At 44.5% G+C, this 61,931-nt stretch overlaps 2 protein-coding genes across 2 annotated transcripts; one reads left to right on the forward strand and one right to left on the reverse strand.

The window, feature by feature from the left end:
* Positions 1-36,170: 36,170 nt before the first annotated feature.
* Positions 36,171-37,775, forward strand: POP5 (POP5 homolog, ribonuclease P/MRP subunit; the record flags this gene model as incomplete). Its single annotated transcript, XM_082007568.1, has 5 exons — positions 36,171-36,190; positions 36,257-36,399; positions 36,516-36,665; positions 37,228-37,311; positions 37,482-37,775. 5 exons carry the CDS (start codon positions 36,171-36,173, stop codon positions 37,583-37,585), a joined length of 501 nt encoding a protein of 166 aa, XP_081863694.1. The 3' UTR covers positions 37,586-37,775.
* A 2,573-nt stretch (positions 37,776-40,348) lies between these two features.
* On the reverse strand, positions 40,349-58,508 carry RNF10 (ring finger protein 10; the record flags this gene model as incomplete). The annotated part of the gene is made up of 17 exons (XM_082007824.1): positions 40,349-40,500; positions 41,377-41,535; positions 41,692-41,752; positions 41,981-42,078; positions 42,820-42,954; positions 43,449-43,550; positions 43,897-44,014; positions 45,103-45,236; positions 45,472-45,730; positions 45,909-46,037; positions 46,582-46,742; positions 48,246-48,382; positions 48,462-48,646; positions 49,687-49,777; positions 50,818-51,017; positions 52,015-52,217; positions 58,346-58,508. 17 exons carry the CDS (start codon positions 58,506-58,508, stop codon positions 40,424-40,426), a joined length of 2,412 nt encoding a protein of 803 aa, XP_081863950.1. The 3' UTR covers positions 40,349-40,423.
* Between the last annotated feature and the right edge of the window lie 3,423 nt (positions 58,509-61,931).

A 61,931-nucleotide genomic window follows, 5' to 3' on the forward strand; every position in this document is an offset into this window, starting at 1 on the left:
TCCCCGGGTCTGACACTCACCGGGCAGCCCGGGGACCAGGCAGAGGCCAAGTCCCGGCGGCACGGGCAGGCCCCGTCTGCGGCGGGCCTGTGCCGGAGCGGGAGCTTCGATCGGGAACGGGCCCCGGGGCAGGAGCCGGCCGGGCCGCGCAGCGCCGCCCGCAGCAGGGGGCGCCCTGGGGCCGCCGAGCGAAGGCGGGCTGGGCCGGGGTGGGGGCCGGGGCCGGGGCCCCCGCTTCCCGCGGCGGGGAGAAGGTTTGTGGACGGCCGCCCGCAGCGGCGTTTCCCGGGAAGCCCCCGCGGGCCCGGCCGTCCCAGCCGGGCACGGCAGCAGGGGGCGGCGCACCGCCGGCCGCAGGAGCGTCCCCTCGGCCCCGCGGCCACCCTTCTCTGTCCGCGGCCACCCTTCTCTATCCGCGCCCTTTGAGGACCCTTCTTGGGGCCGGAACAAGCCTTCAGAGGTGCCGTAAAAAGAGGAGGAAAAGTCGGGAGAGGATACGGTGTTTCTTCTGGTTTTTTCCCCTCCTAACCGGTGTGCCCACGCTTCGTACCAGCGAGCTAAGACTGCCCAGTGGGATCAGCGTCACTATGGCAGTTGGTCATTTTGAGCCAGGAGAAGTCTCTTCACCCCAAATTACTGTGCCGATTTAAGACAGTAAATGAGTAGCTGTTAGAAACTGCCCTCAGTTCACCACGAGCCCTGACACGCCGCTGCTTCACCTGCCGCACAGCACGGTACAACACAGCACGCGAGCACCTGCAAACCCAGACCCTTCACCTTCACCACCCCACAGCACTACACTACAAATGAGAGTTTCTGTCGCTGGCATCACCGCTCCAGCACAGCCCAACGCACTGCAGCCTCCCTCACTAATACACGGGGGCAACGGAAAACTTCCATTACTGAGCCATTAACCACTCTCCCTCGGCTGGGCTGGCTGGAACTCGCCGGCTCTCTGCTGGCGGAGCTCCAAGCCTGGTCCTGATGCAGTGATGGCTCTTGGGCAAAACTGTTAGAATCAACCAAGGCCATCGGAAGGAACAAGGTCACACCGCAGATGAGGAGACCAGAAGGGTGAGAGGCCGGACAAGGCACTTTTTCCGTACCTGCTCCCGGATGGTTTAGAGAAGAATGTTCCTGTCACCTGCTTCCCACACAGGCAGCCTTACGACAAGTCCTGCCCCCAAGCCTGGCCACTTCTGTCATCCTGGTTTGCTGTAAGGTCCATTAGGAACTGCTGAGAAGAACTAAAGCCCATGAGTAAAGGAAGATGGGACAGGACAAGAAAAGGAAAGTTACACAGGAAATGCAGAAAGATTCCTTCTCTATTTTAATGGTAATGTGGACGCTGACATTAAAGCAGGAATGGGAGATGGTGCAGATAGCGGAGGCTTTTAACTCCCTGTACAAATAGAAATACAAAAGCCCCTTTGGCCACAGTGCTAACAGCAGAAGCCTGTAAATATTTAATGATTCTCTAGGGCATTGTTTGACCCCTCCAGTCCCCATGCTACCAGAGGCAATTGACAGAAAACTGTTGGGGAATCACTTCACTGAAAAATTTAACAGTCAGGCAGGGTGTGAAAGCTAAACGGCTCTGAAAACAGTCATGGCAGGATCACTTGCAAATTAATATTGCATAGCAAAGGCCCAGAAAAAGCTCTTCTTGAAGGTGACAGCTAGGCCAACACTGTGGCACAGGAGGAACGAAGCGACAAGAACGGGCAGGCTTCTGTGCCGCAGTAACCGTGCAGCGCTGTGCCGTGAGCCTGGTGCCAGGCTGCTGCTACACCATAGGTGCTGCTGCCGCATCACTGCTGCCCTGGGAACCCTGCCACCACAAAACTCTTTCATCGTGGTCCCTGCTGCCACCACACCACTGTCCCAGTCTCTGTGCTGCTGGTGCTGCTGTTGTGACATTAAAAAACTCTGTCCTGCTGCCAGGCTGCCACCTCACTGCCATCCCAGCTGCTGAGGGATCACTGCTCCTCTGCTGTGATGGCCATGAGACTGCTCGATACCACACTCTTGCTAAACTGTGTCCTGTAGCTATGCTATAGAACTGTAGGACCATCATGCCATACTGCTCTTCAGGGGCGAGAGCATGCTCCTTTTTGCTCCATGACACTCCTTTACCACTCAGACACTCCAACACTATCCTGCTACCAGGACAAAACTGTATGAAACACCCTCCCCACGCTCCCTTTTCTCGCTACTTTCCCACTTTGCTGCATTATCGCACATGCATCCCTCGCCAACTACACCCGTGAGTCACTGCACTGCTCTCACACCGTGCACTGAGCTACCGCCGCTGCAGGGCCACTTTCAAACACTGTTGCCCCACTATCACATGCGTCATATAACCAGCCCGTACTCACATTGCACTTCTGTCACCAGGCTGTGGTGTTGCCCTCATACTAACTCACAGCCGTGCTTCCAAAACTGTGGCATGGTGGTAACATCTCACTCGCTGCCTTCTGGTACAATGGGATGGCGCTGTCAGATAAGCACAGCCCTTTGCTAATATCACACCAGAAGTAATCACTGCTGTATAGAACAACTCCCGTCCGGTATATTGTATTACTACATCATTAGGCTACTAAACTCTTCTGTCAGGCTACAACACTACACAATTATCACATCCATGCACTGCCAAACTCCTACCGCATGGCACCAGTATCACATCTCTGTTCTGCCACAGGATTGCATTGCCACACCACCGCATTGCCAGTGCTGTGTTCCAGGCACTCAGTGCTGTGCGGCACTGCGTGCTAACCCAGTATAAACTCCACAGCAGAGTGCTTTTCTGCAGCTGCCTCGCCGATCCAGTGTGCAAACATGTCATTTGACTAAGATGACATTCTGGATTATATTAATACATCATTACACTGCCCTACATTTGTTAATTCATGTACCACTCAATTACAAAATGGTAAAATGCCTTAAAAGAGTATTATTGCTTTATTATATTAGAACAACACTGCACCAATACAGCATAAGCCTAATTAATAAAATACCACTGCATCCTGTATCTTGGCAATATCTTAGCATTCTCCTGGAGTACACACCCACAGTGCACTATATTGCTGTGCTGGTTATATAAACACGGCACTTCTGCCTTCACTTAGTCTTTTTTCTGCACAGCTACAAATCTGTCTCCCTCAGACACAACCCCGTAGTCCTGGGCTGCTCCTTTTTGCTGTTACTGCAATAATGACATCCTCCATGAAGTCATCCCTGCAATCTTTCCTGCATATCTGATTGTACCACTGTAGTGTCTGCATCTGCAACCACATCACTGCACCACTGTGGAACAAGAGGGTGATGTTCCACATCTGTAGAGCTGGGACAGGATATACAGGTGCCACTGGACCACAGTGCTCTGCTGCTGCAGATACGCATCACTCTGCTCCTCTCCTTCCATGTTCTGCAAAATTACTCTTTTAACGGTTTCACAGTGGGCTGCATGGGCTGGAAAGAAGTTCTTGTATTAAATAAATTGTCTGCTGAGCTGTTGCTCTCTTCTAATTACAATGTGGAGCAGACTGGTGTTACAGCACCTGCAGCCTTATACTGTGATCCTGGACACTCCTGTACCTGTGACCCTGCCTCAGGCCAGGCTGCAACTTGGGCTCCTGCAGGTTTAAGTCCTTGCCTGTCTCAAAACATTACTCACATTTTTACACAATGCTTAGCATTTGTTTCTTCACTCACAGAAACAGAATTTCCATCATTCAGTTCCATGGCAGAATTTCCACAGTTCTTATCCTTGGGCCTTTATTCATCCCACGATTCTGATATCACTACAAAAAAATCTTCACATCTCTTCCTATAACCAGCTCTTTGTGTATCCCACATTATAGTTCCCCTTCTTGTATCCACAAATCCCCTGTACAGCCCTGCTGTAGCCCACTCTTAAAAGCCAGTCCTAAAATCTCCACTAGATGGTCATTCTCTCATAGTTACTTCAAACAAAGCAAATGAGAGATGAATACAGAGAGAAATGGGAATAACTAATATTGTGCCCTAAAAGAAAGATGTTGGTGTTTTTGTTTATAAGCACCGGTGCAACATACCCAGTGAAAAGATGAAAACTAGAATTGTATCCATCTCTGTTCTGTAAGGTGCACTGTTCAATACCGTGATTAAATTTTGCTAAGTTTATGGCTTTCAGAAGTGTCTTATGACACTGGAATGCAAGCAGCAGAGCACGTAAAATAAGGATGCCATTCAGGTAAGGGCTGAGTTCAAAACCAGAGAGGCTTCTGTGAGTGGGAGCCCTGGCATGGATCTGTTTGTATTTCTGACACTTTGGGAGGCAGCTCCTTAGACTTAAAATCTGTTCTCAGATACATCTTCACTTTCCTCAGAAATACATGTACAGCACAAGTGAGAGCTGAGCCTACAGATCTCAAAGCCTGGTGCTGGAATATTGCTCTTTGTAACCCGGTTGAGCATCAAGCCGCTCACCAAGCTCTTCCTTACTGCTACTACAAAAACTTAATCTAGAGTTCTGTACACCATTGACACAGGGAGGGTAATACTTGCTCCAAGTTAAACACAACCATAACATTCATAAATAACACACTCTCAGTGAGGGTGAAGGATTGTCGGGGAGAATAGATGTGGTTTGATTTTTCTCTGGAGAAGTCAAGATGAACAGAAGTAGACAACATTTCCTGACACCAGATTAAACAGATACGGCTGTATCACCTCCTTCCACCCAATTACAAAAATTGTTTGCATTCTCTCCATAATCTTAATTGGAATGGGCACCCTGCAAAGCCTCCTAAACCCACTTTAGAAAAAAACAACCCAGAACAGCCTATGACAGCAAACCCCACAAATCATGATTCTGGTTTAATCGATCACTTCCAGGGCTGGAACTTAGCTGCCCAGGCTACTGGCTTATACCTATAATTGTGCTTCTGGGAGACTGCAGTTACATTAATCCTCCTGGAGATTACATCTCCCAGTAACATCCCTAAATGGCTCTAAAAGAAAATTTCGAGCCAGTCTCCCTCTGCCTTTTCATTTTTAGAGGGTAGCCCTGTTGGGTAATTGCACTACCAGAAGCAGCTAAAAGCGACAGCTTTGTATGGAAAGAGCTTGCAAACACCGAAAGCATCTGTTCCATCCTAACATAGTGACTGGGAAGGCTTCGGAATTGGGTCAGGATTTTTTTTTGTCGTCCTCCCCACTACCTTCTCCCGACAACTTCTGCCATCAGAAATGATTCATATGCTGATTGTACAGAAATGTACCATAAGGAGATGTAAACAAATACAGCAAAGCAAGGCGGGGAGCCAGAGAGATGGAATTTACTAATAAGTAAATACATTTTAAAATCCTCTTCTCTGACTCTCACCCTCAGCAGGCAGAGCCACAACTTCCCCTGGCGACAGGGAAAGCACCGGCACTTCCCCCGCCAGCACCACCGAGACCGCCCGGCAGGGAGGGCGGGTGGCCGGGGGCTGCGGGCGGCTGCGACCCGCGCCCCCTCCCCGGCGCGGGGCCCTCCTCGGTGCCGCAGCGCCGGGAGAAGCTCGGCAGGGGCGGCCAGGAAGCAGTGCATTTACAGCTGCAGGCTGCGCCCCGAGGCGCGGGGGCTCCGGAACGGGGGGCCGAAGGTCCGTGAGCGGGCGGAGGACGGGGCGCGGAGGGCAGGCGGGGAGGGGGCGAGAGGCGCTTTGCCCCTTACCTGGCCAAAGACCGAGCTGAGCATGGGGTGCAGCTGGTGGAAGAGGGGGTCCGCTTCCACGGACCGATCGCTGCCGCTGGACCTGGTGGAGTACTTGCTGCTGGATTTGGACAGAGGTGAGGCGCCTTCCGAGAGCTTTAGGGACTCTCTGCTGGACCTCTGCCTGTGACTGAAGAAAAAGTCCTCCGCTGCCTCCTCCCCATCCCTGTCTGAGAGCTGATGCTGGTCCTGGGGGTGACCGTGGCTGGCGTGCGGCGGGAGGTGGTGGTGGTGCCTGGGTGGCCGCACCGGTTCCTTGCCGCCGCCTCTCCGTGGACCTCCTTCCGCCGGCTCCGGCTGGCTCTCCCCCCGTCCATGTGACAGCTTCCCCGCGCCCCTCGCCCCGTCCTCCCGGGCGCCCGGGTGGCAAAGCGGCCTGCGGGCACTGGGCTCCCCGGGGAGCGGCTCCTGGCTCTGCTCCCTCCCCGCCTGCCCGCCTTGTCCTCTGCCGTCCCGGGAGCGGCTGCCGCGGGGCTGGGGCTGGCCGCCCGCCGCCCTCCGGCTCCCCGCCGCCTTCAGCAGCGAAGTGCGGGACTCGCTCTTCGCGATGGAGGAGCCGCTCATCGCGGGGCCGCTAGAGCCGCATCCCCGGCCGGGCGGAGCGCTGCCGCTGCGGGCAGGGCTGCGGCGCGCCGCTCACGGCATGTCCTGCGGAGACCCGCTTAAATCTCGCACCGCGGCCCATGTGACAGCGCAGACAAAGGCCGTGCAAGGGGCGCTCCGGCGGGGGCTGGCAGGCACCGTTCCCCCGCCGGGGCTCCCCCCGCACCGCTGCCGCCTCTCCAGGTGCGCCGGGGCCTCCCCCCGCCGGGGGCCGGCTCAGGCCGGGGCGCGCCAGCAGGCGAAGCGCCGCCGCCGAGGGGCTGCAGGCGGCGGGCGGCGCTCCCGCGATGCGGCGGGCGGGCAGGGCCCGGCGGCCCCGGCCACGGTGGGGAGGGGGGACCGCAGGGCTGCAGCCCCCCGCGGCGCGGCGGCGGGCCGGAACCGCGGGAGCATCGCCCCCGGCGGCGGCGCGGATGGGGGAGGGTGCGGGGGCGAGGCCCGAGCCCCGAGGCTTCCCCCGTCTCCCAGGGAAGAAGCTTCGTGCCTCCGAGGGCAGAGCCGGGAAGGCGAGCTCCCCTGCCCCGCGGGGAGACCCACCTGCCCCTACGCGTGCCCCTCGGAGGGTCCCACTGCTCTGGCACTGGGAGCCAGCACCGGGCTGTGGGGTCCGGGGCCCACCTGAGCACTCCACCTGGGTGCTCAGCCTACCCAAAGGGGATCACGGGTGGATACTGAGTTTATAGGCCGGTAGCTATAGGTCTTATCGTTATAACCGAGAGGATTCAAAGCCTTGGTCCAAGTCCTAGATTTCCCCAAGTTCCTGAGAGGAGGCTCGGCCCTCAGCCTGGCTGACAGCCCACAGGGGAAGTTTTGATCCAGCCTTTGGAATGGACATAGAGGCTTTATTAGGGCACGTCATAAAAGGATATAAAAATGAAGGATTTTGTACCTAAAAGGCTGATTACTTAAAGTCTTTGTAATCAAACACAGGTAATTAAGTGGCAACAGGTGGTTCAATAATGATGTTCTGTTTAAAGACAGTAAAAGATAATGGTGTCAAATCAGACATATGTTCCCAGTGAGGAAAGGACCTGGTTCCTTCTTGCTCATCTTCAGACAGTGATTGTGCCTCACTGCCAGACTTGGATACCTCAGCAGTTTATGTACCCAGAAAGATGAAGGTGTGATTATCGCATAATAAGCTTACTCATGCTAGCTCTGCTCTCGCTGGCACATGCACAGCAGTTACTATGTGATGACACAGTCTTCTCCGCAACAATCCATGTGCAACTCCTCTCTGCAGCCGGGGGTCCCATTGCAGCCGGTGCTGCTGTGCCCCCACCACTACAGTCTCATGTGCTGGTCAGGGCAAAGCTGCCACAGAAAGAGAATTATGCTGTGGCCCTGGCTTGGTATGCTCTGTCCCCTCAGCTATGCTATCAGCACCAGATTCACAGCAACCCTGTGTAACTCCTGCACAAGGTGCCCTCAGTCCATCATCAGGGTGTTGGAGGGGAGAGGCTGGTCCTTCTGCTCCTTTCCTGCTTTGGACATTTGGCAGCAGCCGTCATGGTGACTAAATGGGCTGCTGAAGGGGATTGTGATGGGGACGTTTGTTGGGCAGCAATTTCCCGTTCATACCTGCAGTGTCATTTGAGCTCCTAATTACAGCCAAGGTACTTTTTTGGGGTTTTGTTTGTTTCAGAACAGGCTGTTCCTGTTTGATACCAGCAGTGCAGAACCACTACTCATGGCTAGATGAACATGACCCCTGGCTTTCCCTACTGCAGCTGCGTTGCTGGAGCCATGGCTGCTACAGGGGTCCTTCTGCTGGGAAGCTCAGAGGCAGCAGGAGGTTGAAATGAACATTTCTCAATACCTCTCTGTCCTGGGGAAGTTAATTCTGTCAGGATGTAACACTGCTTCTAGAGAAGCTGCCATGTCTGGAGTTGCAGCTGGTGCTGACAAGGCATTGCGGTGAGGAAGTTCACACCAACAAGATTCCTGTCTAGCCTCACTAACACTGCCCTCACCCTCCTTGGGGTCTTTTGAGCTATTCCTGAGGAGTGTAGTGACACTGCTGTCTACAGGTGAGCTGTAGCTCCTTGCCTCAATCAACTGAGCACTGCAGAATTTGGAGCAGATGCCTCATTAGTGAGAAGGGAAACACTAGTGCAGTTGTGATTCATCACTTTGGAGAGCACTTCAGGGATCAGGGCACGAAATGGCTTGACTAACAGAGGCAGTAACAATGCAGGCAGGGGCCATGTTACAGAACCGAGCAACAAAACGGCAGCAGCAGCTGAAAAAGCTGTTAAATGGGACAGAGTGAGAGCACAAACCAGAAACCTGGCTGTCCACAATACCTGTGTTTGGGTTTCAGCTGCGAACAAACCCCGGCTGTTCAGAGAATCTGGAGTGCATCCTCCTCACAAATTCATTTTGGAGGTTCTTCATGTATGTCCTTTTCTAGACAAATTAATCTTGGGATCACAGTGGCTGCACAGCATCCACTGCATACTAAAGAGCTAGCTATTCTGGAGCCAAATGCCAGGGAACAACAGTGCCTGGCTGCAGAGAGAAGCATGTAATTCCTACACGGCTGAGTGGAGAGATGTGCAGGGACATCTCTCTAGAGAGAACGTGGCTCCTCTTCCATCTGGCAGCACAAAAGAGGACAGGCCTGAATCCTCAAGACATGAAGATTATATTATGTAATGTGCATGCTTGCTGCTTCCAGAGACAGAGCTAAGTCAAAACTATCCATGTGATTCAGACAGGCCAAGCCGGAGGAGAGCTGTGCTTCACTCCCCAAACCAGGGGATTCTGGAGCGAGTGAGTAGCCTGGGGCTGGCGGGGGAAGGTGGATCCAATTCCAGCATGTGATGACAAATACGGCACTGCCTGCAAGTGTAAAATCCTCTCTTTCCTTAACAGCGTTATAAAAAAACATGCATGTGAGCAAAAGGATGAGCATTTTTGGGAGAAGGGTTCGGGTGATTCTTTTTTTGTCTTCAATTCTGTAGAGAAAATTTTTGAAAAAAATTGAGAATACCATTCAAAGAAACAGGGGCTGCATTGCCTGCCCTGAACTCAGAAGAGTGTATTTCAATTTCGGTTAAAGACCGCACCCCAGAAAAGGAGTTTGAGAGTGAAATGAGTGAGAATTTCCCATGAAAGAAAAGTCTCCAGCAAGCTGTTGAAGGGAAGGTACAAAGAGTCTGGGATGTTTTAGAGCAGTTCTCTTGGTACTAGTTTCTTAGTCTTTATGATTTCTCTCGCCTGCATTTGCAAGAACATCGTTGTCTTGGGTAAGTACGATATCATAAGAACAATCTGCCAAAGCACAGTAAAATCTAAGCTGGACTGCACTGAGAATTGGGATACTAATCGAGAATCTGTCCTGTAACAGCACATGAACTCTCTAGTCTTCATTTATGGCCTTACTTTTCCCTTCACTTTCCATCACTTTTAAAGGGTTTCAGAAACATGGCATGTTTCAATAGTCATAAAGATGCCAATTATCAGTCTTGGGGCATATTGTATTTGGATAGGCATGTGTCTGCCTCTAGAGGAAGCAAAAGCACTGACAGCTGGAGGTTCTGTTTGCTGAAGACTTGGTATTGCTCTTCAGGTTTTACTCCACGGGAGAGGAATAATCCCGACAGCATTACAAAGGCATTATTGTTCTGGTTGTAATCCCTGTGCTCAAATCCACCCTGGTTACTTGCATCCTGATTGCAAACGGAGAACTTCCCTTTGTATTTGTCAGAATGAGGCTGGCAGATGGATTGGAAGTCACTGTTTTCTGTTTGTCAAATAGTGTCGAAGCGGGGAAAGGCCGCAGTGTGATCCTGTAATAAGCCTATGGGAATGGGAAATGAGGATGAAGGGCAATGGAACAAAAGTAACAGTCCACAAGAGGAACAGATGAACTACAGGAAAAACACAGCTGGAGGAAAGCAAGATGACAGAGAGTTAAGGGGGAGAAGAAAATGTGTAGGGACAAAGGTGAAGCTCCCTATACATTATAATGTAAATACACAGGGCTCACCAGAGGGCCAGGCTGTGCCAACAGAGCTGGCAGTGGGAAAGACCCTAAGAGCAATTATGGAAGAGGGGATGGTTTCCAAAGGGAAGCAACAAACCTTTTCACAGCAATGCTCTGTGAGGGCACAGAGCTCGGCTTGATTCTACAGCTCCATGTTGTTGGCACGAGAGGCCAGTCAGAGCAGGAGACCACACTTCACGCAGAGATGATACCCCAAAGCTTTCTTAGCTTGTTAAACCAAATAACATGAAAGAAGATGCAATGGAAACTCTGCTGCTCAATGGGACAGATGTGGCTGAGCTCCCTGAGCTAGCACATGTGGCCTAACTTTAGCCAGACTCCAGAGAAGAGACCCAACCATCCCTACTCCAGGTGTGTAAGAAAAAGTAAATAATTTTCCTGGAATTACTCCTCACCCTGCCTCCTTCCCACACACACTTTTTGAGACTCATAGTCTTCCAGTTCACACAGCTAGGAATGCAATTAATTAAGCTGATTTAGCTGGCTCAGCTTTGCAGCTTTAGAGCTCACGGCTGGCAAATGTCACCTCTTTTGTATCAGACATCTCTGTTGCCAAACTACAATCAACTTCACAATCACATCTATGTTGAAGGCACTGCTGTGCAAGTGGAGGTGAACCACAAGGCAGGCAGGAAGCACACTAAAGTGGAGGTCTGAGTACAGGTTTTAGGAGAAAAAAAACTTTGAAAATCACTGAAGCAAGGCTGATATGGTTTTAACAGTGGCAGTGGTGCCTCTCTCTGTTTCACACAGTTTCAAGGCACAAAATGATAACGTGCCAAAGAGTAAATAGCAAAGGAATGCTCAATTGCTTGGCTTGTCTTTGGCTTACATTGAGAGCAGCAATTAATATAGGAAGGAAAAAATAAATCACTTCATAATTTTCCACTTTCAGATGACCTGAGCTTTCCTAGATAAGAGCACAGCTTTTCATGAGCCCATACAGATGTTTTACAGTCACAATAAACTATGTATGTGACGGAATGATCTCACAGAATCATTAAGGTTGGAAAAGACCTTTAAGATCATCAAGTCCAACCATCAACCCAACACCACCATGCCTGCTAAACCATATCCTGAAGAGCCACGTCTACATGTTTTTTGAACTCTTCCAGTGATGGTGACTCCACCACCTCCCTGGGCAGCCTGTTCCAATACTTGACCACTCTTTCAGTAATGAAGTTTTTCCTAATATCTAGTCTAAACCTCTCCTAGCACAACTTGAGGCCATTCCCTCTCGTCCTATCACTAGTTACTTGTGAGAAGAGACCAACACCTGCCTCGCCACAACCCCCTTTCAGGTAGCTGTAGAGAGCGATAAGGTCTCCCCTCAGCCTCCTCTTCTGCAGACTGAACAACCCCAGTTCCCTCAGCCGCTCCTCGTAAGACTTGTTCTCCAGACCCCTCACTAGCTTTGTTGCCCTTTTTTGGACATGATCTCTTTCCGAAATATGATCTGGACCACAGAATTATGTCTGCTTTTCAGAGAGACAGGTGGACTCTTCAACTGCATTAAAAAGGATCCCTGATTATCCGGTAAAAAGTCTGCATTTTTTTTTCCAGCTAGGAACATTTAATCTTTGCCAGTTTTTTTAAAAAAGTTATTTATCAACTGCCTAAAGAATTAGAAATGGGAGGGAAGGAGAGCAGCACTGAACGCCAAGTACTTGAGGTCTGGGTTGGAAATAGTTTGGGGGCAAGGCTGAATAAATTACTCTTGTTTGCTCATTGCCTGGCAGCCTGATCTCTGGCCTGTCTCCTGGCAAAGAAAACCTCTTGTGTTTATTGTGGGAGAGGGTTACTTTCCCTTGGGAAGGCTATTAAGGTGTATCAAGATTATGATAGATCAGTCCTCATATTTTATTCTGCCACTACTGATGCACCTGGGAAATCAGAATAAAAGTAGTTGCTGCTTTTCATCCTTTGACCCTTTCACTACCACCAACTAAAATATGAGCTACTGTCATGAGACAACTCCGTTATACAACATGAACTCAGTTATACAACAAACAGGCAAGAGTATGAAATAACTACAGTGAGTTGAAATTCATATGGGATCAGAGGGAGTGAATCACTTATTATCTTCAGGGCAGCTGTTCTCCCTCCATAGAGCTGCTCTCTCTCAAATATTTTATTTAAGGAACACAGATACTGGTACATAACAAGCACAGTTCTGGTAGAAGATCGCTCCAAGGAGAGGCAGGGTTTGGTACATCTGGCTTGTAACCAGAAAGGAAGCTGTATGAGTTGCAAAATATGGTCAGGTTTCTATTAGCAGCCAGTAGTCCCTTTCAGATGAGAAATTATAGCCCTGGTACTGGCACAAGAGAAGAGGGTCAGGAACGTGTTGCCAGTGGAGGAAGGACACCTTGTCTCAGTAGCAGAGCTGCTCAAAACTCCTGTGCAAGCATGCCTGCCCGCCTGCTGAGTCGGCAGGCTAGCAGAGGGAGAGGGGGCAAGATGCTGCCAGCAGTGTCACTGGCATGAGAAACTAAACAAAGGCACTGAGGATTCATAATCGTGGAGGTGTAAACTTTTTTTTTCCAATAATTTAATAAAAGACCTGAAGTCCTGAACAAATTATAGCTTAGGTAGCTACATTCTGCCTAAATTACCCTTCAATTTCAGATAAGGTAATTTGTCAATTCTACAAATAAGTTAGTTGCAAAATGCTTTTTATGCCTCATTTCAGAGGGGTGATATATTTTGTTAGTTGATATAACAGCATCTCATTAGTACAATTATCAAGTTCTATTGAATAATGTATGTTTTTAGTAATTTCCAACAAATCCTGTTAAACATCTAGAGGAGTGTTTCTATTTCATAGTTATTAAGGGATCAAATTAATTCATCCAGAATGAGTAGTTTTATCTCGTGCAGTAGTAAAAAACAGCTTTGCAGTTTTCAGGCAGGCAGCATACACTAGTGTATAAGCAGGGAGCTGGGTGTCAAAATGAGAGCTAATGACCACTCTGCCTGCCTGTGATTTTGTTTGAATCGCTGAATGCTAAATTCTTACATCTTCCCCCACAGTGAAGAGTACCTACAGGGATCTGAGCTTTTTGCACTATGCCTTAGTTTCTTTGAAGTGCAGACAGTAACGCCTGCTTTCCAAAGGTGTTCTCAGCTCTCTGGATTTAAAAATTGCTGTTCAGATACAAAGTAGAAAGTGTTGTCAGCCTCTAAAAATCATTTAACAACAGCATATACAGAAGTTGGAGAAAACAGAAATCTTCTGCTTCTGGATGTGACTTCTAAATGCAAACTGCGGACACGTGCTGGTATGTTCTTTATCTTTTGAAGTGGGATTTTAAGGGAGGTTCATATTTGCTGTCTGAAGGTCAAGTTCACATCTCTCCTTTATCTTCTTATTAATAACATAAATCTCTATTAAAACTCCTTGTTTCCTGCATTAGTTTACCAGGAAGGCTCTCTGTTTACTCTTTGGGCTTTGCTCAGTCTCAACAATATCTGTCTGAGCTGAATCAATCTCCTGAAGAAAATCTCCTTAAGACAAGTAAACATGAAGGTTCTTATTCCAAACATGCCAGTTTGTTAGTTTTAAAGCTCACTCCTAGTCTTTACTAAAATATATAAACGTTGGGAAAAGCTGGCAATTGCCTGAAATAACTGAAGCAGTGTAAAAGGAAAAGGGATGATCATCTGCAATGAATTAAAATCTTAAGAACCAGACTTCATAAAGGCTTATTACCGAGTTGCAAAAATGCCTCTCCTTTCTTCCTTTTCAGTGACTTTCTGGGATATTCACAGTGAGGAAACAAGTACTTCCCAGTTCCCAAGTGCTCTCATCTATTTACCCAGCTCAAAAAAAGCTAATGCATAGTAGGATCTTATCAGCACTGGCACTTCATGAAATATCTTAGTTCTCTCAATGTCCTATAGCTTCTTTCACTTTCCAGATGATGTAGAGCTGCAAAGAAGGCTCCTAAAAGACTTTTAGAGACTTTGCTAACTACAGGGCTTAAATCTGTACGTGACAGCAAGTCATGCTCTTTCTACTAATAGAAAATATTTGAAAATATACATTGACTGAGCTTAGACATTTGAAACATACTGTTAATTTCTAATGGGTTTGTGCATTAAAGGTACGAGGACTAACGACAGACTAGGCAGATCAGAGGTTTTTCCTGACACTCCAACTCTGAAGGAATCAAGTGTGGATAAGGCTGTTATGTAAGACAGGCTTTTGGATATCACTGAAGTGCTTTACAATTAAGATGGAATATTAATAAAAGACTTAAACTGAAAACCTCCAGTTATTAGAAGGATTAGGACTTTGCAGTGGGCTAGGGGAATACATACAATGTCAAAGCCATCTTCTTGGCTGTGATCAAAGGCAGAAAAGGCTCTGGCAGAAACAGCATCTTGGAAGGAGGGGAATAGATCTACAGCGTCACATAATAATAATAAATTATAATGATAATAATAATTATTATTACAGTAATAATAAAAGTAATAATAATAATAGCAGAAACAACTTGTGCAGAGATTGCAAACCACAGCAGCAAACGACAACAAACTAGGGGTGCAGCTTAGAGCTTCTCTCGCGCAGCCATGTGCCCTCTAACAGCAGGTGTCCCCAGAAATGGGGAAAAGCATCTGCTCATTTACACCCCTGCGGCTCTACAGGCTTTCCTGGGAAGAGTTTATGGGAACAGAATTCACACTCGGTGCGGTTGTCATTCAGTGGTGATGTCAGCTCCTTACACCTATGCACTGACCAAGAGGAAATAGCACCAAAGTTCACAGGGCTCAATGCTACGTAAACAAAATGGCTTTTATTAGATTTATTTTCTGGAGATTGATTCTTTTTTTTCAAAAACAATCTCTTCAAGGAATTGCCCTAGAGGATATTTCCTTTAAGAGTCCAGGCTATTTCCCTGTGATTCTCGTGGGAGCAATTACTCTGATAGTTTCATTCTGTTCTACAGAAATATGATTTTGTAATATTCTGTAATCAGAAAAATAGTATTCACTGCATTCTGAATATACTTCTTATGGGGTATCCTCCTTTTGGAGAAACCTGAGAACTGACCCCCTCTGCAAATATACCATTCCCACACCATACCTTCTACTGCAGGGGCCGTGCTTGGAGCATGTTGCCTCCCAAGCCATAGCCCTGGCAATTTTAACTATCTAAAAGTGGTTTAGTTGGCCAAGCGCAGGAACAGGGACATGGCAAAAGCCTTCATTCTAAGTAGAGACAGCTGGAAATGTGTCATTAATAAGGAATAACTTTTAAAGCAGTTTGAGTGCAGAGGGATTAAGGAATGCCATATGGTGTCAGGAGTAAAAAGATGCCAAAAAGTGTAACTTGAACGGAAAACAAGAAGCTACCAAGATGCCCAGAAGAGCTGAAAGTCTGGAAATGCAGAATGCAATTGGGAACATACTAAATTGCATGTGTATGTGCTAGAAATCCTTGTTTATCTAAAAGCCATATACATCAGTAAAAAGGAAGACAATGAAAAGTTTTCTTTTTCTTAATATTCATATTTTGATGCATTTGAAATGTTTAAGAGGTTACAGTCAATTCTGGCAGTGAAAATCCCTTAAAAATATGTATACATTATGAGATATTGTACTTCATGTAAAAATGAAGTGTAAAAGATGTTCTTTTAGGAAAATATAAGAAAGGAAAGTAAAACTGAAGAAATGTATGTCTCTGGCTGATTCTTACCTTTTCAAAGACTACTGAGGGGTGTCTCTCCTGAGATTTTTTTGCTAAAAATTCAAATTATGGTCTGGCCTCTTATTAAGGAATTGGTTTTCCCTCAAAACTTTCAAGACTGATAGAAGGTCAAAGAACAAATCTATAGCAATCATCCAGTCCAGAATTAAGTGCAAGTCCGATTTAAACACAATAAAAACACCAAATACACTAAGCAAGAGATTTGAGAGAGAAAAGCATATTAAGCTCTAAGATAAAATCATGTAGATTCACACATGTGCTATGACAACGAGGACGGACAAAGAAAATATTTGGCATATGGGAGGGCTGCAAGAAATGTCACGGATCAGACAGCTTTGCAAATTTTACAAGCAGCAGCAGAGCATTGCTACCTCAGGTAAACTGCTCATAAGAGGAAAGTTCAGTGTTGCGGTGATAGAGTATACTATCAGCTTGAAAGGAAATGAAACATTTATTAAATTGGACAATGACACACAAGTGAATATGATGCTAGAAGCAGTCTTATGTTCAATTAAAAAAAAATAGAGCACACAACAGATATGCAGGTAAAATTCAGAGATTACCCTGATAAGCCTGTCACCATTAAAGGACTGTAGAGGCTAGATATACGAGTAAATAGGAGACTGAAAAACATTTAAGGGTAGTGGCTAAGAGTTTTGTTTACTGTGCCAAATGCATGGCAAGCCCTAGACTTGAGCAACTGGCAGCACACGTGGGAAGGTTAGTACAACATGGAATGTAAAGAAAAGATTGATAATGATTTTCCAGCTGAAAGACGGCAGCCATATCTCTAAGCCTTTCCAATGCAGGAAAGATTTATTGATCTCAGAGTCGCCAACTAAGTAAAAGAGACAATAAGTGAAACAAAAAACCCAACACAATGCTTTCCCAGCAGTACTGACACTGCATTCTGCCACTATAGATAACTTCTAGTCTCCATTATCCTCATTCCAACAATGTGGTGGAAACCAGTATTAAAATAAGTTATCACTTATTGGCAAATGCTGTTGATAAAACTAGTGCAGTCAGATATGAATAGGTATTTAATATTAGCTAATTTGATCTGCAGCAAGGAAATCCAATGGATATCCAACTGGATTCACAACTCAAGCCTTTGTCAAAAGGAACACTGGTGACTTAGGAAAGAAGTTCAACCAGAATGTTAATAAACATTATTAATAGCACATTTGGCTGAAACAAGAGAGTATTTAAAAAATACATTTTCCATGTATTTGTCTACTTCCTTTCTATGGTGACAAAGCACAAGGTTAATGAATCAGTTACTTCTGCAATAAAATCTCCACATTTTCCAGCAGAACGACAAGACAGAAATTTAAGAACTCCCTTTTTACTCATATTTAATTCAATTTCTTATTGATCCCTCAGAAAATGTCAATTAGATTTATTTAGTTTTTACAATGTAAAGATATGTAAAAAGAGACTTGCCTATACTGTTGCTGTAAAAACTAGCTGAATCTTTCAGGATAGATAGTATCTACTGGTTCATAAATTAGTGTCCTCTTCTACCTAACAGACTTAGCATGATTTTATTAATGAGGTTCCAAAGTTCATTAACACTTCTATTTACTGTCCCTGGCTCAAAAGCTTGGGGATTATTGACACGGTTGAAATAAATATACCATTACATGCAAGAATATATTAACTAGATAAATAATTCCTGAAATGTTATTACTGTATTTACAACTAAAACTTCAACGTATGCTTTATGTATAATTTTGAGTATTTATAATTCAAGCTAATAGTGTCTGATGCAATATATTAGAAAACCACACTAATAAAATAGGGCTTCTCGTCTGTAGACAATCTATTTAACAAAACAAAGAATGAAAAGTAGAATATTTATACTGAAAATAGCTGAAGTTAGAGGAACTGGGCTTTTGCAATAATATAAAGAGATAGATAAAATGGAACAAACTTGCAAGCTACAACTTGTAGTCCCTGGATCCACCAGATTTATAAGCATGGAACAATACACATTTATGATGCAAACCAACAGCTCTAAACAAGTATTCACAGGAGGCTGTGGACATAAGGAGGTTGTCCTAGAAGGCGGGCATATGCTGAAGAGGAACGCACAACACATTTCCAACTCCAGGAACAAGATTTTTACCTTGCCTGAGCAAGTGACAGCTTGGTAGCAGTTATAATAAATTGAAACAACTTAATCTAGATATGGTATCACCACGTGGCCTTAACACACCCTAACAACAGTAGTTTTATACATTGAGAGACATCATCAACTTCATGCAATGCTCTAAATCCTTCAGAGAATGAGGATCTTTAGCACGCTGGCTATAAGTATTTAGTAAAGCCATGTATCATAGAACCATTGCTTTGTTAATTTTTATTATGATGAAGATGTGACTTGGCTAGAAGGTGAGATATCAAGCATTTAAATAGTTTAGCCTACCAGACACAGGAACTCAGTGGGAGAAGCCCAGCAGAATCACATGGTGGCTGAGCAGCTAAAATTCTGACTGATTACTGAATATTATGCAAGCAGAGCCCTTGCACAGTTCCCTACAGTGATTTCTGTTGGCAGGAGAGGCTGGAAATTGTAAAAGAAAGCAATACTTATCCATTACAATAGCCGTATGGTGAGTTGTACACATGTTCAAACAAGATGTCCATGGTAAAGACTGCTGATTACCCAGAAAACGCTCCAGTCACTAACCCCATCTCTCAGCCTGTCTCACTCCCAGCTAGAGCTGGGGAATATGAAAGTTTTCCCACAGTTATTCCCCCAATTCAGTTCTATTCCTGGAAACACAGTCTGGTCCTATTATTTGAATCCCCACTTGCAGCAGAAGCACTGATCTGGCACATTGCACCCTGTACCCCTCAGAACAGCAAATCTTTTACAGGTCCTCCTGTGACCCAAGAGCCAGGAAGACAGCATGGGAGGAATCATCAGCAAGAAAGCCCTAAATGAAGAAACGAAATACATTTCCCTTGGAGAGGAGGCTTACTGGAGTGTAACAAAAACAAGCCCCATCCCTCCTCCCCTGCATGCACACACACACCCTAGAGGCTTTTGCAAAGCCACAGGAACGGAAATAATTTAGTTTGAATCCATCAAGCATTAAAATCCATTCGCTGAGGGATTGAAGTGAAAAATGAGCCGGAGACAGGAATTAGAAGCTCACCGCCTGGGCTGTCAAAAGGGATTTTCCCCAGATAGAAAACAAGCAATTGGAAATGCAGGGAGGTAAATCCTTTCAGTCTCTGACATGTATGCACACTCTTGGTTTCCCCTCCTGGCCCTCTCAGTTCTGGGTTCCTGGAGCCAAACCTGGGCACATCTCCTTGTACGTGCTCTGGCCATGGTGCCCATCCTTGGGAACCCCTTCCAGGGGTCTGCTTAAAAATGTCGAAAGCCTCAGGCAGAGGGGAGGTGGTGAGATAGGCTGAGAAGTCAGCAGCATTACATACAGTGTACTCACAGGTGCCTAAGGCGTCAAAGGGAAGACAAGGCAGCTGCTGAAAGGATAAACCAACAGCTCTAAGAACCACTTTATCTACTGTGTAAAATTTGCTGAAGAGACAAGGAGCAAAGTTGACATTATAGTTATAATCACTGCACATTTTAGTTTACCACTCAAAAAAAATAAACACAACACTCCATGCCTCTGAAATATGGTCTCTTTCTCTCAATACCAATACAAAGATCTCTGCACCAGCTTCATTTGTTGGTGTTTCAGAGGCTTATCTGCAACCGTAAGACCCAGAGGTCTACTTTTTCCAAAATGAAACTGAGATTCAGGAAAATAATGTGGCAGCTAGGGAGAGTTGGGGATACTGTGCAGAGGCCACCTCCAGTCCAGATTATAAGATGAAGCATATAAGGTACGTCTCACATTCACAAATCTCTGCAGTCTTATAACTGGTCTTCGAGAAAGAAATGATCATCACAGCAGTTTTGTTTATGCAGGGTAGACTTTCCCTTCATTTGGTTGCTAGAACTGAAGGCAAGAGTCTTCTGTATGAAGATAATAAACACAACCCACTGTACAAAAGGCCAGTATACCTCTGGGTCCATAGCATAGTCACGCAGGACGGCCAAAAGAGAGAACACCAAAAAAACCTACAGATATACCAACTGGCCTTAAAAATGTGCTGAGACTTTTATTCATCAAACTGATCACTGGTCACATACTGTGGAGCCCATTGTCTCCTTAGTGAAGAAGGGGTAGGAAGAAAGAAGTAGAGAGAAGAAAAAGAGAAAATGAAGAGCCAAATATGCAGCATTTAAGCTATGGGAAGAAGCCTACGGAATGACAGGAGCCAAGGAGCTATCTAACCGCAGCCCAGTTCCAGATGCACAAATTGGTTTAAGAATAGGGCAGAAGCAGAACAAGGTAAGCACTCACGCAACAGGATCCCTGGTGCCGTGTGGCTTTGAATTCAAAAGCCAGTTATGAGAACAGACAACTCGAAGAAGTTTAGTTTAACATAAAATTCAATAACTCTATGCTAATATGCTTGAAGATAAAGGCCACAGTTACCTAGATACAAAGATGTATGTGTTCCTAGTAAATATTTTCTTTAACACATGCTGTCCCCTGTACTGTTGTGTAATATGCTTTCCTATTGTTCTGTGACTCTCTCTGGTAATAATACTACCATTTAGGTGGTGTTTCATGGCTATAGACCACGCTGTGCTTAACCCAGGGGGTATAATTATCTCTGTTTCACATAAGGAGTCATGGAAGCACCTAAATATGAAATGAGTCCATGGAAAGATCGGAAAAACAACTACAGTTTTATAAATTATAGTGTTAGCTTGTATACAAGAGAAACCTCAGGAAGTTTAAATGGGATTTGCTGGCAGCAAAAAGACTGCTTGAAAACACCCATGAAAAGAGCTCATCTTAATGGAAAACCAGGGATAAAAATGGACAGAGACAAAGAAAAGATAAGATGATAATGCTATGGCCATGGGTCAGAAAGAATGAGTAAGAGCCAGCTTAGCAGATAGAGTAGAAAGAGTTTGTATTTTGTTCACACTGATGATATTCACAGTTGTCTCCCTGCTCTTTGAGGAGCTGATGAGTTATCAGCAGAATCTTACACCAGGACCAGAGCACCCAGACAGCTGAGCAAAAGGCTTGGGAAAAAGGGCTGGCTGAAGTCAGTAGGTGGCTACAATATTGGGTGGGGGTTGATCTGTATCTGAAAAGTCTTGTGTGCCATCCCCATTCTGTTCCCCTCCTCCTACTGAAGATGCTGCTGCACTGAACCTGAAAGGTCTGGTTATAAATAGCTTCTCCCTGCAGCTCCTCAATGAGCCACTGAGGCGGAATGAGTCATCTCTGCCAGCTCTATGGCCCCCCCAAACCGACTGCGTCAGGTTGGGAGCGTGGCTGCCAAAAGCATTGGTACACACTGTTCTCTCTCAAAGGGCAGTGGCCTTGGGGGACAGGGACACTAAATAAACTAGCTCTACTCATTACTCATAAGCACCCAAAAGCCACATCACTTTGTAAATAAGAATAATGTAAAATCCATCAAGAGCGCTTCTAAACCAACACTGGCACTTCAGCCCCCTCTGTCCTCACCATTATCCATGCCACCCTGGTTTTCAACGGGAGCTTCTAACCCATTAATTGGTTTGTTATGGAAATGATTGAGCACATCTGTGAAAGCGAACTCCCATTCCACTTACAAAGAACTTCTTACCAAGACTTGGTGACATTGTTCAGTGAACGGATACAGCAACAAGTAGATGAGCTGACAAAGTCTCACCTCTAGGTGAGGTGTGATACCAGGCACACCTCTGTATTCCCTATGAAGAAAGAAGGTGAGAATTTTAACAAGAAAAGTCAGACTTAGATTTGCTTACTTCATTGTGAGAGATTCACTCAGGACCTGCATCTTCTTCTAAACAAGACAATCCATGGAGCTGATGGCTGTATCTCTCCTAATCTTGTTGCAGGAAAGTAGTGTGTCCCCCTGTGTGGTTTCCTGAACTTGCATAGGATGTCAGGGTCCCAGAGTAAAGGAATTCTAGCAATGATTTGCTTTGTTCATGCGGGCTTTATTCAGAGGCAAATGGAGCTCTCTTGAAACATGTCCTTTCTCAAGTCTAAGACAATAAAGATAGATGTTTCATGAGCTTTAGGATAAACACCTACGTAAGTAAGTAAGACACAAGTCCTAGCCAAGATAAACATACCAAATTTTCTGTGATTATGAGAGGTTGGAGGGGTTGGGAGTGAGTACTTATGGTAGGGGAAATAATTTAAACTAATACTGGGTTAAAAGGAAGGAAAAGAATATCAGGTAGGGAGGCTAATACAAAGTGAATGCCAAAGAAGAACACAAGCAGGATCTGGAAGCCAGTATTACTGTTATTAAAAAAAAAAAGAACGATTCACAGAGGGGAAGTAAGGAAATCTCTTAGTGATACATTTCTTTCAAATGAAGAGTTTAAGATGATGTGATCAAAGTGATTCTGGTATGTTTTCCATAAACTAAGTTTAATGGCTGTGACCCATGGCTCACTCAAGTATTGCGTGAGAAAGCAAGCTCAGGACAACAGCGAGCAAGGACGACAGGACAGGCAATCAAGAATATCTTACATTCTTACATTCTTACATCTTACATTTGGATGATGACAAACCTTTGCAAGTAGAATCTTGAAAAATAAAATTCACACATAGCTATCCTTGGAACAGAAAACCAGTAGGATTGATGAAGACCCACACAAACAGAATAAACAGAGCAATATATTTCAGTTCCCTCGGTTTGTCAGCATTCAGTAGCACCCACAAGAGAAATATACCCCAGCTATATGGCCACTGTAGTTCTGCAAGTGATCCCCAGCACTGTACTGTGTGACAGCAGAGGGTATATTTGCTTTCAGGTCATACTGTGATGCAAAATGATGACAAAGCCGGACAGATTTTTTTGCTACCAGCAAAGGTGATACAGTGTTGTCTCAATGGAGGCAGAGGATGATGCAACTTTACATGAGCTGCCTTTTCATTCTCTCTTTAGTTTTTAATTCATCATCAAATCAACAAAGTACATTCTGTTAAAAGTCAATGACTTTGTTCTGATAGAGTTTTAAAACTGACTGACTTCAGAATTTTATAAGTTCATCATGTGCAGCCTCATTATTTCCATATTCATGTTGTCTGGGAACATTTTATCTTTGATGATTTTTTTTCCTAAACAGAAAGGTCTTACTCCATAGAAGAACCCAGACCTTGAAAAGACCCCTATCCTGCTCTCTACCTTTTTCTCAGCACTTAGAAAGTTATTTACTAGTACCTGGCACTCAGAAAGCACAATTCTCCTTTCTGCTATCACCTCTAACCTCTCCTCCCTTTCGTCGTTATTACCTCTTCCCCGTCTCCTAACAAGGGTACAAAGAAGAATATCTGTTTTCTCTTGCGGTGTTCCTGTATCAGTGAGTAACAACAGAAGATCCTGCTTACTTTTCACTGTGCAGAAGGGACAGGCTCATCACCTCTTCTCTCATCTCTAAATTTTGCGATTAGAAAAGATCTAGCCACATTGCTATTAATTGCTATATTCCTTAGCCTGTCTGTGGAATCCAAGCTTTACAAAGGTTGTACAACTGCAGACTAATTATGTCTCAAGGATGTATCTGGGCTGTACCTGAGTGCTGTCTCCAGCTCCTGTGTTGTACGATGGCTAAGAAAGAAAATCACAAAGGTCAATCCCTTGGTAACAATGTCAAATCCCTATCTGCCTTTAATGATGGGAGAAGGACAGAACAGAAGAACTCCTGGAATTTCATTAATTTCTTAGCACTGTAGGATTTTTTAGTCTCACTAATAGATAGATGTATTTATCAATTGAGAAAAGTAACACTTTGGTCCTTTGTTGTATTTGAATCTCAGTGCAGGTTATTTTAACCATAGCTGTAGTCCTGTTATTTGCCACTTGGATGCAGACATAGTGGCCAGTACAAGACACAGGACACAGTGAGGTATCTCACTGCAAAAGAAAGCAAATTCTTTGCTCATTTGCAAAGATACAATTCCAATTATTTCAAGAGGTATGGCCAGTGTATCCAGAGAGAGCTTATGTTCTAACAGTAGGAGGGAACGCCAATGGCAAAGGCTACAGTGACTACTCCACAACAGAGGATGGTCGTTCCCATACTTAAGTAGTACAATATTTATTTTTATTAATGAGCAAGAAAATAGTTATTAAAAAGAAAATGAGGTATATGGGAAGCAAGAGACTTAGTGAGGGATGAGGTTCTGATGGGTACAGGCGAAATACGGGCAAAATACAATTTCTTGCTTTAAATATTTGTAAAGGCTAACACACCCCAAAAGAGCCTTTCAGGACATGAAAAAAAAAAACCCAAACCCAAACCAAAACAATTCCATCAACAGGTGTCCTAATTGTCCCAAGACAGTAAGGCATCTTCTTGTTATCGCACACAGCAAACTTGGAAATTAAAGATACTGAAACCAATGCACATGAAACAGCTACTGCCAGGAAAGGATGAGACCTCTGACAGAGCAGCTGAAGCTATATAGCTGCTACTACCTGGAAATGCCTGCCATTTGCAATCATCAAAGAAGAAATGAGAAAGAGAAAGTATCTCTGAAAGTAGTTCCTGCTGTTGAAGTGGTGTTTGCAGGATCCTATCCATATCTTTTCTCACCTGAGACCAGGTACCTCTCCCAACATCCAGGTCTGTTTCATCCTCATCTATGGCGTTCTTTGGCTACTCCGAGCACAGGGAATTCCAGCTCCTAAAGACAAAAAGTGAAGAAGCAATTAGCCCAAATGCATCCATAGTATCAACTACAATTGCATGTGGGTTCTCTGTCTTTTAGACTAGGATTATTCTAAGTATTATAGTCATTCCCTAGAAAAACAGGCCTTTTTAAGGCCCTAGAGACTGCCTGCCAAGTTCTCAAGAAATTTATACAGACTTTCCTTAAACATCCCAAGGGAGGAATTTTTCTGTAGGGCTTACACTTATCTCTCAGGTTGTGTAGTTTTCCAGCTCATCCGTGAAGAGCATGGTATACAGAAGTGAACAGAGGTGTTTTTCATAAGCAACATCCCTGTGCAATCAACAAAAATTCATGCTAGTCAAGTTCCAAATTGGACACTACACTTGAAAACTGGCAAAGGAAATACTTTAACTGAAAACTTCAAGGAATAGGCAAAACAGTTCAAAAAAAGCTAAATCAACACAAAGCAGGTTCAAGTCAGAATAATGCAGCACTCATAATTCAACTTTCTTTCCTGCATCCATCTACCATCGTATTTTTTCTCCTTTTTGATCCACTGGACCCATCTCACCTTCCCTTCTACCTATTCTTCTGCATTAAGCAGAGATGTAGTGATTATACGATGAGATTTTTCTTAAATCGCCAAGTGGCATGACTACATTGTGTATATGAATAGAAGAAGAATTCTCCTGATGGAACAAAAAAGTCAAGCACAGGTAGTCACCTGCTAATACCCAATGGCATGTCCAGTCGCTTGGCTATGCTGTACGGGAAAAGTCATGGTTGAGGTGCGCTGTCATCTTACCCCGTTACAAGCAGGATTTTAGATAACGTCAGGGACACAAGCATTCATACCTGCTGTCATCATTGCTTAGCAGAAAAAATTTATTCCTTTTAGGCTGTCCAGACATTTAAGTTTTTCTTAGGACTCAGTTAAAAAAAAAGTGAAAGAAACTGATTATTCCACTGTGGATAGGAATATGGAGGAGGTCACCATAATAAATATCCTCCTGTTGCAAATTTATATCAGTCAGTCACCATCATCTGGTCTGTGGGATAAAAACGTCTCAGATACTGTGCACTCAAACAGCAGAATTGCCTATCTCATTTACAGTATTTACTGCTGTTCAGCAGGATCAGCCACGAAGTATAAGGTGATTTCTTGTTCAGCCAATTGCCCTTTCCTTTCTTTTTTTTTCTTTTGGGTTTTTTTTTGGTATTGAACCTTTGCCGACTCCCTTTCCCCAAGGTAAAAAAATCTGAAGAGACAACGACAGAGTCATGAGAACCGCAAAAGAACTGATTGTGCACATTAGGAAATTCACTTGCTCTGCAGAACTTTCAGCAGATCTTCTCCAAGACTGCTTTTATACCTGTCTTTTACTGGTTTTGTTACACGGTACAAAAAGACACTGTAGACCCACATCTGAATCCAGTGCCAACGCACTGAACAAAATGTCACTCTGTCCCAAGGGAGGAGGAAAAAGAGTGGGTAAAGAAGAGCAATGAGAGAAAACGAGAGGAGCACTGGGAAGAAAAGAAAGGCCAAGCAATAACTGAGAAGAAAAAAATCCTTTATTTTTGCTCTGCATACCTTTTCTTGTTTCTTTCTCACACTCAAGTTCTCCTGGGTAGTGGGATAAAGTGGTCTGCAGTACTGTGCATAGCTGTGGCTTTAAACTGAAACTGAGTCCAAACCTGACTGTTCAATTTCTAGAGCTCTGGAAGCGAATGGGCAGGAGGTAAGAGAATCCCTGAGGAAGCAAGGCTTCTCCGGCAGAGCTGCTGCAGCAGCAAAGCTATTAATAAATGTTTGCAATCTTTTAATCATTCTGCTAAATTGCCATCGTGTTCTTGCAAACCCCATAGTGTGTCAGTGCAGCTGCCTCCTCCTGCCTGCCTCCCCGTGTTCGTGCATGTGAGTGAGGGGGAACATCATGCTCATATCTGAGGGCTGCTGCAGTGTTAGAGGGAAAATTATTTTGACAAGTGACTTTTTAAATCTTCCCTATTCCAAAGAAAGCAACCCTATTAGTTACATCTACAAACCATACTTTCACCTGGTTTTCCTTCTCCAGTAAATCCTGCCTGCTCAATCCAGACACTAAATATTTCTTCCTGAAAATATCACATCTGATATGCCATGACCCGCTACCCGAGAGGCCACACCTCTTGAGATGTGGTAGCACTGTGGTCACAATCAGCTAGCAGTCACTCTGGCTTAAACAAAGATGTTCTCAGCAACAGAACATTTTCGTCCACTTTATCTGACTCACTATGGAGTCGATCATCATCAGGATAAAACAGAAACATATATTGCCTTTCAGGCTTTTTCTACAGGGTCAGTTAGTCAGAATATAAATGGACTGGAAAGCTGTGATCCTGTTTGTGGCAAAAGATAACATTTCAGGACGAAAAGGATTAATACTTTTAAATAAGTTGTCTCTCTGCTTCTTCACGTGCCTAAAGTGTATCCATTGTTGGCCAAACTAGGATATAACAGACAAAGCCACCTTCTACGTCATGGTGGAGATCAGCTTAATCCTTTGTTCCCTCCCCCAGCTCAAACTCTCATCTTCATCCTAATTATAATAGCATTTGAAATTATCATGGTTTAAAAAAAGATGCCAGCTTATATAATATTCTTATTGCTTATTAATGATTTCAGAACGGAGAGCAAGTTGCCTTGCATTCTGGGAATTATGCAAACTAAGGCTGAGCCATACCTTGCTGGGCTCCACCGGTTTCTTATTTGGAAGCCGGATGTGTGAGGATTACCATGTAATAACAGATGTTAAGGCTTTTAGTGAACGACAGGCCTGCCGCACATACTTGAACAAGACGGCATGACAGGCATCACATTTCACAGTGATTAGCCTTGGGCACTTTTCAGAGGCAGAAGACTCGAGGCGAAATGACTTTAACCACTCTGTAAGTGTGATAATCCCCAAGACGGCACAGCCTGAAGAGTTTGATTGCTGTTCGGCATGGGAGCTTATGAATCATAATAAAGAAAACATCAGACTGGATATCAGTGACACGGTTACATGGCACTGACAGCCAGAAAAACAGTCTGCTTGGATATGAAGTCCTTAAGTCCATTACTTAATCTAAAGTTACTTACACCCTCTTCTCTAAACATCACCTCCTCTATAAAGCTGTAACTTGTGAAAGATACTAAAGAACTGAACTTGAGATTTAGTATGTGTTCTTCAATTTTCTGTGTTTGTCACTGTGATCTTTCTGTTGGAGAATACAGGGTAGAGTAGGAGGAAACGTGAATGGGAGCAGGAGCTCTGTATCCATGTTACAAACTGCTGCAGTTTTATTGAAAAATGAGCTTCAATATAAGGTGACACCATCAGTCTCTGATATTAAGAGACTATTAAAAGACTAATGAATTGCTTGCCCCCATGCTTACAGAGAAACACCTGCACCCTGCAAGTCCCAAAAATAAAAAATCTCAGTATGCATAATTTAAGTAAATCAAAATTATTTTAAAATTATTTTGTTAATGTCTGTTATCTGACTCACAGATGTTGATCTTACAATACTAGATAACACTATAATAATAGAGAGTATATAAGCTTTTTCAAGCAATAGACATCTATGTAGCAATATACATAAAAATGTTTGAGAGATGAAGTTGAATGTATGTTTTAGGGGAATCTAATAAACACTCAAAATCATCATCTTACGCTTTTTTAAAATTCTACATCTTACAAAAAACAACTTCATAATTATTGCTTAAATAGCTGTCCCTCTGTGTGACACAAAGAAAGCTGAGGGAATTTTGTTTTAGCCAAGCGGTTGGGGTGGGGACAGGGAAGGGGAAGAGACAGAACAAGTTAAAAGAATCAATCCATCTACTGGAGACAAACCATCACATGTAGAAAATTTCCCATGTCAGCATATTTAAAAATAATTGGGGATGTCATGCAGACACTGCTGCACATTAAGGTAGGCTGCTGGGAATTCCATGTCCTCTGCTAGCCCCGCCATTTCATCAGCAGTGCCCCAACCTGCTATTTACCCTGAGAACTCCTTTAGGCACCTGTTATGGTATCAACAAAGAGAAGCCATGCTGTGTGAAAACACTGGCTCCTGTGACACGACAGGAGGAAAATCTTGCTACCTCTACATATCCTACACAGTGCGGGGGGGCGGGGGGGAACCCACACTTAACTAGCTCCAGCTTAGTTTCTGGACCGCAAGCAGGTACTAGTTTTACTACGCACAGCCCACAACACCAATTTTTGATGCATCTTATGGTCTGTCTCCACACCATCTTGTACCTTGCTGGAAGAGTGGTACTTGGCTTGGCAGGGAGACACAGGCAGCCCCGGGTGCTGACATACGACAGGCATATGCTGAAATGTGGGGAAAAGTGAGCTCCCTTAGGAAAGATGGAAAATGAAACCAGATGCCACCAGTACTGAGAGGGAGAAGAAACCAGATCTGATCCTTTAGATGGCTTGATGGAAGCTGCTCATGTTCAGAGGCAGTAAGACCAAATTCAGCTCTAATTAAGTCACTAATGTTACAGCAGGATAAACACGATCTTTTAAGCATAACAGGGACAGAAGAGGTCACATCGCAACAACTGCCTGAGTTCCAGCATGAGCACTATGGAATTTTACTGAGGTGGCCTGAGGGACATGCCCTGGGTCAATTGCCCCAAAACCATCTCACTGTGGCAGACGTCGTAAAGCACTGCAAGAAGGTTGCTATGTGCATCACCAGGAGCTTTAGCTTGGGACCAACCAGCAGCAGGCAGAAGTCATCCCAAGTGCCAGCTTAAACCCCCATGCCCTCAGGGCATCTGGTGGAATCAGCCTAGCATACGCAGTAAGATATTTTTTAGTTTGCTCTGTCTTCATGGTGTGCATAATTAGGAGAAGGGACAAATATTTACAGTCTCTTTGACTCAGGTGCAAGAACATCTTTAGGGGAAAAAAAAAAATTGAACAAAATAAGAGCAAAAAGCCCCATCCAGCTTCCAAAAATAGGTCAGATGTTTCCAGTGCTTTTTGTCTTCTTCCATCTATAACAACCACTGCCTCTGGAAATCTGTTTGCACGTACTGGTCTTTGTGAGCACTGCCAGTCAGCACAGCAGAAATAAAAAATGTTGCTGTCGATTCTTCCCACTCAAATCTGCACTCATACATTGCACCCTGCTCCGCTTTTGAGGGGCTTTCACTTACTATGCTGGGCAGTGGGATGCTGCAGCTAAAATTGGACCTAGGCACGAACAGACGGGTGGGGAGGTCTCTGTCAGAGTGGGTCAGGCAAAGAGTTGAGACGCGTGTGCCCCAACTAGGCAGTGACTGACATACTCTTTGCACCAAGCTGACACCAGTACAAGCCGAGACCCTGCAGCTGCCCCGGGGAGCCCTAGCTGTACGCCACCGAGCAGCTCCACCGCAGACCGCCTCCTCCCCTGCATGCGTTGCTGCTGCCTGGCCGGAGCCAGGATTTGTATAAGGTTGCTCCAGGGTGCCTGTCCTCTCGCCTCAGCACCACAGCTGCTGAATGATGGGTGCACTGGAAAATGTTTTTCATTCCCTCCCTCATTTGGGAGACAAGTGCTCTGCAGAAGACATCTCTGATCCCGTGCTGCTCCAGGCAGCTGGAGTTAAACATTAAAGCCACGCAGAGAAAGGATTGTTCGGTCTATGGCAACATAAGCAGATGCCTCTTATTGTAAAATAGGACCCTGGCTAATCTGCACATGGGAATTCAGGGCAAAGAAAAAGCAAAGAGCAAAGATCTGCAAGACAAGCAACACTAGACACTTCATTTTTGTTTCAGAGTAGCTTCTACACCAACTCATATCTGAAGAAGGTGGCTCAGGTTAGGCTATGTTTACGTTGTAAGAGCTTCTATTATCTCAATTATTATAGTATTTAAGTGTGTAACAACTCATTAATTTATTTGTAGCACTCCTCAAAGTAGAAAAATGTTATTATCCTCATTTTGTCAATGTGAAACTGAGGTCTAGAGAGCTTAAGGGCCAGACTTTTATGCATATGAAGGTGCCAAACTCCCACTGAAGTTGAAGGAAGTTATGCACGTAAATATTTTGATGATTTTTAGCTAACAACAGAAATCAGTGGGCCAGTTAGGAATTTCAGATCTCAGGCTAACCAATCCACTAATCTTATATAATTGAAAGAACTCTGCTCTTGTAAAAATCATAAATACTTTTTTCTTTTTCACCTTAATTCAAATATCTCAACATAGCCTCCACTCTTTGTCAGACACCTCTACTGTCTGTGCTGACTCACAGGTGATGTACTGGTTACTAAAGAGTCATGGGTTGTTTTTTCTTTTTTTCAAAAGCTTCCTTCCCAGATAGGCAAGCTCAAGGGTTTGTTTCATTGTTATTGTCATTATTCTTGTTTGTTTGTTTCTAATACTTTCCCTTTGGTTTACCTGTGGTTGTTCCACAGGTTTCTGGAAATTTACTGAGGAAAAGTCTTGCAGCATCATCAATGACAACAGGCCTTACAAATTGCACCTTTTGTTTAAGTGCCATTCAGCACGGAACAAAACACTGAGCGCTGTCTCACTAGCATGCTCTGAGATCTGTTATCTCTGAAAGTATTGGTCGCAAGTGTGGGCTGGAAAGTGAGTAAGACTCTCTGAGGCCATAAGTTTATGGCAGTCTTTGCCATAACATTATGGAATGTTGTACACCTCCCTATAGGTAGCAAGAAGTTAAAATCCTGCTAATGCTATTGGATTCTTCGTGAAGGAGCAATTTTTCAATTACATGTAATTAATAGTAATTACCCTTTATCTTCAGAGACCGGAACAAAGAATAATTAATCCATCTCAACAGCCCTGTTAAGGAGGTATTAAATATGGTTTTTTTACACAGCAGATTACACAGTAACTTACGTGGCCTACTGTTCAGTCTGTGTTCCCTAATGCAGAAAGGGAAGAGAATAGAGAATCCTGAACCATTTGAACTAATATTCTAGTTTTTGCCTTAATTAACTGGTTTGGAAACAGCTGGTTGCTTCTTGCAGCATCTTGCTGCAAATAAAAAGTGTGCTGCCTACAGATCTCTCATACATAGAAGCAGTTTTACTATACTTGATAACTAACATTCAAATGGATATTTTACTGATTTTTAACATGTATCTATGAGTAAAGTATTTGCAATTATTCCCATTGCAGAGCTGGAGAAAATGAAGCTTATAATTTTAGGGCCAGCTTCTCACTTGGCACAACACCTTTTTTCACTGCTCTTCTCACACTGGTTTTTGCTGCACAGGAAGAGAAGACTCATGATTCTCTGTTCATTCTAGACAGCACGTGCCAAACTCATAGACGCTTAATGCCCTTTATCAGATCTTAAAATTTGACTTCAATCTTCCAAAGTGTCTTCCAATTTTCAATATCTTAATGGAAGCTCACCTTACAACACTTGGGATGTCTCTCAGAGCACACATCACTATTAATGTAAAGTGACATTTCCTGTTCTTGACTATTAAAAAAAATAATCAAAGAAACATTAATTTACTATTTTGATCTTAAGTGAGTACTCCGAAACCACACTGCAAGCCACTGGAAGAGGCAGAAACAGAATTTGCTTCAAACACATGGTTTCCTAAGAAAATTGTCCATGTGCCAGGATGACAGCAAAGATGAGGGCAGTGCTGCAGGCAGCACGTGTGGCAGCTCTCACAGATAGACCAGCAGTCTCTGGCCTGTGACAGCTTGGGTGCCCAGAAAGCTTATGATTAGCGATTACGTGTTAAAGTGATAAAAAAGGATAGCTCTTATTACTAAGTGTATTGATCTGAGGGATCCTGAGCTCAAAACAGGGAAGCAGAGAGATATAGAAAATGGGGGAGTAAAAAGGAAAGAACCAAAGAGAGAATGTTCCAAATGTTAAATGCAAGCATCTACATTGACAGGCTCCAGGCCAACATGCTCAGAGAATGCACTCTTCTGTCTCAGTGACCTTGTGATGATAAACTGAACAAAAAGCTTCAGGCAACATCAGACAGACGATTTAAGAAGTTGTTTTAATTTTAGCCAGATTGTTTTGTATTTTCGACTGTGGGGTTATCTGGGGATGCAATGTGCATACAGCAGAACAAAATGTAGTTGTCACCCCCAACTCTGATACTGCACTTGATGGCAAATTCAGTTCCATGCTTCCAGGGGAAGCAAAATCATGGTTTTGGCTATGCAGGGAAGATCAAATTGTGGTATCACAAGGACAGAGTACCAGTGCATTCTAGTTTTGCTTCAGAATGTAATTACTTGGCTCCTTTATGCATGAGCAACATACAAGACCTATACTCCAACACAACATGCACTAATAAGCTGGTTCCCTTTACTCATATTATTGTCCTTGCTCTGTATCTCCAGACTGACAGCTATTTTCTATGAACAAATTGTTTAATCCCTCTGTACCTCAGTTTCTTCATTTATAAACTGGAAACATCCTCCCTAAAAGAGTGCAAGGATTCACTGACTGATATTAAGTTTTTTCAGTGAACGCATTTGCTGGTGATTTTAATTACAGCAAATACATACAAATTCTAAGAGCTGGCTGCATACAATAAAACGTATGCATTATCATAAGGTCTATTGCAGCTTATTAGCACAATTAAGTCTATACAATATAAATCCAATCTAACCTGCAATCTGGAGATTACAAATGCCATATAAATCCAAAATGAGGGTCTAGATCTTCAAGTCTGTAGTAAAATGTCACCTCATGAACTAAAATGGTAATAAAACCAACCCAGACTGATGGGAAAAACCTCTCCTCATGCACACTACCACACATAACAAGCGCGAGCAGGGAAAATGAGACCTCAGTATTCCTCCTGCACCACCCTAGTGTCACCACTTCATTAGACAATCATTGATGAACACTTACACTGATAAAGAATCTTCTAGCCAAAGTTCTCAAACTGCTTTACAAATTGTCTCTAATGTGCATAGACAGTGCATGTTATTTCCCCCTGTCCTCGTATACTCTGTCCTCCATAATTTCTGTTTGATAAGCTATCCTGAGGCCAGATTGTCTCTCCAAGTCTGCAGGAGAGACATCCATCCTCTCTCTTGGCAGGTCTCTTGACCCACTCTTCAATTTAAATAGCATTTTCTGATTTTTTCTCTCTCAGATTTTTTCTTGGGAGACAGTTCTTTCCCATCTTGACTGTATAACTCACCATCACTTGCAACAGTTTCTTTAATCACTGACACTGGAATCAATACAGCAAAGCTGGCAGAGGATGGGAGTGAGGAGGTGGGAAAACAAATGTGAAGGTATTGTAACCTTTTAGTTCTGTGTTGTCAGCTCAGCTCACCGTGACGCCTGACTGGACTCACACGGCTTGTACTAACACAGGCAGTGACTGTACAGGGAGCTGCAGTGGCTCAGGGCTCTGTGCGTCCTCCAAACCAGCAACAGGGAACTAAAGGCAATATCCTACATGAAACGAAGCAGGACAGGGCTCTCTCACAACACAGCTCTCTCTTTGCACCATGTCTCTCCTAATCAGCATTCTGGATGGAAAACAGAGCCTTTGCTATACATAGGGCCCAGGCCATAGCATGCACAGTGCACATGTCCTATTGGATTAGAGGGCAGAATGCACTCACATGTCTGCTTGTCAGAGACCCAGCTGTCCCTCTGCAAAGAGAAGGAAATGAGAGAGGGCATGGATGAAAGCAACCCCAGCAGCCCAGGACAACCAGAGCCCAGTCAGGAGGCAGGATGGGGGATGCCACCAGAAAGACAGGGGCAGCAGGAAAATATACCTTGGCAGGCACACTGGAAGACTAAGCCAGGACCTCACTCTACAAAGAAAATACATGGGATTCTTCACAGCCTTTTATATAATTCAAAAATGTGAGAATATCTTATACCCTAGGAGCTCATTGTATTGACAAGTGGAACAGATGACAGCCAGATCCCAGTTTGGATACTAAAACACAAAGCAATATGCAAAGATCAATGCAGTCTCTCTCATTGAGAAAATGCTTCTATCGGCATCAGCTTCGGAAGCAGCCAAACTTCTCCCAGTCCCTTTGGTCATGGTGCACAAGAAAAAGTCTCTTGGCAAGTCTATACTAGACTACGTGCTTTTTTCTTCTCAGGCAACTCATATTCTGCAGTTCTCAGAAAAACATGACTCAACAATGTGATCACAGGTGAAGGAAAGAAGAGTTAATAGAGAAAGGAAGAGAGCAGCAAAACAGGCATCTGTTTCAGAGGGCAGAAGTTTATCACCCAGGACAGGATTTCCACTGGGTTTATAATTGCTTTCTTTGTCTAGAATAAAGGTCATTAAAGAAGATGTTTCCACTCTGAATTAGCAATGAGTTCCCACTTAATTTATAGTGCCTCAGCAATTCCGTATGATTTGGCTCCAGGGACCTTGGTGAAAATGCTTCTCCCGTGAGTTATATGCTGCCCTTACTGGCTCTTTCTCCCACCTCACATTCAGGTGCCCACCTCATGTCTTTTTCCCTCCCCTCTCCCCAGTTTCTTCTCATACCAGGTCTTTTCAAAGAGCACTCCCTGCTTCCTCAGATCATCTGTCAAGAGATCACAGCTTTGAAAACCACTGCAGAAATAGCAAGTAGCTCTGTTTGGCAGTTTTCTCAGGTGTTTTCATTTGTTACACAGCTCATGCATATCCCAAAACACCCCGTACCTGGAGCTTGAGGAGCTGTAAATACTGGAGTACAATTTTGTGAGGTAATGGAGGCCGAGAGCCCTTCCAGGGGCAGAGGGGTGGCACTGGACACTACCAAAGCCCTCAGCCCCAGAGGACAGATGGCAGCCCCACCACCTGCCACAGCTGGAGGGTGACGGCAGCACCGGGCCTGTCCTCACCATCCTCCACCGGACCTTCCCGCCGCTCCAGTCAGACGAAGCAGGGGTGTGAGGGCGGGACGTCCCGCCTCCACCATTTAGACTTTTTGGCACTAAAGAAGGCGGGTTTAGCGCGGTGGATCGAAAAAACCCAGCGAAAAGGGCTGCAGCCAAATGGATTAACCTTCAGCAAACTGAGCGGGGCCGAGGGCTCGCCGCCCCTCAGACGCGCGCCGCGCGCGCCCCCTCGCGGAGGGTGCGAGAAGGCCGCGCGGGCCGCCCCGATAGACCCGCCAGAGGCTCGCGGACAGGGGACAGCAGCGCGCATGCGTACGCTCTCCCGCCGGCTGATGGAAGAAGGTGGGACCACGCCGGCGGTTGGGGCCAGGAAGTACTTCCTCTGTCTCCGCCCCTGCACGACGGTGATTGGCTGCGGTGCGCGGAGGCCCCTCGCCCATTGGCTAGGCGCAGCGTCCGTCCGGATCGTCCACCGCCGCCATGGTTCGTTTCAAGAACAGGTGAGGCAGGAGGCGCCGCTGCGGGTCGGGGCCCGTCCCGCGCCCTGACGCCGTGCTCTCCCGCAGGTACGTGCTGTGCGAGGTGGTCTCAGAGGACCCGAGGTGCCGGCAGTGCATTGAGGACCGCGCGGTGGGCCTCGCCGTCAGGGACGCCATCGGGCGGGTGCACGGCGACTACGGCCTGGCCTGCTGCTCCATCTCCTTCACAGGTGCCGGCGGGACGCGCTGCCCTCGCCTCCCCGCGCCCTCGAGGTGGGGTGAGTGGGCTCCTCCGGGAGGGGCCGGCAGGGATCCGGACTCACCGGTGCGCCTGTTGCCCCCGCAGTGAAATACCTGAACGCCTACACCGGGACCGTGCTGCTGCGGTGCCGCAAGGATTCCTACAGGCTGCTCTGCTCCGCGCTCCCCTTCGTCAGGCAGCTGGAGAGCCGGAACCAGCGCTACCCCTGCAGCCTCAACACCTTGCACGTCGGAGGTCAGCCGCTGCCCAAGCTGCCCTGGTGCTGGGTGCGGGGTCCCGGGTGCCTGGGGGGAGGTCGCAGAGCTTAGTCATACGCTCCAGGCCTGCTAAAATGGAAGAGCCTCATCTTCCTGCTGTGGGTGTGATAGACACATCTTACGTGTCAGTAACAGAGCTGCTTCTAGCAAATCTGAGTAAGAAATAGGCACCACTTATTTCTTTGTTGAGACCCTCATTAATTCTGCTTGAATCTTAATTACATTTAACACAAAATGAGAGCAGCAAACACTGTATTACATTATTTTCTTTTTAAAATATATTTTCAAAGTATAGTATTATCCATGTCCTGAAAATTAACCACTTGGGGCAAAAAGTGGGTACTACATGTTAGAAATTATTATTCCACCACTTAACCTCAAACAGTGGGGAAATGAAGTCTACAGCCCCTTCTTAGCACTGCCTGGGGCAGGTGTTGTCTGGGGCAATTGGCACTTGCTACAATCATCTTCAGAAAAATATACTAAAAAAAGATACTGGTTTTGTAGATTGTTACATACTGTTCTTATGACTCCTACAGGTACTATAAGAACATGTCAGAAATTTCTAATTCAGTATAATAGAAGACAGCTGCTGACAGTGTTGCAAAACTGTACAAATGAAGGTGAGTTCCTCCAGCTGCTTTCCTAAAATGCAGCTCAATTCCTGGGGCTGCTGTGGGATATGCTGGGCTACTTTAAATTCTTGAACTGAGAAATGTTCTTTCTTTGGAAGTTGAGAATATTCCAGCGTGAAGAGAGAAAAGTAACGAGCCTCTGTTGCTCTTTATTGCAGAGGAGAGACGGTGTATACAGAAGTCCTTGTTGAGCTGTTCCCTTACAGAAGAGCAGTCTCAAAGTGGAGATGAGGAAGATGATGATGGCACAGAGACAGACTGAATGTTACTTGTTAGTGTTCACCTCTGTCCTGTACTTGCGTGGTCAAGGTGTTACCAGTTATCTTCAGTGTTAAGCAAACCAGGGGACAGAAAAACCATCTGTATATATTTAAACTTCATTCCCCCATTCTGAGTGTTCTTAAAGAAATAAAAAATAATTTAAAAAAATGGTTTTACTTAAGTAGGTTACTTGCCTGTTTCACTCCAGGAGTCAAAAACCACATGTACTCCCAAGGAGTGTAGAAGCACAATGTGATCTTCATGCTGAGGTAGAAGTGAGCTTTAGGCAGTTGGCACAAACGACGAATGTAGTTACTCTCAGTACAGAAAAAGCATTAACATCTTAAGGTAAAAACCAGTATCTTCAAGTGCGCCTGTTACCTGCAGGGCTACCCATTGTTTTGAGTCACAAAAGCACCAGTTGTGTACACAGGAGCAGAGAGCACAGGGAATGCAAGGTTAGAGCTGTAAGGCTCAACTCCATCCAACCCATTATAAAACTCATAGGTACAAGTACTGCTTACATATTTATTAAGTTTACACCAATCAGTTACAGGAAAGTAGCATTGCTGGTCTTATCTCTTGAATCCATAGGAAACCAAGACACAACTTGAAGATGCTGTCCTGTGGAGACTGCCCCTGCAGAAGGGACAGTCTGCCTTGCCTGCATCACTTCCCTTACTTGTTCTAGTGCCTGTAAGATGTAGAGGTGAGTTACACCAGCGCCAGCTATTCTGTCTCTCTTCCCAATGCAAAGAAAAGTTGACTATAAATGTGTAGAGATAATAGAACACAACAGATACTGGTTAGACACTAAGTAGTTACTCCTGTTCCATGGCTTAAAATGACTATTACAAATAGGAAACAATAGTACTGTGAACACAGTTAACAGCATACTTGAATCTTCTGTCCTTAGTTGCTTTCTCTACCCTCACTAATAATTTCCCAATGTGTATGTAAAGCATTAACAGCAAGATGTGTTACCACTTTCAGGCATCTCATCTTAGTTTCTTTGCACTCTCTTGACAAGCTGTACTATCTTTCCATCAAGTGTGGTTAATTGAGACCAAGCGTGAAGTCAAGCTGCTTTCAAAGAATGTTTTGCAAGTGTTTCCTCTATCCTGTAGCAGCTAAAGCATTCTTTATGTCCCCCCTTTTCCCCTTCTTTCTCGTTTACAGCCACATAAGAGTTTTGCAAACTATACTCTTTGGTACCAGCTTCCTATATGCATGCACTTAAGTACCTCGAAGAAGCACTCATATAATATGGAACCTACTGCTTTGAAATCCAACCTCAATATATTGACATAAACATTTTAAATAGGGACACAACCAATGAATTTACCAGTGGTGGTAGAATACCTGACTCCAGGAGTCTCAAACACATGCTTCCTTGCTCAGTTACCATGTCAGAGGGAGAGAGCACATCAACTTTTTGAGGCCTGTGCAAATGCAGGGAGACCACTGGTGCCAGGTGGGGCTCAAGATAACAGAAGACACCTGCCAGTCTTGCACTGGAAGTTAGGTGGTGCTTTATACCATCTCCCTGGCATGAAATCTGTCAGTAGGAAGGTAAGATTTGAATCTGTGCAACTACGTGGTATTGTGCTCCACACTGATACGACAGTTCAGTTCTAGCTCAGGAAGCGTGCAGTACTGCAAGTGTGTGTGCATATGATTTATTGCAACTTTTGGCCTTGACTGGTACATGATACCTACAGTTCATTTTATTCAACAAAACTGACACCATTTAACTCATTAGCTCAAATCAAACCACAAGCAGTGCAGAATGTGACCACCCAAAGACAGAGCAGGGAGGGGTCCAGAAGAAGCATGTTTATAGCCCGAGGTGCCTAGTGCAGATCAACTTACATCCCAGAACCAAGGGGACACAGGCCCTCATCCCAGTACAAGAGACCCCAGTTTCTTGCTGGGAGATAAAAGTTACCTACAGACTCCAGCTATCAGCTGTTCTTCCAGTGCAAGAGCAGCCAGTGTCAAAATATTATTCAGGTAGTTCCCAAAAGCCCTAGGGTGGAGTGTTTATTCTAGATGATCAGGTTACAAAGAACGTGTAGCCCGTGGTTGGCAAAAAAAAAAAAATTAGCAGCCTCATCCACATTAAAACAGAGTTGAACAACTGAGAGAAGCCAGGAGGTTCCTTCTACCACTAGTACCAGTATGCATTTTGAAATACACAAATTCATCAAGAGTCACTTCAAAACCAAGTAGCCAAGTTCTGCTTTACACTCACCTCAGCTTTAAATCTTTCCAAGCCAGGAGAACAGGAGGAATTCTTGCTCTTTAGAAAAAGAACAGATATAGCAGCTAACACTCTAAAGCCAGGAAGTTCTTTTGCCCATTTCCAGTGCAGCGGAAACCAGTTTCGCAAGAGAGCGGTTTAACAGCTTTACTGAAACAGCACTACTGTCACAGTCAGATGGACTTCTGCCCATAAATACTTCCAGCAAAATAAAGGCGCTCTGCCTATAGGCTTTCCACTTAGGTAATACTGCAGTATTCTGCCAGTGCCACACAGCTGTAGAGACTTTCATACTGCTTATTAGGCCAAAAGAACTGACTTGGCACAGACTAGAAGCCTTGGCTGATTTGTCTCTGGATTGTTTCTTTCAAAACTTTGTTTCAGTATAAACTGATTAAGCAGTTGGAATCAAAAGATCTTACTTCAACATACACTGTCATGGTTTCCTCCTGAACCCCCTAGAAGCCCTGGAAACACAAGTTTAGTCTGTTCAAATTTAAATACTTAAACTATAGCAGCAAAACAAAGCAAAATAAAAAGAAAACCAGGAGAGGAAACTTCTCTTGAATAGTAGAATCACTTTGTGTGAACAACAGAGGTGCTGAACAGTAGCTTCTGCTTCTGTTTCTTTCTTTTCTTGCCTCCCTTTTCCTCTGTGAAGGATTAAAATGATACTGTCATTCTTCTCATGGAAAAGGAATGTCACACAGAAATTATATATGGTCTTTCCTACACTAAATGACTTCTGCAGATCCGTGGTACTTCCTATCAACTCACTGAACACCAGGTAGTTTAATTGTAACAAAAAAATTACTGCAGACAAACTAAGGGAGACTCCATCACACCTATAAATGTGCCTAACTGATTGTAAAGTTGCTGTACCAACAGCAGATCCTAGGACTGCAAGCGTGCAGCAGCTTGCCTTTCAGATAGGTATCGCTTTCATCTATGTCCAAAAAGCACTGCAACTGGAGCTGATACTCAATTTCACTGAAACTCCCAGGCCATCCTGTCCAAGTCTCCATCATTTAGTGCAGTCTCCAAACAGAAGCCGAAGCTAAACATCAGAACTGAGCATTAAGTGAGTTTCATCAGCCAGCACCAGGCTTAGAGGTTTAAGTTCATCTCAATTTGTTTCAGGCTCCCTAATTTGAAATCTCAGCTAGCAGTTAACTTGACACTTTGGCCAAACTTAAGCAGTAGTTCAGCAGCTCAGGTATTTTTAATTTAGAAGTGTATAGCCTGAACTTCCTTGAGATAAAGCTTAAATTAAGTTCAAGTAGAGACATGGCAAACATAATTGCCAAAAGCCATCTTTGTCCAAAGGATTCTTTGCTAGTTGAAGATCTCTGCTCCTGCTAAGAGACCTGCTTTAAGCTAACAGAAGCCCTAGTCAAGCTGTTCAGAAACCACAACCGGACAATTTTCAGAACTGTTCTGCAGCCAATCTTTGGTCCCTAAAATTGCTGCTCTCATTTATCCCAGAGGATTTTTCACAGAAATTTTTCATGCCTTCCCCTGCCTTTTACCTGCTAAATGATCAGCTGTGGATGGTTTGTCCAGTTTCAGGAGGGCTGCCTCAATAGCTTGGCTGAAGGAATTCTGGAAGCTGGGCACAGGTATGCGGTCAGAGCTGTCACTTTCTCCATCACTGTCCACCGGCACAGGGAGTGCCAGAGCGTTCTCATCTGAAAGAAGGAAAGGGCCTTGAGAGGCAGAAGGCTGTATAAGACTTGCAGCGCAAATGCCCTTCCACACTCCAGAGATTTCTTGTGAGGTTACACGGTTTCTTAGATTTAGATACATGGGAAAGAACCTGAAGTAGTAATACCAAATTTTCTTACCTCTTGTCTTTGGAGCAGGTTTGGGCCATGTTTCTGATTTTGCCTTTCCGACTCTCAACATCTATCAAAGAAGTTGTAAGATATGATTAAATGCCATGTACTAGAACAATCCTGCCTATCCCCTAAGTGGCAAGAAAATCTAGGAACCCCTTCAAGCACTCAAACCATACATTGTCTCCTTAAGATTTATCGCACATTGTTTTTGTGGGGGAAGTAATTGTGTTCTCAGACTAATCCCTAACTAAGACACAAGTAATCCTGACAAGATTTACTCTGCTACATAGCTTACCTGGGCAAAGGAAGGGAAGGGAGACTCTTCTTCTAAACTTCCACAGAGCGACGGGCTGACCTGGCTGGCAGCAGGTGACAGCAAAGTTGGGACAGACTCTACAAAGAAAGTAGCAGATAATTAAAGCCAGATGCATTTGTCAAGCAGCATAATGAGTACCCTTTATCAGGATGAAACAGAAATAAAGTTTTATTTTCTTATGTAATTAAACATTTTTATCTCATCAGTTCCATCCATTAGTCACACAGTGACTTTCCAATCTTTTTGAGATTTACATCAAGTATTTTTTTGTTTTGGGGTTTTTGTTTGCTTCTTTTGGGGTGTTGTGTGTTCTTTGGCTGTTTGTTTTTTGAGAGAAACAAAATTTAAGAATAGTTTCTACTTCATATTTTTATGAACTGCAAGATAAAACATTTGGTAAAGCATCACTGGACAACAACCTGAGTGCTCATCAACTATATTTTATTTTAGTATAATGTGGTGGGGAAGGTGGAGAGGGTAGAAAGAAAAAATGCCAGCAGTGCTTTCCTGGCATATACACTTTTCTTCCCTTTTTGGGGAATTTTTTTCATTTCTTTTCTTCTGTCTCAGCAAAAATTTAAAAGATGGAGTCACTACAGTGCAGATCTCATATTGTCACTGAATTAGAGGTAGTAAAAAGCAGGCAAAGGACCAGAATGTTCCTTAGCCATGTCAGCCTTTTGTGTATGATCTCACAGGCAATCCAGGAAAGTAGTAGTCTTTGATCAGTATTAAGAAAGTTTAGCATGATGACCTGACCAGTAGATCCCAAAAGAATGATCAAGAGCTAGATGTGATATGTTTTTACAGATGCTCACCTGTCTGAAACACAGGGCTTCTGCCAAGAGGAGACAGACAGAAGCTCTGATGATCAATGCTGGTAGTTTCTCCGGGGCAAGAGGTAAAAGCAGGGAACTGCTGCAGATTCTCTAAAGCAATATGGACCTCTGGATCTAGAAAGAGGTTTTTAATTAAAGCACTACACAATGTGGGGGAAGACTGTCAATATGCAAGTTGTTTCAGGAGTCTAGGAGATGCCAACTCAATTTTCTTTCCACCCTCTATTTCAGAGACCAGTACAGCCCTGCTGCTGGATGGAAGCAGTTCCTAGTCATTTTTTTCCACTTTTCACTCTATACTGCGATTACTATAAAAACAGAAGTTAAGAATCCTGAGAGCTATATACACCATGGAGATTGGTATGCCCTTGAATGCCCTGTCTCTCCCATAAAGTGCAAGTATGCAGGAACTGCATAACATCATTTAACATCCTGACTAAAACAGCTTATATTTTTCACTCTACAGACATTGTTTCTAATACCTTGTAATCTTGTTCTAAGTACACCCTATAAACTAAAAGCCTTAGAGTTCATCCTATAGCTCAAGAAATCGTCTGAGCAACTAAAGATGATTGGAAATCCACCAGTTATGCTCAATCATGACTTACATTTGCCTTGTTTCTTGTTTTCTTCTATCTCAATTCTGCGTTCACGTCGTCGTTCATCACGAGCTTTCTTCTGCCGTAGACGTTTCCTCTTTTCAAGGTCATCTAGGAGCAACGCACAGCATTGGATATCAAAAACCTCCCACACCAATACTTGGGCAATATTTTCTCCAGCTTTGAGAACAACATATTCAGTTATAACGCATTAGTAACAAAATATGCTTACGAACAACATATGCTCTTCCAAGCAGTCAGGTTCTTTTATTCTTCCTATAATTGTTGTCTATAAAACAGGGAATTGGGGTTGTTCTGTCTAGTAGTCATCAGACAGTTGGTGCAAGAGGCGTAAAGCTGCTATGTGTGTTCTTTTTTCTGCCACTAAAGGGTAAGAACTACTTCCCCTTCACCCTCATGGATACATGACAGAGCCAACTAGAAAGGTAGTACCAACCTGAAAATAACTCTAAAGTCTCCTTAGAGATGATGGGTGGCTTCAGAGCCAGTTCACAAATGCTGAACTCACACGTGAGAGGCAAGTGACAGAGGTAACGATGACGCTGTCTTATATCCTGATTTTAAAAAAAAAAAAAGAGCAGATCTATCATCGCAACAGGGTCTAGAAGCTGCCATAGTGATAAATTGCTTATGGAGATAGAATGGCCTCCATTCATCAAATCAAATGGAAAAAAAGTAGCAGCAGTGACACGATAATCACTTTATAAACTACAAACACGTGAAGGATGCCCTGGGTCAGAACCAAATGCTTCAAGATCTTCACCAACTACATCATAAGAAGATTTGGATGCAGTTACTCCAGCTCAGGTACTGATTTTTTTGTTATTCCTCCCTTCTCTCTCACAACACTGGAATAAAAATCTACAATGTCATCCCTCTGATGAGTTTATTTTTGCACTGGACCAAATTTGCCTTATACACTTAAATTACTTGGACCTACAACCACCACTTTACTCTGCTGCTTCTTTCAGTCTAGTTTTGTATCTTTCCTCACAGAGACCAAAAACTTGAAGACAATTCCCTACTACCTCTGCATCCATTCTTACTTGAGCATATCCTTTCTTAAAGATTAATTAAGAATTATATATAGCTGTTACTGCACATGCCAATTCTTACAGCTGTCTTTGTCAGAGGAAAAGGAATTCAAGACCCGTCCCCTTCAGTGCCTTCTGCACTTTCACTCCCTCCATCTCAAACACTGAAATTTCTTTCCATCCTCTATTTTCGTAACATCCCACCTCTACCCTTGATGCTCCGAAACAACTGTTTGTTCAAGACAGAGGCAGACCACTTCTTCAGGTTGAGAAAGATGATAATCTGTCTAGTTCCAGCTACTGTCCTATATGAGGAAATAATTTACTTTTAAGACAGCTTTAAGAAGAAACCAATCCTAAGCTTGCAATTCTCTTACTCCTAGAATTTCCTACCTTCTAGAAAAAAAAAAAAAGCTAGACTGCAGCCTACTTATCAAAAGCAACTTAAGGTACTGCATGTTACACAGATGCCCTTCATAGATGAGCATGCCTACCCATTCATAGTTATTATTTCTTATTACTGAAGAGAAACAAGTCTCACCTGTCAGCCACAATGACCAATCTGCTAAAACAAGAGCCCTTAATTAACAAGAAAATAAAATAACTACCTCTGTCATTGAGTAGCCAGTTATCTCCACTACAGCTGCAGTTATCTTCTCTGGACTCTTCTCCAAGCTGCCATATTCACGAACAAGACATCGAACATTCACAGGGTGAAGATACATACACTGTCCGTCCTCCGCTATAAGATAAAATATGGTATCATCACTTGTTCTTTGCCTGTTAATTTTCAATACCCTTTCTCCCCATCTCAGCATATTCTCCAGTAATAAAATTAAAGCTCCTTTCTGAGTTTCTGTGGGAGTTCTCTATCACAGGGTTTAGCTACATCTAAAACAATGACAAACATCTTCCTCAAGAAGGATGCCAAAGGAGGCATCTCTGCCTGCATGATTCCAGGATTTCATTGCACTGACCTTGATAGAAATAGTAAAACGGAGAGTTGCTAAGATGTCCACTGCTAATTGGATCTTTAGATTCTTGGTAGCTTGTTTCAGTTGGGTTTGGTTCTTCTGTAGTGTTGTTATCAGGTTCCCCTACAGTGTCCACCTCAGGTACCTCGTCTTCATCCAGCACTGCCTCTTCTGCTTCCACAGGAGGCAAAAAGGAACTTGCCAGATCTGAGCAAGGCTCCACAAGCTCCTCATCAAATGCAGACAGATATTCCACACCACACTACCACAGCAGAGAGTATACAGTTAGTATCACAACACCTCCTTCAAAAGATTATAATCTCTGTAAAAATCTTTGGCACCAGTTCACCATACACTGCAGAATGTGGCAGAAATGCGCCACTGGCAAAGTGGCAGAATTAAGTACTAACAAGATCTGCCAGAGCAGAGCTGTCACCCACCTTCTTCCCTTGGGAAACTGCAGGCTCCAGAGCCTGGGAGCTTTCTAGGACCAATTCTTCCACAGCTGCACTGATTCCAGCAATGCCATTGTTTTTATCCTGGTCAGCGGAGAGTGCTGTTTCTCGCTCCTACAGGTCATCCAAAGAGAACAAGTTTCAATTTTCTATTTAAGCCAGGAGACTACCACCATAGTTATTTTTAGCCTTGTCCTATACTTCAGGTTTTCATAGATCCGTAATTCATCTGTGACAAAGAGTGATCCTTGAAGAGAAGTCCTCCCCTTCTTATTACTGGAAAGGACACCCACTGCAGGACGCCTAAAGGCTTTGAAAAGGAATATTCTACAGATTTGCTTATGTTTACCTGATAGAAGTTATCCCAGAAATTGCTGGATCTGAAAGCTAAAGGCATCTTCTTTTGAAAGCAGAACTCTCTTACGTTTACGGAAGGAGTACCGTTCAGTAAAAAGCATCCTGTTCTATCTTGAACATCATGCCAAATACCTGAGGTCCAAAAGCTATAGTCTTCTCCAAGATTTATAATGCTATTCTAGCAGCAAACATCACCACCTTGCTAGTATGTACATCATACACAACCACTTATGCAGCAGAACAGGTGCTTAGCACTCAGCATACTGTTACAAATGAATAAAGCTGCCAAAGAGGGTCTCACCTTCAGTTCCTGGATAGCTGCCTCGATAAAGCAAGCCTCTGGGGTGTGTTTTTCTTCCTCATACTGTTTTAGTAATGCCGCTTTCTCCTCCAGAATCACCAGCTGCAAGACCTGTTCTCTGGATGCCAGAAGCAGCTTTGAATACTGACTGTGCTGGTCATCTGAACAGAAGGAGCACCAAATCATTAATATCCACATATAGAGGCACCAGTTTGAACTGCTGTTTCTTCTGAAGTTTTGTTACTGCTCAATTTTGTGAGTTAGTCCACTTCAGGGTGGACAATACTTAGCAAGAGTTTGATACAGACTCCGCATATTACCATTATATCACTGATGACACAAGCTGGTGCCACATACCTGCTCTTCTACACACATCTCCCCCACACCGCAGTTCATCTGCCACTTCACCACTCAGCTGCTACACATCAAAAAAAAAAAAAAAAGTCCAAACTTCTTTGCTGTGGAAGCATTGCCAGTCTGCAGTTTCTTCCTCGTCTCTATATACTAAAAAATACTGCAACTGGAAAGTTCTGCAAGAGTGACCTCTGTTTTGTCTCAAACTAGTTCATAAACCCGTATGTATTCAAAATCCATGCAAAACATTATTATGACCTTTTTACAAAAGGCACAGCAGAAATAGTAAACTAAAGACTTGCAAGTTCAGCAAAAGGTAGTTGTCTTTGTTACTAGACAGCTTACCTCAACTACAAACTTTACAGCAACCATAGCATCACACACTAGTACAGTCCATACATCCACTGCTCCCTAAAGGTCCAACCTTGTCTACAGAACACCAAGTTATTGCTGAATTTCCTGGGTTTAGAATGATCTCAAATCCCATATTTGTTCTTTTGTTTTATGAAAGGATTTAAAGTCCTTTACTTTCAAGTACTGAGGAACATGAAAGCACACACCCTACATGCTGGATACCCATCATGTGTTCGGAGACTTGACTTTTTAGAGAGCTTAAATGCATGCAGCCTTTCACAAATGTGCCTGCAAAATGAAGTGAGCCAAGGCAGCCCACAAAACAGCAATGCTAAGTAAAATTATTTCTTTAGTCACAAAATTTTTCGTGATACTAACAGATAAGATGATGATGTGTTAATCACATTACTTGACTGGAGAAAACTGAAGAAGTCAAGCAACAGATGTTTGGAATAGGTTTGCAATAATTTTAATTATTTTCCCATATCATTCACAGATTTTAGTCAGTAAGTGAAGATGATGAAAAGCTTGTTGAAGATTACATCCTTGAAATAACTTAGACATGGAGACAGTTATTTTTGCTAAGCTGTATAATGTGGAGCCAGGAGGAAAAAAAGAGTTAAGGACACTGAAAAGCCAACAAAAGCAGCAAGAGTCACACCAATGACTGCACAATACAAAATACACATCAAACTAATGATTGAGAAGGCAGGAGTCTGCAGTGCAGTAACTTGAAGAGAAACAGCACACAAGTTAAAGCTTTACAAAGTGTGGGTAGAAAGCTTATTATTAAGATATGGTCATTAAGGTTTTCAGCTGCTAAAATCCAGGTTTCGTAGCCTGGTCTATTTTAAGATGACAGCAAATAACAGCTTTGCCATAGAAAAGCCTCTCTACACAAATCCTAGTCACAGTTAGGAGCAGGATGCCAACCACCAGTACTCAGATACACTCACCTCTGATGTAAACCGGCTGCACCACATTCATCCACTGAGATTTGGGCAGTGCTATCAGAACACCTTTCTCTCTTCTCATAAGTTGCATTGTAATGGTATCACCAATTGCATATTGACGTGTTTCCATAGCAACAACACTGCAATGTAAGGAGGAGGTTAGTAGGGTAAAAATAACATTTCAAAAAGATACATAATTTAATAAATATCAAGCCTCACCTCTTGAGATCCTTCTTGTGAACAGAGCTGTAACAAATAGGGCATTTGCTCCAGGTCTTTTCACTCAAGGAGAGATAGTGAAGGATACACGCCCAACAAAAGATATGCCCACAGCGGGTGATTTTTGCTGCAGTAGGTGGGTACAGACATATTGGGCAAGAGGGCACTTCATGGCTACAGATTCGCTGAAATGGCACATGAGAAGAATAATACAAGTTTTAGACTTGAAAATCAGTTCCTGTGCTAGAGAATAAGCAACCTGTAAGATCTACTCTAACATATTAACCTTCCAGCTCTTTAGGCTTTACTTATTTACCAAGAAATTAAGTACACTGTGAACTAAATAACACATTCAGACTGCACATGGAATAACCTTCAAAGCCACCCATCTGGTATTTCTACTCTAAATGACATTAAAAAAGTGACTCTTCTCATGTTTCCCCTCATGTATTCATCATCTCTAAGAGTTAGCAGCATCTTCATCATCTGAATTCAGACACTGAGAAGACAGCAAATGAACTCTGTTGCCCCACTTACACAAGCAGACTTATGCAGCCCTGTTTAACTGCAAGACTGAACTTGCCTATTGCCATGAATACGCTAATTTTGTCAAACACTTTGTTAGCATCTGTATGTTGCAAATACATAACTGCCAAGCAAGCACCTAGATTTTTCAGCACTCTCGTAGTGTCAATGTAACATTAAGCCTACCTCCTTCCCAGCTACACCATACAAAATAACTAGTCTTGGCAAATAATAAGTTTCTACTTGAGGCAACCCAAAGTTCTGACCACAATTCTCAAGAGATTCTTCCGTTTCGTTGCTAGGCAAGATGGGCCACCTATGCACAGAATAATTCTTCAAAATTCTTCACTCTAGTCCTCTTCCATGGACTCATGCCCAAGTTTTCTGTTAATATCTCGATCACAAGGACTCTGTCTACAGAATGTCAGATACTATTTTTGATGTGTTCCCATCTGCGAAAGCAAGAAGAAGCTGCTAATTTTCCTAATAGATTTTAGCACTTCTCTCTTCCTGTCATGAAAGTATTTCATAATATATTCCATGACAGATCTTTCCCAGTATTGTGGGAGTGACAGAAGAAGCTTCAACTCAAAAACAGCTGAGTTTTACGTAACATCACAGAGATAGAGAGGCAGTTAAAGACAGGTTGAGCTTCTTAATAATAATAATAATTTAAAAAATCTGGCCCATCAAAACTGACCACTTGCTCCACAAAGTCCCAGTTGACCAAGGTATCTGGATCAGCAAAGTGGACTGTGTAGTCCTGTTCTTCAGAGACAACAAACTGGCAGCTGGGGAAAGGCAAAGAGACAGATAATCCACTCAGTTGTTTCTAAATATTCTTTGAGAACTATCCTATAGGATTCTTTGAGCTGCTTCTTTGTACAGCAGAAAACTGATGGATGCAGTCAGTAACTTCTACCAACAAAACCCAAGACAGTTCAATTTATGACCAGACTTCCAGAATACAGGTATATCTAAATTCAGTTAGACACAACATCACATACTAACTACAGAATGAGTCAGGCAGAGTGGTTTTCCGGAAACATGTAATAAACAGCCAGCTCCATCAGGGATCTACTGAAAAACAGGGAATCTACAAGTGGAAAAAAATATACTCACAAAAACTAGAACTACTGGGGCTCCTGCAAATACACTTGACTAAAATAAGTAACAAAACAATAGGGAAAATAAAATTAGAAGCATCAATGCTGAAAATAGTTTTCATTATCTTTAACATGATCAGATACAGGAAGTCCTGAACACACTTCAAATTCAGGTGAAAGCGACCATTCTTCCCAGTCAAAAGCAATTCTGCTGCTGGATTACTATACTGATCATCATTTGCGTTATACTACTTACCTAGGGGCCTGTAAAATAATCAGCAATTTAAGAACTATGAACAATATGAGTAATTGCTTCAGTGACTTACAAATTCAGATTAGCTTTGATCCAGCAACTGCTACCCCTATCGTCTCAACATACTACTTTTTGGAAAAAACAATTGTCTTCTAAGGGAACTACACAGGTCTTCCCAAATGGAGTGTCATATTCCACAAGCAATGCCAGAAAATTAGAGCAGAAGACTACCTGGTTTGTATCTAAAGTACTCACTCCATCAGATACCTTGCAAATAGGTAAAGATGACAACTTGATATATTCTCATCCCTTTCAAGTATAGTCATTACCACTAAAAACACTAGAGTGGTAACTTCACCCTAGAAAAGTCAATACAAGCAAAGTCAAAGTCAAACACAATTCCCTGGCTGATCATCCCTTACAGTTCAGTGTCTCTGTAGAAGCCTAAGAGTCCTGCTAGTCTTCCACTCACTTGGCCTGTAGGAAGAGCTCCTTGTTGAAAGGCTTATGTCCCCATTTGTTCCTTTTCCCCCAGTTGCCGTGTCCATTCCCATCAAAATGGCCTGCTTGGCCACGGGGTTCAAAAGTGAAGTTCAGTAAGTGGTTCAGATTAATCTTCTTGGGACCAGAGAATTGGGCAGGGCTGAACTCTGCCCGCTGAGCCTCTGCTACCTAAGAGACAAGGGCATTTATTAGAACTTGCTAGAATTTATTGCAAAAGCATCAGTACAAGTTGATATCCACGCCCCACCAGTGATTATGTACAGAATACACAGTATCCACTCACTCACCTTCTCCCATTCCAGTTCTGCAAATCAAGTAGTGCAGCATTAGAAGTGCATGAGAACCTGAAAGTTAGAACTGAGTGGTCTTAGCCCACACTGATCAAAAGGAGGAGAGCATAAAAGCAACCCAGGTAAGGACAAGCAAAAGCTAGCAAAACCTAGCAATCAAGGTTAGTTACAGAAGAAAGTTGTTCGAACTCTAACATTCTTTTAGGTAGTCAGTAATACAAGTCTGATTAGTGTTTGCACAGGTTGTACTTGTTTTGGTTAGTTTTCATATAATGAAGCAAAGAATAAGAATTCAACAGACAGCGGGTGAGTTTTGTTACAGTCAGCATTTAGGTGAGCAGTATTGCTCATCCACTAAAACCGAAAAAAATCACAGTCCTCTGTGTCGATGAAAACCCACCAATACTCTACAGTACTTAAACCCACATCAGCATAAAAGCCTCACTCTGGTTTTACTTCATCTTGATGTCACCAAGGCTAATATGATTACTTTCCCAATACCAGTATCACATACAAATTTGTACACTGATGTGGTTAGACACAATCACCTCAGACTTAAAAACCGGAAATCGTATCACTCGATATTTTCATGAAGGACCTCTGTTTCACGAGCTATGTACATGGCCTGTCTAGGTACCCATTCCTCAGATGGTACTTTTTATTCCAAGTCTCTCAGAGCAGAGAGCACTCCTCTTCTGTTGTTGCAAAGTTGTTCTGCTCACACTCACTCTGGCATCTCAACGATGTTAGCACCTCTTATCGCTCTTTCCCTTCCCAGCCCAGGAGCTGAACACAGAAGACCTATCTAGGCAGGTCAGAGTGATCCTCTCGTCCCAAGAAAGAAGGCCTTGGAGGCACGGCATTACAATTCTCACCTCATCTCGTCTTCCACCATTACAAGAGCTAAAAAGTTTGCCACTTCCGCCGCTACCTCCCCTTTGAGGAGGCATCTTGTTAAAAGCTTTGCTTTTCTGTGAATTGGAGCGACGGGACTGACTGGAAAAGTTCTCATTTTTTGAATATGAAGTTTCTCTTTTACGATTATAACGCTGTTTGGATCCACTCGCATTCTTTCCATCTGAAAGAAAAAAAATACCCAAGAATCTGATCAGCAGCCTCAGAGTTGTCCACACGTACAGCACCTCAGTGAGCTTCACCTCAGAGACATGCTCACCTTGGCCACTGCCTTGGGCCCTGGTTAAAAGGCTGGTGTTTATCAGGATATCAAATCCCGCCAGCAACCCAAACCGTTGCATTCCTATCACTGCCCAAAGAACTGGTCAAGGAGTATAAAAGAAGGATGTATTTGCTATGTTTTATCTTTTATTAGAATGGTTGAATTTTCTTTATCCAGATTAGGAATTGCCGTCACCAGACGTTAGCATGTTGCCTGGTCCATTAAGTGACAAACAACAACACCACATCTTCATGCCCCATTACAAAAATTGACAACTACTTCATTTTTTCATTCTATTTTCTGAAAACACACTATTTATCATATTTTGTTCCCTTATACAAACATACTGAGCCCTACCTTTGTCTCAAGCTTTCCCACTTTGCAAGACCCCATTCCCTGTTTCCACTCAGTTCTGCCCCTATCCTTAAAAGACCCCACCAGATCTAATTCTGTTCTAAAAATACCCTTTTCTTTCACAAGGCCAACAAATGCTTATCGAAGCACGAATCTAATGCTTTGGCCTTGCAGGGCACATATCTAATATCTAAGTACTAAGTCCACCAACCTATGCAATGAGAAGTGTTTGCCCAAAAGCACGCTAAGCGCACCACTGACCCCAACACAGGACACAGTGGCGAAAGCACAAAGCAAAGTACCGCAGGAATAAAGCTCACAAAAGCAGAAAAATCAGTCAGGCTCTTTAGAGAGGGGGTTTCCTGTGTCTGAACAGCTGCTTCATTAGACTGCTAGAAGAGAAAATTAACACTATGATAGTCTTAACACAAGATCACAGTTGCCCCAAGGACACAACAGACTGCTTACCTGTCACTTAACCTAGCATTTCCACCAAATGCCCTAAGTTTTATTTGTAGAACAGATATGTTGATAAGCTTGGAAGCAAAACTCCACAGGCTCAGCGAGACGTCTATCCACACCAGCTAGCCCCAAAGTCACTCCGGATACTCAGTAAGCGTTACACAAACAGTAACGCCTCATATCATCTAGATTAATTTTATAAAAGCCTACTAGTTTTCCTTTTCCCACTTAATAGTCCTCCCCACCCCTTAATATAAAACTTACATGGTAGGCAAACATGCCACTATGATTCAGGATCGTGTTTCTCATATGTGTAGTTTTCATTACCTTCGCCTCCAGTTTCCCCCTTCCCTGGCACCACCTCCAATTTACCCAAGCTTCTAAAACAGCTGGAATGGGATCATTCATACAAAGTCCCACTTTCTTGTTATTTTTAGATTTCTTTCCCACCTGCACCCCCAAAGAGGGGGGAGCAGTGGACTGAAAGGTCTGTGTGTTATTGTACATTACTGAGGATGTGACTTCTCAAGGGTAAGTTAAGTAATAAAAGTGGCTTGACTGCATTTTGTGGTGGTCTACTGTTTCTTGCACGTGGCAGACTACAGTCATTGCCTGCAACTACAGCTATAGACGTAAAAGGACACTATAATTACTTTCACATGATGTGACAGCCATTTTGCAGACAAAGTTCATCACCAGAACCGGTCATGCTATTCAAAAGGCTGATCCTTTAATTCAGAATTAAACCAACTCCATCAGAACCACAGATGTGTAACTCAAACACATGCTTGCATAGCTTGCAGTGCTGTAATGCTCGTCAGGCTAAAAAAACATGGGTTTAGCGTTATCAGGAAAATAACACCCCAGAAGCTGCCAAGTACTGAGGGTGTGACCAGGTCTGGCTGAATGATTATTTAGATAGAACTTTTTTGAGAGTGTTCGTAGGGAAGAGACTATAATCAACACCACCGAGTCTCTGATAAAAAAATAACTCATTTTGAAGAGGTTTGGACTACTACTTCAGTTATTCAGAAGCAAAGCTTGTCAGTTTAGAGCTCAGCCACTCTCTTAAATCTCCAATTTCAGTCAAGGTGCTAGCGAGGTACGTGCCTATTGTGCCTACAGCAACTTCGCAGTTTCTCTGCGATCATCAACTAGGGCAAAGAAACAACTCAAGAGAAGTTCAGTCTAAAGTGGGTCTTTAAAAGGCCCAGGAACAAGGAACAGCTTGCACCTGCAGCTGACAGAAGAATTTCCTACCACTTATAGTTTTAATCAAGTTAGTCACCATGAAATTTGTCAGTCAGCTGGTTTACACACATTCCTGTCATACTACAGGTCCTTTCAAACCAACTCCTACAGCCTTTGGGAGTCACTATAATGACTCCCACATTTTATATGAAATTCTTCTCCACTTGTGCCATTTTTAACAAGGACCTTACATGACAGTCTAACAATGCTTCAAACCTGATTTTATTGATTGCAAGTTTCCCCTCCCAGAATAATTACCCTCATGAGGATTCTGGTCCACCAGAGCACTAATGAAATCAGTCAACAGACAAACAAGAGTTTGGAGTATGCATTTGTAAACTGGAACACTTTTTCCCCACCCCGAATCTAAGCAATGCTGTTCCTTCAAACCTTTTTAGCGTGCAACACGTCAGGGAGCTCTCTGCTTTGTACCATCCCTCCTTGCATTTCCCATAAAAAGCGGGACAGGACAGGGCTATCTGCACTCAGATAAGCGGAAGATTCTCACTGCCAACCTCTCGTTAGATCCCAATTTTAAGTAGCGTAGATTTGGATTTGGGAGTTTCTTTTTTCCTTCTTTTCTTGGCAAATTAGGAACGAGCAACAGCGCTGGTGAGGTACTTCCTCTTCACTCAAGTCTTCTGTTAGTCCTTTTGCCATTAGTTCTTACAAGATCTAACCTATAAAATATATCTACCCATCCACACTCTAAAAGAACAGACTTAGGAAACATACTGTCTATATAATTTTACAAAACTAGCAACAAATCTGTTCTTGCTTTTCAGAACAAGCCCTGACATCTATGGTTTCTCCTGCTGGATGCCACATTCTGTTAGAGAAGCTCCATCTCCAAAGATCAAGAGAGAGGAGATCAAGTTCACAGGACTCAATGCAACTCTAGGTGACCACTTCAGTCCTGGAGTAGAGTCCAGTACTGGTTTGCTACTGAGGTGAGGACTGCAGTTTCCTTCCACCTTTCTTTGCCTCTTCAGCTGAGCCATGTTGAAGCATAAAGGGTTTGGGTGGTGGATCACACTAAGCCCCAGGGTGATTTCATGAAAACACACTGAAGCTATTGCTGCTGCTAAGGCAAACAGCCCAGTGAATAAGAGGTATATCTGAGCAGTCACGCACCCCAGCTAAGCATGCTCACAACATAATAATAAGCCCCAGGAGCATTTGCAAGGACTAATGTTGTCCATCAGGTCTCGAGGACTGCTGAGAAACCCAACAAGCCTATCTTCCCTTAGCTACTTTATTCCATCCTAATGGGATGTGACTCCTGTTGGTGCACTAACATAACCCAAATAAACTTCTCTGTTGGAAACTTCAGAGTTTAATTTAGTCTCTAAAGACAAGCTTGGAAGGTGGCTGGAATCCAAATTCCACAAGTACAAGAGCTTACAGTATTCTATTTAGCCCATTTCAAGCTGTGCTGCAAAAGAAACAGAAGGAGAAGCTACCGCAAGGTTTCATGAACATCTACGTCATTTCCTCCGCTGGACTTGATCACAGCATGTAACTCTTGAAAGCACCTAAATGGCAAGAGCTTGACTAGACTCAAATCCAGTGACCATCAGTAATGCAACAAAAGGTCAGCATTTCAGGGATGGTCTGTGGTCCATCAATACTACTTTCCATTTCAAAGGAGACACAAGAGTTTCAGAATACCTCCTATACCTTTCCTGAAACAGGACAGAAATGCATGGACCACATAAGCTACAGGTAGAATGGCAAGGAACTCAAGAAAGAATATCCCGTATGGTGACATGCCAGTGTCTTGCGTGCAACAGCTACCAAAACGTAGCCACAATTTTAACACAGCTGCACCCCGTATGTTCATCCTAAGCTGACCACGGAATCTTCTCATTTTAGTTTTCAGTACCCTCCAGTTAAGATATTCCCAAATATACATCAACTAAAAGAGATTCAAATTTTGCCAGCCCTCTTCCGTGCACCATAAAGGAAGCAACTCATTCCATATCCCTTTGCCCTCCACTGTAGTTAAGAAACAAACATCTTAGAAGCAGAATGATGTCAAGCCAAAATCTTCTTTTTTTTTTTTTAAATTGGTCTTAAAAAAAAGTGTTTTTTTAATTAAAGGTTAGTCTATTGTATTGGAGTAGAAGAGTATTGTACATCAGGATTTCTCTCCTCACTGTTCCTCTGCTACTAGTGCCGTTGTTTCAAGCCTGTAAAAGGTGGCATTCCACAAAAATCACTTAACACTTTCATTTTGGGCTGCAATGACAGGCCTTTTATTCCCTTCCTCACTACAAATACTGTTTCTTCTACATGAAGGCATACCAGCCACAGGACAGGCCATCTTAACTACTTACTGAAGGATGTTTATATTCTGTGAACAATCCTCCATACAGCATCACAAATCACTAAAAAAGCAGCTGTAGTGATGAGGTATCTCTTGGCGAGACAGGGACAGAAACCAGTTCTCCACAACATGAAAACCCGACATCTCATAGCCTTTCACACTGCCTCTCACAATATAGTTTATATACTTTGTTATTCCATCAGAAGCCAAAGATTTGGTTCTAAAACTCTTATTGCACACCTAGCACATGATATCCCCTACTTCCATTGGTCTGTCCATTAGAAGGGAAAAAAAAAAATTAAATAAGAGACTGAAAAACAACAGCAGTAGCTAGGGATAATAAGACCCCCACATCTAAATCTGTTGCTGATGCAAAACACTTTGCAAATCAGTTAGTTCTTCCAGAAATGACTGCCTAAACTGTTCTTCCTAAGAAGACTTTCATGTGTTTGAATTCAAAGTTAAAACTTCGCTGTAATCGCAGTGTCACACCACGACCTGGGAAGCTGTGGGTGAGCCACCTCCCACGTCACTCACTTCAGCCTACTGTGCAGAAGATCAGTTAATACAGGTGAAGAACAGGTAATACTTGGTTACTCAGGATCCAAGTGCATTTAGAAGGTCCAAAAAGGAGTCAACACCTTCAAGATACTCCCTCTGGAATACACTGTTGCTTCCTCAGAGATCTGAAGTAATGCAGCTGAAACAAACCACTGAGGAAGAAGGAAATTAGTACAGCAGTGGTGTTGGAGCAACCTGTTGACACTCTCATGCATACTTCCAAGACTAAAAACACTCATTTTAATCACTACCACCCCATTTCTAGGTTTTAGAAAAAAATGCAAGGTTGCCAGAACACTCTGCTCCCAAACTGCTTTAGAGAACTGAAGGTGGCTCAGGTCTTACCTTGAAAAGATAGATGACAGGAACCATAATGGCTCCTCAGGAACTGCTATGTCAGCAAAACTAGCTGTTTGCAATGACAGACGTAACACTTTGGTTTAAATGCCAGATAAGCAAACAATATGTAACCAACTCTGAACTCCTCCAAAGCAGACTACTGAAATACAGCTGGTAAGGGCAATGCTGTGTATCGATACAAGACCTCCCCAGGAAAGATGTAAAAGCCCACTCGAGTACACAACAAAGGTAAGGTTTCTCTCAATAAGCACTGGCAAACATACACTCTTGCTATAAACCAGAGCTTTGGCTCTGACACTGATTACTCCAATGCTGATGGCGATAAAGCATTAATCCTTAAAGGAAGAGGAGGCTAGGAACCACAGCCTACCAAACGGTGAACAAAGCCAGAAGAGGAAGGAAAAAGAAAGCAAAAACAAGCAGTGACTTGAAACGAAACCTATTAAAACCCGGCTGAGAGACAAACAACCCGACAAGGAGAAGTTCAGCTTCACCATAAGCCCAACCCCAGCACAAGGCCATCGGCCCCACAGCCCCACGCTGCTCACTCGCGGAGGAACGATTACCCCATTCCTCCCTCCCGAATTTCCCCCACATCCCACCCACCAGCGAGATCCAGGGTCCGCCGAGTGGCCATCGCGAACGGCCTGAAAGCCCCGGGACCCCCCGACCGCAGCCAGGCACTCACCGCTGCCCCCGCCCCAGCTCTTACCGCCTTTGGGCTTAGACTCCCCCACGGCGGGCCCGGCCGAGGCGGATCGCGGCTGCTGCCCTTTGCTGCCGGCCGAGGAGCCGGGCGCACCGGAGCCGCAGGTGCTGCTCTTGTCCATGGCGGAGGCTGAGGCGGGGGTCGCGCCGGGAGTGCTCTGCAGCATCAACGGGCGCCCCGGCGGGCGAGCGGCAGCCCTGAGCGGGGGGGCACGACGGGCGCTGGCGGAGCCGGCGGGGGCCCAGGCTCATGGCCCGCGGGGGCGACCGGCGGGGGCAGCGCAGCGCGGACTCGGCCTCCTTCATGGCGACATCTTCTCGCTGCTCCGCTCGAACCGGGGAGGGCCGCGGGAGGCCGGGCCGGGCCTGCGGGGGCTCCGGGCGACAAGAGAGAGAGCTACTCACGGAGCCCCGCGGGGCCCGGCGCTGCCTGCCGCCCGAGTGGTCGGCGCCACTCAGGCACCCACCGGCTCCTCGGCGCCGCCCCGGCCCCGACTCGGCCGCCGCTGCCCCGTAATGGCGACGAGTCGCCCACAGCAGTGGCCGGGACCCGGATGGAGCTGTTCCCGGGAGGGCCGCGGGCACGACGGGACTCGTAGTCCTCGCCCGCCGCGGAGCACGCCGGGAGTTGTAGTTCCCCGGGACGCCGCGAGCATCCGCACGGCCCTCGGCCACCGCCCCGACCCCGGCCGGGCAGCGGGAAGGCCTCAGGCCGCCCGCGGCCCCTCCCCTCAGCGGCCAGCTCCCCACGGGGCGGCGGGACCGGCGGCCTCCCCCGGGCCGAGTCACCCACAGCCACTGCCCGGCCAGCACAGAGCAGCCAGAAACGACACCCCGGCAGCTAGGAAGAGCTTGTCCTTTATTTTCCACAGTGGTTCTCCAAGAGGCAGCAGCAGAGGAAGAAACAGCTCAGGCTTTGGGGCAGTACACCCAGCAAAACAAGAGGGGGAAAATTACCAAAAACACCAAACCAAACGAGTAAGAGAGGTTTGGAACAGAAGGAACTAAACACTGACAGTTCTTAGGCAGGCATGAGTTGACAGTACTAGGGGTTGAGCTTGTGAACATAGAGACCTGAAAGTATATGAAAAAGTCAACTATTTCCACTGAATCGTAGCAAACAACTGTGCAAGTAAAAAAATAACTCTCTACTGCCTAATTTAAGTGATACTTTTTAACTTTTCCTTCAACCTAAATGGGGGAAAAAACCCACAAGGCAATAGAGATTCTAAAAGCACTTTAATTAACCCTTAAAATCTTGGGCACATCTGCTGCTCCCTTTCATCCCCATTATTTTGGAGATGAGAACTTCAAGTTCACTGGGAGAGCAGTTCACAGGTTTCTTGCAAGAAAAGTAGGGGTGGAGTGTGAAAGGGCAGTTAATAAATAGTATTTTAGGAGGAACCTCATAAAAGGCCGCTTTTAACTCCTGTTTGCTCCCTATTTAGGTTTATCATTCTTAGAATTACTGACCAAATTATGAGGGTGGTTACCACAGTGTTTAGATGTTTTGGATTTGAGAAGAGAAGCTTTCTAACAAAGTTAGTCATCCACATTCACATGAAAATAAGAAATAGCATGAGCAATACTAGAAAAAGAGGGTACATAGCCGTAAAACCTTAAAAGGCAGAACGCAACACTTTTATTAGCAAAGAAGCTGGCTGCAGAAGAAAATAAATAAAAGGAAGTAATTTTTTGTGTTTTTTCTACTTTCCCCTTAGCGACAATAAAAACATGATAGCAAAATCCCTGCCATCACCCTTGAAGGCCAAAGTCTGCTTCCTCAGGAGGGCTGAGGGCACCAAGCTTCATGCCGTTAGCACACAACCGAGCAACAAGATGAGGGTTTGAGAAACAGTCCACGGTTCTCAGCACCCTCGAGGAAAAGAATCGTAACAGGACCCAGGCAGATGTGATTGGTCTCGTGAGTCACAAAATTCCTTCCCACAGCACACTGCCAGTTAGGATTATATTTCCTGTTAAACTCCTGCAGAAGAGACCACTAAGAATTCAGTATTAATATTCAAATGCTATCTTTGGAGAGTGGAAGAAAGGACTTAATTAGAAGAAATTGTGAAAGAGACGAGAAAGAGCTGAAAAAGTACATATAAGGGGTAGAGAAAGGAACATAAGAACATAAGAACACAGTCTGCAAAGAAAGTCTGACTGCATTATCTAGCATCTACAGAACTTGCTTCTCTAGAACTACTTACCACCAACATATTTCCTTCATATCTGAAGTCCGTATAGGAAGATAATTATGAGCAAACACTTATCCTCTTTATATGCGCTGCAATGTCACGCTCAATGTTGCATTCCTCCAGAGACGGAGTGGCACGCTCCACAGCGCCTTGCTGCATCTCTTCAGACATGTCCGTACCCTTTATCACAGCTGCCTGATCACCCATGGTTACCTGTGATAAACAAAGAAAAGCATTCAAAGCTGCTGGAGTATCAACCTGACAGGCAGTTGCATGGGTACCATCATTCACAACCAGTTCTCTGGGCCCACGCTGTGCCCACAGCCGTGCCTGGGCTGCCGGTTTGCCGGGTGTGGCAGAGGCACAGCCTGTGCCCAGACACAGACGAACGGTGTCGCCCACAGCCGGTGCCTCCAGGCGCTCCGGCCTGCAGCGACACAAGCACGGCCGGAGCGGGCTCAAAGCCCGCCGGCCGCTGCCCCCCAGCCCCTCTGCAGCTCGGCACGGCCCAGCACCCCAGGACAGAGAGCACAGCCGCTCCAGCGCCCGGCCCCGACGGCCTTTCCCTGCCGCGGGGAGGCGAACGGAGCCCTGCACCCCCCTGCCAGGGACTCGGAGCCCCGCACGGCTCCAGGAAAGGCTCCCGCCTGCAGCTCCCAGGGACGCGGGAGAGGGGATGCAGCAGCTGGCGCAGGGGCCAGGCATGAGGGAGCCGCCGAGGTGCCCGGGAACCAGCTGTCCGGCCTCAGCCTTCCCGGTACCTGAGTATGACCCAGCCCCTCTCGGAAGCCGCACTGCCTCAAAGCCGCCTCACAGGGACCCGCCCAGCCCTCACAAACCTCCCTTCACACCCTGGCGACGCCGCTCCAATGTTTCGCGGGCGCCCCGGGACCAGCCGGACACGCAGCTCGCTTCCCCTCTCACTCCGCCGCCCAGTCGGTTTAACCCACCCGCGCACGGCTCGGCCGCCCCCAGCCCGCCCCCTGCGCACCAGCCGCCAGTCATTGGTCACCGCCAGCGCCCGCTCCGGGCGTTCATTGGCCAGGACTAGGCCGCGCTTGGGCGTGCGTTCCCTTTCCAGACCGGCATGCCTCGCGCCTGCACCCGTTCCCATAGCGACGGGAACGCGCCGTGTCCGAGCAGCGCCCCCTCCTGCCCTTCTGCCGTAACGGCCCCGCCGCCGCGGCTGCCCACGGTAAGCGGGGACATCGAGGGAGCCCGGCTACAGCCTGAACACACTCTAAAACTGGTGTAATACTGAGACCGCTGCAAATGAATAGGAAGGAGACGCGGCTAAAAGCCCACCCCGTGCTCTCTAGCAGATGGATTTACTGCAAAACCAGAGCCCAGGTGGGCACTCCCCGTTACCTCCAACTGGGCGAAAAGTTT

This window comes from Phaethon aethereus (genome assembly GCF_964289735.1).
Source record: "Phaethon aethereus genome assembly, chromosome: 17".
NCBI classification, from domain to species: domain Eukaryota; kingdom Metazoa; phylum Chordata; class Aves; order Phaethontiformes; family Phaethontidae; genus Phaethon; species Phaethon aethereus.